Genomic DNA, 60,948 nt, shown 5'->3' on the forward strand with positions numbered 1-60,948 from the left:
AAACTAATGTAATTTTCTATTTTTATCTTGCTATCTAAAGGTTTGTTGACGAATTAAGAAGGAAGTGAAGTAAACTTGTCAGATAAATGGCCCAGTTGTTGGTTGCCTTTATCTACTCTTGTAATTTACAACAAAGGACTTAAACCACTGCATCTCTTCCTCTAAAGAAGTGTTGGATCTTCACTGCCAGAATTATCACTGCAGATAACTTCAAATCACTCATTAAGAAGTTACTCACTCCACCAATATCACATTTAGAAAGGTATTTTACTCATAATCTCTCCCTAAAAGGAACACATGTTCTGTAAAATACAAGTGCTGAGTGGAGTGGGGTGGGGAGCTGAGAGAGAGGAATGGGGCTGAAGACATGGCTCAGAGGTTAAGAGCACGGGATGCTCTTCCAGAGGATCTGGGTTCTATTTCTAGTACCCAAGTGATGGCTCTTCTGGCCTCCACAAGCACACAAATGGTATATAGACACACATGCAGGCAAATACCCATGAGTATAAAAATAAACACACTTAAATAAATAAAAAAATCTCAAGTGCTGAGCATGGTGGTGGACACTTGGGAGTCAACAGCAAGAGAACTGACTAGCCTGGGCCCACACCCTGCATTAAAAAAAAAAAAAGTAATGAAAGAGATACCATGATGAAGGGAGATTATCATGGGGATAGAGAGAAACCCAGTGCTAGGGAACTTGTCAGGAATCCCCAAGGATAACCCCAGCTTAGATTACTCCTGAACTGAACTGGCTTGCCCCAGCAAGCAGATTGGTGAATACCCTGTCATCACAGAGCTTTTCTCCAATGACTGACGGAGGCAGATGCAGAGATCCACAGCCAAACACCAGGCAGAGCTCCAGGAGTCCAGTTGGAGAGAGAAGAGGGATTCTATGAGCAAGTGCTTCGGGATCATGATGGGGAAGCCTATAGAGACGACCACACCAAACTGGTGGGAACTCAAGAAAGTTGGATCAATGGTTGTGGAGCATGCTTGGGACTGGACTAGGCCCTTTGCATGGTGAGACAATTGTGTAGCTTGATCTGCTTGGGGGGCTCCTGGCAGTAGAATCAGAATCCATCCCTGGTACATGAGGGGGTTTTTGGAGCCCACTACCTATGATGGGACACCTCGTGCAGCCTTGAGGCAGGTGGAAGGGCTTGGGCTTGCCTCTACTGGATGTGCCTCCCCCTAGGAGGCCTTGCCTTCTAGTGGGGGAGAATGGGAGGTTGGTTGCGGGGGGAAGGCTGGGGGGTGGGAGGAAAGAAGAGGGGGATCTCTGATTGATGTGTAAAATGAAAAAAAGATTTATAAACTGTAATATACAATATACATTTGAACATGTATAATGGCAGTACAAGTCATTTCACAAAACAAAGAAGACGGACAGCCAGAGTATGATGGTGAAGGCTTATAAACTCAGTCAGTACTCAGTAAGCCCAATGCCAGCTGGGATACATGAGACCCTATTTCTAAACAAAAAAAGAAGAATGGACTATGCCTTGGATTTGCAAATAATATCCTTTATTTAAATAGCCCTGTTTTCTCTGTCCGTGGATGACAAGAACATCATTTTACTGATGGAAGGCTTCTAATCTTATTCGTGCTGGATCTTCTGGATGTCTCAAAGCAATTCCATAACGCAGAATCAGCTCAATATATGGTGGCCAAAAGGAATCAGTAATTTTAACATATGGATCATGTGGAACATCAAACATTCTATTTATAAGCATCTAAGGAAAAAATTATTACAAATGAGCTTTTTGTGGGAAGTCTACATACTTTCATAAAACAATAAGGTTACCCTCCAAAGAACACTGACTATCTTTTCTCCTTGAACTGCTATTCATAAACATTACTTTTATGTACTTAAACAATATCCAGTTTTAAAGACTACATTATTAGATTGAATATGTATTAAAATGAGAACATTTCCTAAAACCCACCTAAAAATATTTACAACTTTCCTACTGCTCTTAGTAGAATTCCATTAGGATAAGGGCAAGAATATTAAAAATTGAATTTTATATAGATGAAGTATAGAAAACTTAGCTAGCTACGTAAGGGCCCTGGGCTTTATCCCTGTTACCGAAGGGGGGGAGAAATTAAAACTTGAAAACAGCACACAAATTTCAAAAGAAAGCTAGTAAGAGTCTCTGAATATTTGGAAGGGAAAAGAAATCACCATTTCTTTATTCATCTATAGTAAATGAAATGGTGTCATTTTCAGGAAAATGGAACTAAGAATATCATGTTAAGTGAAATAAGCCCACCTTAGACAAAAATCCTGTTTCCCTTATATGGAATCTAGTTTTAAATAGGAGTATATGTATGTATATGTGTGTAAATATGAGTGGAGTGAAAGTAGAGCAAGAAGAACTATATGGTGTGGTGATATTTTAATTGTGCTGAAATGTGTTTTTATTTGTATGTTAATAAATAAAGTTCGCCTGGAGATCAGAGGTCACATAGTGAGGTCACATAGAGAGCCATAAACAGGAGTCAGGTGGTGGTAGCACACGCCCTTAATCTGATCACATGGCAGGCAGAGTCTTTGTGTGGTCAAGGACACAGCCAAGTGTGGTGACACGAGCCTTTAATCCCAGTACCAACCATAGAGACCTAGAGGTCAGTATAGACAGGTAGTGACGAGGAAGTTACATGGCTGGGCTTAGAGCCAATGAGAAGGCAGAACAGAAAGGCAATAAAAGCACAGGTCAGGCAGGAAGAAGCTCTCTCTGGGGAAGCGATGGTGGGGAGGTGGTAAAATAAGGTAGTAGTGGCTCTTTGCTAGTTCTCTGATCTCTTTGGCTACTACCTCTGTATTTGGCTTTGTGTTTCTTATTTAATAAGACTGTTTAGAAAGTTGTTTACAATATGGGAGAGAAAGAAGCATGGAGAAGAGGAGAAAACAAAAGAATTAAGGAGGGGAAGAAGGGCAAAATAAGGGAGACTATCTGGTGGAAAGGTACAGCAAAAGGAAGGAATAAGGAAGAAAGATGGTAGTAATTGGGACAAAAATAAGCAAGGCACAATGATACATGTGAAAATACCACAATCAAACTTATTATTTATGTTATATCAAAATCTTATTTAAAAAATAAGAGAAAAGAAAACCAAGGTTCTGTCATTACCAGAAAGTTTAGAGAATCTAGCTAATGAGATCTAAGAATCAATGGTGTTCTACAAATCTACTGGCAATGGCAGAGATTTTTCATGAAGCAATAATATTTAATTATTTGAAAACTAATGTCTCACAAAATATGGTAAAAATACTGAATGTCTTTTATTATTTTGTCTCTTCATCTACCTTCCAGTGATTTAACAATTTATGAAACTAGAACTTAGAACTCAGAGGGATTAGGGATTGCTTAGGTACACATAATTCATGACAAATGATTAATTGCCAGGTCAATTTTAATTAAAGATATTATTATTTTAAGAATCATGAAAAGGCAAAATTACACAAATATAAAGTTTTGTAAAAGTGACTAAAATTAACCTTTCAAGCTCTAATCTCAATCATACTCATAATTCAATATTTAAATTCATGAAATAAAAATGTTGACTACCACTAGTTTTCCCATTTCAAGCCCTTCATCCTGGGGAATGAAAAGCTCAGAATTCTCTTTCTTTTAAGTATCATAATACAGAAATTTTCATATTTTAGAGTAGCTGTTTATCTTAATACAATTTAAAAGCCTTATGAGCTGGATATATAACTCAGTGGTATAACACTTGTCTATGGTAAGAAGTTGCATTCCATCCCAATACCACAGAAACCAAACAAAGTGATCTTATTTTACATTTCTAGTTTTTATGAAATTACAGTAATTAAAATTCTAATAAAAAGGACAGTAGAAATATGTTGAAAATTCACATTTAAAATGAGTATGTTAATTTTTTCACTAAATTGTAGCTTATGTATTATTTATTTTTGTCACTAATAATATGAACTGCAGAGAGATATTTGGTTTTCTAAGTTTTATATTGTATACCATGGAAACCATTAAAATTTATAACCATGTGTTTCAGATGATATTTTCTATTACATATAATTTAAAATTTTTTATTACATTTGTTTCTCTGTGTGCACATGCATATCTGTGTGCGTGCCCATGCACGCATGTGTGGACATGCACATGCTTCATAGTATTGGAGGGCAACTTGCATGAGTTGTCCTCTCTCCACACACCACATGGGCCCCAGGGATTGAACTCACCCCGCTGAGCTTTGCAGCAAGCACATTTAACCACTAAATGATCTCACTGGCCTAACATGACATCTTTTTACTTTAAAAAAGAGAATACATCCAAGAAAAGTTACGGTTTCAGCTTAAACTAGTAAAATCAGGAATTACTAAACAAATTCTGATTACAAATCAGACAAACATTTCTATCTTGCTTTTCATACCAAAAAATATTCACTAGGAAAGATTCTTAGGCAGTAAACCTGAGATTTTGTACCCAACACATTAAGAATGAAACATATTTTCTGAAAACACTCTTCTCAATTTACTAGTCCTAGAGCTGAGAAGAGAAGGGAACATCCGCACCCACCCCTAGTCCAGAATCTATCTCCAACTGAGAGCCACTTGCCAATGAAAACTTAGTTTTCCCCAAGAGTCACACTGGAGAAACAAACCACTTTTAAGGGTTGTCCTCATGCCCAGAAGCAGATGGCCAAGAAAAACGAACTCAGTGGCATCTTTGGAGGCTCTTTGTCTCATAATGTTGCGGGAGGGCTTTTTAAAAGCCTTATAGCTCTTTTGCATATATAGAATGGCTTCTGGGTTTTTAATGGGATTCCTTAGGATGTGAAGGTGTGTGTCTCTCATCTGTGTGTTTCCTGTGCTTTTCCCTTGGCCCTTTTTCTTCTGGTTATTTTGTCCTATTCCAGTTGGTTTGTTTTCGTTTTATCTTACTGTATTTTATTATTATCCCTAGATGCCTGTTTATTTTCTAACTAGAGACAGAAAGGGTGTGGATCCAGATGGGAGGTGAGGTGGGGAGGAACTGGGAGGAGTTGTGGGAAAGGAAATCATAATCAGAATATATTGTATAAAAAAAAGTTTTCAACAAAAGAAAAAAAATTTTAAAAATACAAAGCACACCACTTCTTGCTTTTCACAGACTTCTCTGTCAAAGGTTTTCTTTTTTTTTTTTTTTTTTTTTTTTTTTTTTTTTTTTTTTGGTTTTTCGAGACAGGGTTTCTCTGTGTAGCTTTGCGCCTTTCCTGGAACTCGCTTTGGAGACCAGGCTGGCCTCGAACTCACAGAGATCCGCCTGGCTCTGCCTCCCGAGTGCTGGGATTAAAGGCGTGCGCCACCACCGCCCGGCTCTGTCAAAGGTTTTCTAAAGTAATTCATATATTTAATAACCTGGCCAAAGTTCAAATACATTTTGACAATGCCAAAGATATCTATTTATAAAACAAAATAAATACCAAAATAAAAAGTGAGAATTAGTCTTTCTGCTGTAATTAAAGAAGCGCTTTATATGAGGAAAAATGTTATATTCATTTATATGTTTTAGCTACATTAGCCACAGGACTGAGTTGTAAACTGAAATTCTATCAGCACAACAGCACAAGATGTTAGGGTGCAAACAGTAAATGACCAAATAAGAAACTCTATTAAAGAATCAAATATTCTTTTTTTTTTAAAGAATCAAATATTCTTTTTTTTTTTTTTTTTTTGGTTTTTCGAGACAAGGTTTCTCTGTGTAGCTTTGCGCCTTTCCTGAACTCACTTGGTAGCCCAGGCTGGCCTCGAACTCACAGAGATCCGCCTGGCTCTGCCTCCCGAGTGCTGGGATTAAAGGCGTGCGCCACCACCGCCCGGCAAGAATCAAATATTCTTAATAGAAAATCAAAGTAGCATTTTTTGTCTTAAGTCTAATTGTTCACCAAAGAGACAGCTCAAATTAAAAATTACACTTACCTCTATCATTTCATTTAGTGTTATCAGTTGTGCTTTTGATTCTTGAGTGGTTGTCTTTGAGAAATGTAAATAATAATTAACATTGGCAGAAATCAAACTATATATTACAAGACTTAAAACCATTTCTTAGTTATAATTGTAGTAGGTAACTAAAGTCAAATTCTGAAAGTCAACAACTTTATGGTACAAGTTAGATTTTTTTTTTTTAAGATTTATTTATTTATTATGTATACAGCATGTTTGACTGCAGGCCAGAAGAAGGCACCAAATCTCATTTACAGATGGTTGTGAGCCACCACGTGGTTGCTGGGAATTGAACTCAGGACCTCTGGAAGAACAGTCAGTGCTCTTAACCTCTGAGCCATCTCTCCAGCCCCACAAGTTAGATTCTTAAAAATGCAACGGAAAAAGGTTCTAAGACAGTGAAAACCTTTATAATTATTGTTAGATACAATTCTAGCTATCCATAACATACAAGAAATTATATTATACAAATTGTATTTAAGACTGTAAAGTAAAGTAGCATGCTTGAACCAGACAAAAACCCTCCAAGCAGATGGTATCCCATTACATTTCAGGTAGGCTTCTAAGGGAGCCTTCCTTGTAAAGTCCTCATAGTTCATCAGTTCCTAATGTTTACTCAGTTCACCAAATTTTCCCCTTTGAATAACATGGAATATCTCATTAATAAATTGGAAGACAGCCACTATAATACTCAGGTGTTTTTCATATTAATCCTCCTTAGTTCCATCAATTCTTTTTCTCATAACATAGATTTGAGATCCCTCATAACTGTAATCAAAGTTAAAAATTCCAGTCTCCCAAGTGATCTAGGTATGATTCAACCATCAAGAATAAAAAGAATATTTGCTTTGATAAATGCAGATGCTAGAATGCTATTCATTAAATTTCTGGACATCTATTTAATCCTGCTAACTTGTGAGCATTATATCACCTAAAATGCCAAAGTACTGGGCCAGGCATGGTGGTGACATATGCCTTTAATCTCAATACTCAGGAGGAAGAGGCAGTCAGAACTTTATGAGTTTGAGGCCAGCATGATCTATATTGTGAGTTTCAGTTTCAGGCTAACTAGGAAGGCTACACAGTAAAATACTGGTGAAGGGGGTGGGGTGAGGGAGGAGGGAGGGGAGAACAGAGAAAACAAAATTATTCTTGAAATAAAGATAACTGAGTAAAGCTGGATCTCAAAATCTAATACCATGCTAAGTAAAAAAGAATAAAGTACCATTAATAGTGGAGAAAGCATAGTTACAGAACTGACTAGCAAATAGCAAGACACAGATTAAATTTAAATAGATATGCTGAAGTCTCAGAAACTCTTCTTAAACAAATCATTTGGTTAAAAATTATTGGTTTAAGGAGCTGGAGATATGGGTTGGTGGTTAAGAGCGCTGACTGTTCTTCCAGAGATCATGAGTTCAATTCCTAGCACTCACATGGTAGCTCACAATCTTCTGTAACTCACACATGTGCAATACAGGTACATACAAAGACAAAACACCAAAATGCATAAAAAAAGAAAAAAGAAAAAGATTTTACAAATATTGACTGAAATTTAAGAACTGATAAAAGTAAGTAACAGATCCAGTATAAAATAGAATAAAAGCTAAACACACATACTAATCGTAGTTTTTTAATCAATATAAATACTGAAAGTAAAAACACACACACACAAAATTGAAATAGGGGTATACATGTGTGTTTTCTGTAACAGGAAGGTAGTAAGAAAACTTAAAAAATTCTTTTTCTCCCTGCATGCAGAGCAGAAAGCAATGTGAAGAGAATGAAAAGGTGGCAACTCCCAGCCAGGAATAGACCTCATCAGGAAATAACTCTGACAGTACTTTGATCTTGGATTTTAGAATGAAAAAGAAACTCCATTTTTATGCCAGGGTCTCTGGTCTTTAGTTACAGCAGCCTACTAACACAGTATCAATGCTGGCCACATGAGGAGAGGCAGAAAGGACAGCAGTCCACAGATGCAGAGGAAGGAGGAAGAGGCTCCTATTAAGTTGTCTGACCTCCACAAACAAGCTGTGCAAAGAAAGCATGTGCACATGCCATATGCATAAAATCTGTAAAAATGTCTTTAACCAACTCTATTTTATTAAACGATAAAGTAGCTCTAATTTTTCAGTAACTATGATAGGATGAAGGCATATATGTGCATGTCTTATTATGCCTTCATTCCTTTGCTTTTGTTTACACACACACCACACACACACACACACACACACACATAACAGTTACAATGATAACAATCTAAAAGAATATCTTCTCTGAAACTTACCTTTTTCTTTTTAATATTTCCATCAGGCAGAGGAAAATGATCTTCTAAAAACTCACCCAAGGTAAACAGAAGCTTCTCCTTAAATTCTTTTATACTAAGCATCTTAGCTTTCAGTTCATTAAAGATTCTAACAATAAAAATAACAAGACAAATATTTAACTAATAAAATATATTTGTGCATGCTTCTGGTTATACATAAAGCTGATCAAAGCTGTCGAAACTTCATTTGATCCGCATAACTAGAGAACATTCTTTTTTTTGTTTGTTTTTTGTTTTTTGTTTTTTTGAGACAGGGTTTCTCTGTATAGTTTTGAAGCCTGTCCTGGATCTCACTCTGTAGACCAGGCTGGCTTCAAACTCACAGAGATCCACCTGGCTCTGCCTCCCAAGTGCTGGGATTAAAGGCGTGCGCAACCACCACCCGGCTGAGAATATTCTTTATAACATGTCATGAAACTAGTAAGTTAAGTCATTCAAAAAAGAAGAAACAACTAATAATTGGCAAAAATTAAGAGCAAGTGTTATGATTCCCAATAAACTGGGCCACCTTTATTTTTTCAAATTTAACTTTTTATTGATTCTTTGTGGATTTCACATCATGCATCTCAATCCAAACCATCTCCCCATCCCTTCCCATCTGCTCTCTACCCTTCTAACACCCTGCCCCTAGAATAAAACAAGAAAAAAATTAAAAGAAAAGAGAAACAAAGAAAAGAAAAGTCTCATTGTGGAAGCTGTAGTGTGACACAGTGAGCTACACAGTCCTTTAGTCCATATAGTGTCACTTGCAAGTGTTCATTACATTGAGTGTTGTTTGTCTGGTGTGAGGACTCTGTTTTTGTTACATCATCAATACAGGTCCTTCACTGGGGCTTCTCCCAGATATCCTGTTGTTGTCCTGTGTCATGGAGATCCTATCACTTTGGGTCTGCAGGACCAACCCCTTCATGTGCTCCAGCTGATCATAGATAAGGTGGATGCTGGGATGGGCCAACTCACAGCTCTAGTTCTGGGTCTGGGTGGTTGCTGGGTTGGTCAGCCTGCCAGCTCTCCTTCATCCTCAACATCAGGGTGAGCTCTCTAGTACTACCCCTGCTAGTTCACCCTATGAAGTAAGCAGCAAGGGGCAGGGCTGATTCTCCTGCTCTCCTAACCTCTGGGTTGGCTCGCCCACACCTACACCACTGGGCCAGCTCAACTGTGTTGCCAAGTCAAGGTGTAGGGGCCAATCTGCCTAGTGCTGTAGCTGGTGAGAGGCAGGGCCAGCTCTCTCGATCTAGTAACCTAGGGACTGCTCTCCCACCTATCACAGGCCTCAACAGGCATGAAAGGGGGTTCTCTCTCTTGCCCACATCACCATATGGTAGATGAGGGGTGGGGCTCACACTGACATTCTTGGGACCAGCTCTACTGTGCTGCCCAGGCAAGGTGCAGGGCTCATTCTCCCTAGTTCTGTGTATGGTGGGGGCCAGGGTCAGCTCTCTGCTTCACCACAGGTGGCAAGGGGGAAGAGGAGAGGGCATCTTTCCTTCTCCCTCAACACCACATGGCAGACAAGGGGTCCAGGGCCAACTCTCCCACTCTCACGATCTCAGGACAGACTCGAATGTGCCCCCACCAGCAGGATCGGCACTACTATGGTGCCCCAATGAGGTGCAAAGCTCGCTCTTCTGAGTGCTGTAGGCAGCGAGGGGTGAAGGTTAAGGGGGGGTATCTCTCCCCCACCCATACTACATGACAGATGAGAAGTGGGGCTAGCTCTCCCACACTTACGCCCTCCGGGGCAGCTCACCTGTACCATCACCAGTAGGGTCAGCTCTACTGGGCTGCCCAGGAGAGGTACAGGGCCTGCTTTCCCAAGTGCTACAGCCAATGAGATGCTGGGCCAGCTCACCAGTTCTCCTGACCTCAGGGCCAGCTCCACCACCTGCCACAATGGTGAGGCGTATAGGAGGGGAAGACATCTCCACTTTGTCCACACCACCACATGGCAGATGAGGGGCAGGGACAGATCTTACACACTTAAACTGGGCCACTTTTAATCTACTTTAATATAAAAAATACTTTCTCAAAAAAAATCTATTTGAAAAAATCTAGAACACAGTACTAAGTACCTTGATTCAGAAAATGTCACAACCTGGTTTTTCAAATCGCTGTGTAATACATTAAGAGATTCCAGAATTTGTTGCTGTTCATCCAACCACCGCTGCTCCCTTTAAAAATGGAAAACAATAGGGTCAATAAAAATTTAAGTGCGAACTCAGTATGTATCAATGATTAATAGGAATTACAAGTTTACCTTTCTAAGTCTTCTTTTAACTTTTCATTCTTCGATTGAATAGTAGATACTACCATTTCAAGATTATGTCTTAAATTTTGAAACTAAAATAAAAGAATGTAAGTTAATGCTTAGCCTTTTGGCTTATACATAGTTTAGATTCTGAATGACAGTGAAATTGATCTATGGCTCAATGTAGAAGCCAATAGTAAAAATAGCTACCAGAAAGAATTTGAAATGGAAAATATATAGCACCCAGATGATAAGTTTTTGGTGACACACCAATAATAAATATAAAATAGAAGGAGTTTCAAGCTACAAATTTTAATTTCAAACTGAAATTAAATTAGTGAACTGTTTTTAGTAGATTAGGTCTCTTTTATAATGAGGTTATTTTATTTTTTCTTTTGTTCTTTATGTGTGTGGGTGCCATATATATACATATATATATATTTATGTATATATATGTATACACACACACACACATATGTGTATATAATATATTTTATTTTTACGCTCATTGGTGTTGTGATGGCATCCATGTCTGTGTGAGGATGTCAGAAGTTCTGGAACTGGAGTTATAGACAGTTGTGAACTGTCATGGGGTGTGGGGCATTTACCCAACCACCCCCACAGTTCCCCAGAGTTTTCTTGAGTGTGAGCAGCAGGAAATATTAGATAGAAGGATTTATTGCGGAGAATATCGCGGAGATAAACAGATAGAAAATAAAGGATAGCCTCGAGAGGGCCTGGAACCTATTCCAACGGGCCCCGACTGCCTCTGCCCCAGGGTTTTTATAGAGACGCCAAGGGGTGGAGCAAAAGACCTCCTCCCCCAGCACAGCCAAGTGCAGACCATCTCAGACACCTGCACTCAGGCCCGTGGTCTAATCATCCTCTATGAGGACCTGCTGGGTAAAGCCACGAGGAACCCGAGAACGGGCTCCCACAGGTCCCCCTTTCTTAATATATAAAAAAATAACTATTAATGGCTTACAGCAATCTCCATAGCTGTTACACCTCCCAGTATGGGAGTAGAGGATGATATAGATGGCATTTCTCTTTTGAATTAGGTCCAAGGTGACTACAGCAGTCTTAGCTGCCTCAAGCCCTTTCTAAGCCAAAAACTCTTAAGGCAACTACAAACTTAAAGAATCCCTTAGCTTCATCATTACCATTAACAGGTTAACATAAATATTGCTATACATAGTCACAATTCTCTCAATCTTATAACACAAAGCAAACTCTTAACAGAACCATTTGAATTAGCATATATGGTGCTAAATATAGTTAACAATTTTCTCCGCCTTACAACTTTAACTCAACCATTTGAATTTTCTTGCTAACAGAACATAGGAAAAACTTCGATGTATTCACATCAAACTTAAATATTTCCTTAACTCCACAAAACCAGGGTGCATTAATATCAATAGGGTTCTGCAAACATAATTCAACCTCATAACTCCTCCTTTTCTTTATAATTTTTTAAAGAAAACCTCAAACCTAGTTAGAAGAAACTCATACAATTCCTACAAACCCATATTGAAAAGCAGTCTTCTCAATCTAACCATTAACACTTTGAAAACTTAGCAAAACATCCAAAAGCAGTTTCTTAATAAAACTCTTTATACTTTAAAAGTAGTCTTTTAGTATACCCTATTTGCATTTCTTACTAACAAAAACATGACATTAATCCACTCAAACAACTTTTGAAATTAGACTAAGGAATATTAACTCTCCACCTTTTCTTTATAATTTAAGCAAAATCTCAAGCCTGGTTAGAAAACCCAAACTTTTCCATTTAAACAGTTCTATTTGTAACACAAAACCAGTTCTGTAAGTAATTTCATTTTTACATAAACAGTTCCACAAAACAATTCATGAATCACCAATTAATAAAGCATATATGCATACACAAAACTGCATCTTGATTCTAGGTAGAAATAATAAATTTCTTCATTTAAACAGTTCCATTTTTAACCCAATTCCAGAAAACAGTTCTAGGTCATTACTATAAGTAAACTCAAAATTGTTCCATTGTAATGAAATCTCTACTATTCATTTCATTTCTTAAGTCCCAAAATTCAAATGATAAATTCTGGTACGAGCCTTCCAAATATGAAGAAATCCATAACCAAAATCTTTTTGTAGTTTTATCTCATTTTAAGTTCAAAAAGTTCAAACAAATAAATTCTAGTATCAGGCTTTCACTTCCAAATATGAAGAGATGGTTTTCAACCAAAACTTTTTGTCGTTAACAATTTTATTTCAAACAAGCGTCTCTGCAACCCTTGTTCTCACAGACAGAGACCTTTTTTAGGTACAGTAGTATTCTAAACCGCACCGTTTTTGATGTTAGCTCAGGTTTTTCTGTGTTGCGTTGATTTTCCATGAATCTCAGCTGCGGATGCCTTGTGCTAGTTCTGGCGTCCGCCGTTCTTAGCTTCTTAGTGGCTTCTGGAGCTTTTGAAAAACCACTCAGACTGCCTGCTTTGCAGTCTCCTAGGACACTAACTCTGTATCTCAGGTTTTTTCATCATATACATTAAGCATAGACTCACTTAGCATTTACACTTTTTCACAAACTCACATATAACCTTTTGCCTTGCAAAGCATTTAGACTCACATTCAACATCTACATTTTACAAACTCACATAACGTATTAACATCTACTTATTTATACTCCTTAAGGAAACTATAGAACTACTTTAGCAAATATATTTCTTATTACTTATATATTTCTTATATTCATTCCATCTTATTCTTATTTAAACTTACATTTACAGCTAACATCTTTTCTTACAAGCTTATCACTACATGTCTTAAGACTACCTTAGATACTTCTTGCAAGCTTATATTCTTAAAGGATCTATAGATCTATTTTACAAACTTATATAGGGCTACCATTAGCATATATTTAACTTAGCAAACACCTAAAGATTTTTTAACACAGATCTAACAAGAGAATTTTTATAAACTTACATATCTTATTTTCCTTTTTCTATTTTTTACTCTTAATTATTATCACTATCTCTATTAGAAAGATTCTTAACTAGACAGGAAGTACGTACATCATTGCTAACGTTTAGAGTTTATAGTCAGCTTTGTTATAAAACACTGGGATTTATTGAGTGTTGTTATAGAATTGTGATAGTTGTTGCTAGGGGACTATAACCTTCCCAGGATGACGCCACACTCCAAAGTTGCCAGTTCTCTCAGCCGTTCCGGACCGGCAGAGATGCACTGTCAGCGGTAAACAGTTTTTAACTAGAGGCTGTCCCTTCACCCAAATTCATAATAGTTCCCCTAAGTGCTTCAATTCTAAGACAACGTTCAGTGTATAAACTGCTTTCCCTTGTTTTAAGGATTTTAAAGTGGCTTGTTTGCTCTTATAGGTAGCTTTCTGTCATCCAGCTACCGTAAAAACTTTGCACAGCTATTAGGGTAAATAAGGCATTTTACCAACGGAGCCCCAAACCGCGAAGCACCTAGTTCCATATCCTTTCAATTTTTCATTGGAACTGACACTTAAACTCTTAGACGACTTTCCTCCTTATTCTTTTAAAAGCTGTATTTTCAGTTTACCATGAACGTATTTTTGAGCTGACAAACGTGTTTCAGGGCAATGTCGCCATCTTTAGTGGAAAAACTACCTTTCCCAGAATGCATTTCCCTTATATCAGTCCATAATAATATCAGTCCCTTATATCATTTCCCTTATATCAGTCATTTCCCATATTTCTTTTTGGGTCTGAGATTCAACTGGTTCTTTTACCAGACTTGCTTACAAATTCTTGCCCGGGAGGTTTGAACAAAGTTTTTTGCTTTTGCAATGGGAGATTTGAACAGGCATTTTACATTTTCAATTATGGGACATTGGGAGGGTTCTGGTCTCTCAGCTGGCTTTAACAGGTGTCTCTCCTTTAATTGACACTGGCCTCCAAATCAGAACTGCACCTGCCTCATTAGCATTGAGGCTGGCATTTCTGATAGCAACTTTCCTCGGGGCTTGTGTTTGTTTTAGCCAGTCAGTGAAAAACAAGATCATGCACTACAGCTTTTCCATAGCTCTTTCGGAGAGATTTTCTCCCACTGATTTATCTCATTTTGCTTGTTCCTTCCCCCCCCCGCCCCCCCAAGATGCAGAGCTTCAGGTATCTGTCTGCGGCTCTGTACCTCTGCTAGCTGCCTTTGGAAGTAGGGGCTTTTCCCCCCCCAAAATCTGCCTCAAATTCTAGCAGCTTTTCATAGGTCATGCATTTTCTGGGGAGGATTCTGTCCCTTCTGTTTCTTCAGAGTCTTTCTCCCAGACAGTTCCCAGTTTGGTCTCAAGTTTATCCCCTCTACCCCAGGAACAGTTTCCAATACTACAATGGCGGCTTTCCCTGCTACTGAAGGTAGGGAGGGGCTTTTTGTCCGTTTCTGTTTTCAGGGTCTGTGTGGTTTGCGTACAGACTGAAAATCTAACAAGGGAGGTTTTTGCCATTTCTAAACTCCCATTAGGACAGGTGTTTTGCCTTATCAGACCTTCACCTGGCCCAGTCCCCCAGTGGGTTGCGTTTGCTTGTCTGGGTGCTCAAGGACAGAGCTTATTCCAGAGGCAATCACCCCTTAGGGCTACACTCCCTCATCTCATGGGAGTCAGTTGAAACAAAGCTTTTCTCTAAGAGGTGCTTTCTCTGACAGAAAAGAAAGCTTTACTCCTGGATAGTTCTGTTCTGCCCTAGCTGGGCTCTCCCCAGACAGCGTTCTGACTCAGCAGCACAACTGCTTCAGACACAGTTCAACTTTACTGTTTTCCCAGAAAGGTCCTTACTGATAGGAAAGCTTTTTCTCAGATTTTTTGCAGCTGTGGACCTATCAACCCGGGACTTGTAGGAAAGTGGACAACTGTGCTGTTCCCACTGGCTTTAGTTTTGTTTGTTCATTAGCAATCTTCCCCTGGGTCCTGCACCTTCCTGCCTCAGCTCTGTGCTCCAGGAAGTTTGCAACTGCAGGAACCCTAGTATCCCCGAAATGCACTCCGACTCAGAGACGCTGGCCAGTCGCCTCTGGGTTTTTGGTCAGAAGTGAGGATACAATGCTAACATTTTGCACTGCTTCAGGGGATCTTTGCATTAGGACGATTAGGAGCACCTTTTCATTCTGAAACGCTCAACTCAGAAACAAAACCCTTGATGCCTCAGCTCGGTTGAACTGAAAAGCTTGGCTTTTTTGCTTTTCTCAGGTAAAGTTTCTGGCCCTTTTGGGCTCTCTGTAGCTCTTTACCCACACTCTCCCAGCGTTTCCCTCAGGGTACTCTGACCCACTGTCTTTTACTAGCTTGAAGAGACAGAGCTTAGAGGTTTTTTAGAAACTTGTCCCTGCCTCCTGCATTGCAGGGAGGATTTTTAAAGCTTGAAAGAGAACTTAGGTTTTGCTGTCTTAAGAGGTTTGTTGTTTTCCCTTAGAGCTAATCACAGGTGGTCCCCATACTAATATCTTCAGGTGATTCTAATTTTTCCTTCTGAGAGTTTTTAAGTTTTTAAGTTTAAGAGCTTTTGAGAAAGATGGAGGTTTTTAGATTTTCCCAAGTTTTCCAAGAAAAGCTTTTAGTTTAAGAGAAAGATTTTTTTCCGAGAGAAAGACCAACTTTTCCCAAAACTTCCCAACTTTAAACTTTTTGGCTTTTTACACCCCCATTTTTTGCCTCAGGGAGAAATCACTTTCTCCTGCCGCTCAGACTTAGCATTTCAGTTGTCCCCAGGACAAAAGCTTCCATAGGAAAACTTTTTCTTCCCCATAAGCTCAAAGAAGAGCTTTTTTACTACCCAAAAAGCCCAAAGAAAGATTTTTTTTCCCAGTTTGCGTTCATAGCCCCCAAAGTTAGAAAATTGAAGAGTTTTTCTGTCTAGTTGCCTATTTTTTTCTACACAATCTTACACTTCTAAGTTTTTCCTAAACTATATTACTACCCTATGCCTTATACTTATTTTTCACAGATAGAAATTGAGAAAGGGATAGAAGATAGAAAATTTTGACAGAAGAGAATTTCGCTGCAGCATCGGACATCCTTCCAGTCCGCTTTTTTTCTCTCGAGGATAAAACCCCTGCCTCTCAAAAATATATATAAAAAATATATATTTTCCATAACACTGGCATGCCTCATCCACTGGCAGGGCTGAACTCAGCACTTTCGCCAAAAACTCTGTAATAAAACTATTATTTTCCTTTATCTTTAGTCCCTATTACTTTGTCTTTAGTCCCTGTTCATTTGTCTTTTAGTCCCCCCTTCTTTTTTAGTCCCCCCTTTTTTTCTTTAGTCCCTTTTTTCTTTTTTCTTTAGTCCCTGTTCTTGGCGCCATTCTGTGGGGCGTTTACCCAACCACCCCCACAGTTCCCCAGAGTTTTCTTGAGTGTGAGCAGCAGGAAATATTAGATAGAAGGATTTATTGCGGAGAATATCGCGGAGATAAACAGATAGAAAATAAAGGATAGCCTCGAGAGGGCCTGGAACCTATTCCAACGGGCCCCGACTGCCTCTGCCCCAGGGTTTTTATAGAGACGCCAAGGGGTGGAGCAAAAGACCTCCTCCCCCAGCACAGCCAAGTGCAGACCATCTCAGACACCTGCACTCAGGCCCGTGGTCTAATCATCCTCTATGAGGACCTGCTGGGTAAAGCCACGAGGAACCCGAGAACGGGCTCCCACAATGGGGGTGCTGAGAATTGAACCCGGTTCCTCTGGAAGAACAGCCAGTGTTCTTAACTGCTGAGCCATCTCTCTAGTCCCTCTTTTCTAATGAGAACATACAAAACTAAAGGCAAAAAAATTAAAATGATTCTGTCAGCATTGGTTCAATCTGCTACTCAACACTCACTGTTGAAGGAGGCCAGAATGCAAGAGTGAAGAAAACAAAGTGAAATCCAGAAAATTAAACAATAAATAACTACAACATTGTATATACCAGGGAGATTTAAAGAAAGAAAAAGAAGAAAAAAAAAGAATAGAATTGTGAGGTGCAGAGCTGTTTTAAGGCATTAAAATGTGGAAAGCTCTCTGACCAGATAACATTAAGTAGCAGAAAAAAGGGAGAAAAAACAACGAAAGTTACTATCTAGCAAAAGAAAATTCCAGAGGGAGTAAAAAATAAATCCAAAGGTCCTGAGACATGGATATAATTGCGATACCTGACCAGCACAAAAGGGCATGTGAACCTGAGTTACAATAAACTCTGACCTCTTAGCTAACATTCTTTCCTTGGAAGAATATATTAACTAGTATTCTATTTTCAGGATTGCAAGGGATTCCACTAACTTTTTAAAAAAGTCATATCAGTTATAAGTTACAGATGTGTATTGTAAACTCTAAAGTAACTGAAACAATTAAGGAAAGGAATAGAAATAACCAGTAATCCAATATTGCAATGAAATGGCTTTTTAAAAAAAATGCAGGAGGCTGGAGAGATGATTCAGAGGTTAAGAGCACTGACTGCTCTTCCAGAGGTCCTGAGTTCAACTCCCAGCAACCACATGATGGTTCACAACCATCTATGATGAGATCTGGTGCCCTCTTCTGGCATTCAGGCATACATGCAGGCAGAATACTATATACATAATAAATCTTTTTTAAAAAGCCGAACTAAATCAAGAAAGGAGGAAAATAAGACTACAGAGAATAATGTGGTGATATTTGTAAACTTAAGAAATAAAGCTTGCCTGGAGATCAGAGGAGAGAGCCAGCTACAGAGTTAAACATAGAAGTCAGGCAGTGGTGGGACACATCTTTAATCCTAGGAGGCAGAGATCTGTCTGGATCTCTGAGTTCAAGGCCACCCTAGACTATAGGAGATTAATCCATTCTAAAAGAAACAGGGCCAGGAAGTAATGTTACACACCTTTAATCCCATCACTTGAGAGCTCTGCTTTTGCTACCAGTATTTAGGAAGCACACATGCCTTTAATCCTAGCACTAGGAAGTTTGAGATAGGAAGTAAAATGGCTGAGTGGAGAAAGGCATATAAGATGTGAGGAGACAGGAACTCAAGCCCTTTCAGCTGAGGACTCAGAGGCATTCAGTTTGAGGATTCACGGAGACAGGATCTTGCCTCCCTTTAGGCCTGATGATTCGGTAGTGTTGAGAAGTTTCTCTAGTGGCTTGCTCCCTTGTCTCTCTGATCTTTCAGCATCTACCCCAATATCTGATTCCGGGTTTTTATTATAAGACCATTTAGAGCCGGGCGGTGGTGGCGCACGCCTTTAATCCCAGCACTCGGGAGGCAGAGCCAGGCGGATCTCTGTGAGTTCAAGGCCAGCTTGGGCTACCAAGTGAGTCCCAGGAAAGGCGCAAAGCTACACAGAGAAACCCTGTCTCGAAAAACCAAAAAAAAAAAAAAAAAAGACCATTTAGGATTCGTGCAATAAAGTAGGATTAAAAAAAAGAAAAATAAGAGTAGACATTGTATCACTGTATCAATGAGATCAATCAATATCACAATACTATATTAAGTACAATCTAACAATAGAATTAAACTAGAAATTAACACAGAGAAATAGGAAACTACAAATATAGAGACACTAAAAAAAAATCTCTAAATAATCTATGAGACAAGCAATAAATGGGAAATTGAGAAATTATAACTTCAATCATAAGTTACTATGGCTTAAAAACAAAAATACAACATTAAAATTTCTAGGAGCAGGAAAGATGGCACAGTGGTTAAGAGTACTGACTGTTCCATTCTTCTAGAAGTCCTGGGCTCTATTCAGTCCTGGGCTCAACTATGGTGGCTTATAGCCTCTATAATGGGATCTGACGCCTTCTTTCCGTGTGCAGGTATACCTGCAGACAACAAACTCATACATAAAATACATAAACAAACCCTTAAAAAAACTTGTTTTTTTGGAACATTCAGATAATAACATAGCTCTAAAACCTTGTTAGAAATAAAGGAACACTCTCAAATTACTGGTCTAGTTTTCTATCATAAATTTAAAAAAATAAATAAATAAACCTCATAATAAGCTAAAGGGATAATGATAAGGAACAAAAATTAATGCAATGTGAGGAGGGAGAAAGGACCAGAGATGAGGAGGTAAGGAGGATCAAGGGAACTCAATAAAGCCCAAAGCTAGCTCTTTGAGAAACACTAAGTCACTGTTTCAATAGACTAAAAGAAAAAGAAATCCACTGCAATGAATTCAGAAGGCATGACAGAAGTCACTATTAATCTCTCTCTTTAAAATAAAAGACTAAGGCTAAGATGGAGCTCACTGGTAGAGCTCCTGTCTAACATGAACAGAGCCCTCCCTAGGTTTGCTCTCTAGCATCACAAAAAAAAACTCTTCAGAAACTGCTATGGAAGGAATTTTCCTCTTTCTAGTTTAACACATCTATGATAAACTACTATACACATCATTTTGTTTTTATTTTGCTCGTTCTTGCCCACTACATTTCAGTTATCCAGTGGTGGTCTGGAATACATCCCTTTGTGGATATGCAGAGAATCACTACTCTTCTGAGACTCTGGGAATGAGAAGAGGCGAGATATTTAAAACATAGTCTAAAGAACAGAAGAACAACAGCTATCACAAAAGAGATGATAGAAGAGTTGAGAAGCATGTAGAAGCAAAAAGGCTATGCAGAGAACAGTAAGACAGGCCTCTCCAGCTCTAACTCTGCTAAGGGCTCAAGGTGCACACTGACTGAAAGGAAGGGAAATCTAAGCCCAAACCACAAGCCACACAGCTCTGGTGACAGCAGACTGGCAATCGTAGTCAAAGAATAAGCCCGGTTCTCACAAACTTTAAGTTCAGCTGACGGGAGCAGGAGAGCAAGGTGGAAGTGGTATGACAGTGACTCCTAAGTCACAGGCCACACCTAGAGAGAATATCCATTTTGTCTTTCCCCATACTGCTACAACTAGGCACTCACGGAAACAACAAATACCCTGTTGGAGTGTCTGTCTAGGAAATGAAATGGCCATAAAAGCATCTGTAGAAAAGGAGATCAGAGTGGACATATTGAAAAGTTTAGGCAGCAGGGGCTCAAGCATGGAAAGCGGCAGTAAGCCCCAGCACTTAAGCTTTATTGTGAAACTTAAGAGCTTGGTGCCAATAGACAGCAACTGTTTGGCCTCAGGAGCTGCCTCCATCTCACATATGCTGTGTTGCTCTGAGGCAAAGACTGAGAGCCCTGAGTCCAAGTCCAGTGGCTCACTCAACTTCTGCCTCTAGCAGAGAGGTTCATTGCCAGGCAGTCTGGAAGCACTGAGACTGGCAGGCAAAGTCCTGGGTTCCCTTAGTTCTCCCCAGCCATGGCAGATCTCATGGCTCTGTCTGTTCCCCCAGCTAACCAAACATCCAAAGCTTTGGACCTTTGCCACCCCATTATGTCATACCTGTGTGAACACACTCTCTCAATCTTGATAATACAGATAGGCTGAGTTTTTCAAACCTCTAAATTTGTTTCCTATTTGATTAGTAATTCTATCTTTAAGTCATTTCTCTAGTCTTCCATTTTACAAAGAACAGCCGAAGAATGCTAAGACACACCTATACTTTGTTTAGAAATGTACTTCATTGCTTCACAGCTTCATTGCTCACACGTTCTATTTTCTAACAAAACACTAGGACCCTGAACACTGTCCTTGTTTCTTGTTAATAAGACAACCTTTTCTTTACTATGTAACACTACGCTATAAAATATATATTTTAGTCTTTCCCCCCTCCATATTTTGATACAGGTAACCCAGACTGGCCCAAAACTAACTATGAACCCTGGGCAATTCTCCTGCCTCAATTTCCCAACAACAAGTTGCTGTGGGATGGTCTGTATGTCAAGTGTGTTGCTGATTGGTCAATAAATAAATCACTGATTGGCCAGTGGCCAGGCAGGAAGTATAGGCGGGATAAGGAGGAGAATAAAGCTGGGAAGTGGAAGGCTGAGGCAGAGAGACACTGCCAGCCGCCACGATGACAAATAGCATGTGAAGATGCCAGTAAGCCACGAGCCACGTGGCAAGGTATAGATTTATAGAAATGGATTAATTTAAGCTGTAAGAACAGTTAGTAAGAAGCCTGCCACGGCCATACAGTTTGTAACCAATATAAGTCTCTGTGTTTACTTGGTCGGGTCTGAGCGGCTGTGGGACTGGCAGGTGAGAGAGATTTGTCCTGACTGTGGGCCAGACAGGAAAACTCTAGCTACAACAAGTATAAGCCACCATGCCAAATTATATATTGGTCTTAACCCTTCTTTCCTGGCATACCATTCCTAACACACTAGGAATGTCCAATACACTAAGTACCTTTTTTATACTACTGGATGACAAGTAGAACCTAGACAGCTTTAGGATAAGGGCTAGACACTAGAAAAGACCAAGGCATGATCAAGTGATTGGGACTTTAGGCTCTAGCCTCACATTTTTGGAAAGGGAAGAAGAGCTGAAAGTTAAGTTAATCAATGACCAATTATTTGGTCAATTATGCCTACATAAAAAAGTTTCTGTATAAAACCAAAAGGATTGGGTACAAGGAGCTTCTAAACAGCTAAATGCATGAGGGGCGGGGGCTTGGGGAGCACACTCAGAACACAGAAGTTCCATATCCTTTCCTATACACCTTAATCTATACATCTCTTTCATTTGGCTATTCATCTGTATTTTTTGTGTGATGCCTTTTATGACAAGTAAGCATGTTTCTCTGAAAATTTTCTAGTCTCTCTAGACAGTTACTTACACCTGAAGAGGGAGACAAGCAAACTGATTCACAGTCAACTGGTCAGACATACAATAGAAAACTTACTTCTGGGACCGTCATCTTTGTGAGACACAGTTCCACGAAACTGAATTTTGAACTGAATTAGAGGACATCAAGCTGACACCTGCTATAGAATCATCTGCTGCAGAATCTGCCAAAGAACTGATTTCTGGTGGGGAGAAAGCTCCAAAGCGTAGTCTATAATCCCAGCATGCCTATGGTAAAATGGCAGGTGGAGACAGGAGTCCTCAGAAGCTACTGAGCTAGCAAAACTGGCACATCCAGTGGCAAAAAGGAAATCCTGTCTCAAACAAGGTCAAAGTTGAGGACAACAACCAAGGTTGACCTCTGACCTCCACATGCACATACTCTCACACTCACACCAGAACTACATATGCAAACAGTAAAAATAAAGGAAATTCAAATCTTTAAAATATTAAGTTCAATAAAACATGTAAATTTTAATGTGTTTTTGGGGTGGGTCAGCCTAATTCTTATGTCATAAACTGAACTGATACAGTTCTAATTATAAATTATTTAGTAATACTACAATCATAAATGACTCACCTCTTCTTTTCCTAATGTTACCAAAACATCTTCAGTCAGGGGAGTTACTACAAAAATAAAACAAATCATGAACTTAGTTAATTCTTAAGAATTTGAATTTTTGGCTTTCCTGAGATAATTCTTTTCCATTCCACTTACATATTACCAAATTTTTGCAAAATTTATTAATTTTTGTGACTTCTAGGTTAACATCTTTGCATGTATAACCCCAAGCATATAACACTGGATGAATTTGATATCTATGAATTTTGCTTTTACTTCTTTTCCTTCCTGAGGCCTTAAAAGCATGCTTAATGATGCTTAATAATGGACTTCTAAGGTATTTTTCTCTGTATCTATATGTATATGTACATATATATAGACACAAACACAAAAGGTTTATTGTCATTGTTGGTATTATAATAGCATATATTCATATTCAGATATATTAGCATTGTTTTCACTCAGCAGAACTCCCATGGTATAGAAATAATTCATCATTTAATAACTGCATATTTATTATATATGTATGTGTATCATAATGTAGTGGTAATTTCCAAAACTGAGTACTAATATTGTACTAGACATCTTTTTATGTCTTTATGTAATAGTGCTTTTAATTTCAAGGAGCATATTCCCAGAAATGGAATTATACAGAATGAAGTGTAGTTAAAACTTTTTAGACCATATCAGACTTCTTTCTAAAAATGCATGTATAATCAATGAATTATATACAGCAAATTATATACTTAGAATTTTTGCCAAACAGGAGAAACAAACATTTAATTTCCCATAGAGAAATTAATAAACTATTCAATACTTATCCAAAATTTTTGCTTTTTTAATCAAGTACTATTTGAAATTATCCAATGATATATTACTAAAACTTGTCTACTATTTTTGAAAGCCTTCTTAAAAAAAGCCGTCCTATATGTACTTTAAAAGCCAATTTTAGAATTGGTTACAGGTAATTCTAGAGTGACACTTGTATGGTTTGGATAGGTGTATATAATAAAGATCCATGCACTGAATGCTTGGGTGCCAAACGTTGACACTGACTAGAGCTAAGAGGAACTTTCTGAGGTAGAACACAGTAGAAAGGAGCTATTAGGTCACTAGAGAGGTGCCCCTGAGGCACTGGAACCTGGCACCTTTTTTCTAAAGCCTGGCTACCATGAGTTAAGCAATTTTGTGGTTGATATATTGTGCACCCCAAGAAACTTATCTGGGGGTCATAGAACAGAACAGCCACTATATTAAACATAGAGGTTAGGCAGTGGTAGCACATGCCTTTAATCCTAACATTCTGGAGGCAGACATCTATCCAGATCTCTGTGAGTTCAAAGCTATACTGGAGAACAGAGCCAGGCATAGTGGCACACACACCTTTAATCCCAGCACTTGAGACCTGATGTCTTGCTTGGGAAAGACAAACGCCTTTAATTCCAGGAAGTGATAGTAGAAAGCAGAAAGGTGCCGGGGGGGGGGGGGGGGGGGGGGGTGGCGCACGCCTTTAATCCCAGCATTTGGGAGGCAGAGGCAGGCAGATCTCTGTGAGTTCGAGGCCAGCCTGGGCTACCAAGTGAGTTCCAGGAAAGGAGCAAAGCTACACAGAGAAACCCTGTCTCGAAAAACCAGAAAAAAAAAAAAAAAGAAAGAAAGCAGAAAGGTATATAAGGCATGAGGACCAGGAACTAGAAGCTTTTAAGCTTTGAGGCTTTTAGCAGCAGTTCAGCTGAGATCCATCTGGGTGAGGACTAAGAAGCTTTCCGTCTGAAGATTTGAGGAAACAGGATCCGATGAGGAGTTGTCGAGGTGAGGTTAGCTGTGGCTTGTTCTGTCTCTCTGATCTTTCAGAATTTACCCCAATAGCTTGCACTGAGTTTTTTTTTTTTTAATTAATAAGACCATTTAAAATTCATGTCACACAATTCCCTTCAACTTGTGCAGTCACCAAGTTCTCCCTCGCCACAGGTGCAAAAGCAATAGAGTCAACCAACCATGGACTGAAACTTCTGAAATCACAAGCCAAATAAACTTCGGCTATTTAAAATTGTTTATTCCAGACATTTTTTTTTTTCCAGTAACAGCTGGCTAACACAAGTACTAACCTATTTCAACAAATGCAACACAAAGAGTTTTGGAGACTGTTTACAATGTGAATATATACTTATTACTATACTTATGTGACAGAATAAATTTTATGTGTATTTTGCCATAATTAAACATTTAGAAAACAGAACTTTAGGGAGATCTATAGGACTGTAACTGTAAGATACAACATCATGTTGCTGGAACTTCAGTAAAGGAGAAAATGGTTAAAAAGATGGATGAATGGATCACTCTGGGAAGGGGAAATGGATGAGATCTCCATGAGTAAACTGGGGATGTGGGGTGGGCAATGAAGGGTAGGGCATGGGGGATGAGAACATAAGGGAATGTGATGGTCGAGTGGCAACAGAGATGGAGTAGGAGAGCAATGAAAGAGATACCATGATAGAGGGAGACATCATGGGGATAGGGAGAAACCGGATGCTAGGGGAAGTTCCCAGGAATCCCCAAGGATGACTCCAGCTTAGACTACTAGCAATAGTGGAGAGGGTGCCTGAACTGGCTTATCCCAGTGATTAGACTGGTGAATATACTAACTGTCATCATAGAGCCTTTCTCCAGTAACTGATGGAAGCAGATGCAGAGATCCACAGCCAAACATCAGGATGAGCTCCAGGAGTCCAGTCGAAGAGAGAGAAGAGGGAATCTATGAGCAAGGGGCATCAAGATCATGATGGGAAAAACTACAGAGACAACCAAACCAAACTAGTGAGAACTCATGAACTTTAGATCAACAGCTATGAAGCATCCACAGGACTGGACTAGGCCCTCTGCATAGTGAGACAGTTGTGTAGCATGAACTGCTTAAGGGGCCCCCCGGCAGTAGGATCAGAATCCAACCCTGGTGCATGAGCAGGCCTTTTGGAGCCCACTTCTATGATGGGACACCTCACACAGCCTTGAGGCAGCGAGAGGGGCTTGGACCTACCTGCCTCTACTAAATGTACCTCCCCATGACAGGCCTTACCTTTTTGTAGGAGGGAATAGGGGGTGGGTTGGGAATGGGGAGGCTGGAGGAGCAGGAGGAGGGAAGAGGGGGATCTTTGATATATAAAAATGAATAAAAAAATTTTTCTTAATTAAAAAAAGAAATAAAAGTACAACTTATGACTTCAAAAGAAAGATAGAAAGAAAGAAAGAAAGAAAGAAAGAAAGAAAGAAAGAAAGAAAGAAAGAAAGAAAGAAGGATCCTCGCAGACAAGAACAAATTTACAAAATTTGTTACTATCAACCATAAAAAGAATTATTGAAGTACTTGAAACAAAAACAGTAAGCTCATATACCTAATTGTTTTTTTTTCCCATGTCTTCTCATAAGACTTACAGAATCAAGTGATTCTTGGTCAAGAAACAAAAGCAAAATTATCCCATTCTCCAGTGGATTCAGATGAAAATTTGTAACAAAATCAGGTACAACTCCAAGAAAAGACACCAGAGAACCAAGCTGAATCTGTAAGAATTCACACACACCATGGTATGACTGTTTATACTAAATCAGTCTTCCATCAAGCCTACCATCAAGAAGGAGTTCAAAAGCACGGAATAAGGGTTGGAAAGATAGCCCAGCTGGTGAAGTAATTGCCTGGCAAGCATTAGGACATGAGTTTGATCCCCAGAACCCATGAAAAAATCTGAGCATGGTGGTATGGGATTGTATCCCAGTGCCAGGGAGACTGGAATAAATCCCTAGGGCCCACTAGTCAGCCAGCCTAGTCTACTTGGTGAGTTCTAAGCCAGTGAGAAACTTTGCCTCAAAAAAAGAAAAGTGGACAATATCCAAGGAACAACATCCAAGGTTGTCCAGTGACCTCTACATTCATTTGCACACAAATGTACCCAACCACACATGTGTATGCTCCCCCAACACACACACACAACACACATTGAAGTGAAGCTACCATGATTTTTTACAAGTACAAGAAAATACATCATCCTCACAACTTGAGAAAAGCTTTGAAGTAGATTTAAGCTTCTTAGTCTTCAGTCAGAATCTATTAATTTAACCTTGAGACCATTAAACAGAGGACAGAGCTAAGCTGTGTTGATTCATGACCTATAGGAATTTTAAGATTATAAATATGCTCAGACTCTTGACCTACAAAAATTGAAATAAGTAAATTATGTTCTTTTATACAACTGAAAAAAAATCCAAAACTTTAAAAAAAATTTAATAACAGTTTGAAGCTGGCCTTTAAGTCTACTAAGGTTTATTCAACTAGTGGTCTCTTAATTTGTAAGTTTAAAAGTTTCAATGATGAAAAAAATCATTGTTAAGAGACTAACAAAAAGTTCATCAGTCATATTGACCTAATGGACTAATGATTGAAGTGACAGCTGTAGCTGAAAGTTTTCCTGTGTCCTGCTGGTCCACAGCTGCTCAAACCAAACACACAGAGGCTTATATTAATTAAAACTACTCGGCCATTAGCTTAGGCTAACTACTGACTAGCTCTTACACTTAAACTCAGCCCATTTCTGTTAACCTATATGTTGCACGTTTTCCATGGTGGCTTTACCTGTGTGCCATTACATGCTGTTCCCTGGACAGTGGGCTGGCGTCTCCTCACTCAGCCTTCCTCTTTCCAGAATTCTCCCTGTCTGCTTATCTTGCCTATACTTCCTGCCTGGCTACTGGCCAATCAGCGTTTTATTTATCAACCAATAAGGCAACACATTCACAGCATACAGAGCACCATCACCCATTAGACAGCTGAGCTCAGTATTTAGTAACTGGCTATGTTTGAAACATGAAGAAGAATCTAGGCAAAATCTAAAATGTATATACAACTCATCAAATATGAACTGGAGATACCATGAATCGAATATTTTGTTTTGTCTTGTTTTGTTTTATTTGAGACAGGGTTTCTCTATGTAGTTTTGGTGCCTGTACTAGATCTCTGCTCTGTAGACCAGGCTGGCCTCGAACTCACAGAGATCCATCTGGTTCTGCCTCCTGAGTGCTAGGATTAAAGGCATGCACCACCACTGCCCAGCCATGAATTGGATATTTTAGATAAGATCTAAGAGGTATAAGGATATTTAAATCCAATGTTGCAGAGTCTAGTTTGAAGCTATTATGGACTAGAATATGTTCCTAACCCCAAATTCATGTTTAAAGTCTAATACCTAAAACCTCAAAATGTGACTTTACTAGTACCTAATTAACATGCTATCATAGAGTGAGCCTTAATCCAATGAGATTAAGACAGAAAGAGGCACAGGGAAGCTCATATGAAGACAACAGAAGATGACTGCTATAGTTAAAATAAATGTTTCCCAAAGGTCTATATGTTAAAGGCTTGGTCCCCAGGACGATCTAATTGAGAGGTACTATGATCCTTGAGCAGATGGGACCTTGCGGACAATCTTTAGATCATTAGTAGCATGACTTCGAAGGAGACTGTGGCACCCTGGTCTCTTTTTCTCTGCACCAAGGCTCATGATTTGAGCATTGATCTGTTGCATGTACCTCAGCATTGCCATCAGGCAATAGGTATGTCTAATTTTAGATCAGAACTTCAAGGGCATTTTCTAGGTTACTTTATTGCCAACTTTATAGGATTTAGAATCTCATGGAAATAAACCTCTGGGCACAATTATGACATATTTTTCTATATTAGGTTAATGGAAACGGGAAGACCCACTCTAAATGTGTTCATTACTATTCCATGGACTAGGGTCCCAGATGAATTAAAACAGAAAGCAAGCTGAACATAAGCATACATCTCTCTCTGCTTTATAACTGTACAAAAAGTGACCAGCCAATCCTTGTTCCTATCTCCTTACCTTCCCTGCCATGATTTTCTACATCCCCAGAACTTTAAGGCAAAATGAAGCCTTCCTTTCTCAAGCAGCTTTTGTCAGGTATATTATAACAACAATAAAATAATTAATATAGACTACTAGAATCCAGAATTATGACAAAATAAATTTCCAATGTTTAAGCTACATATCTCAATATACTCTGTAAGATCCTTTGTCACAGCCTTAGTAAACTAATTAAGCAGTCATTAATATAACACACAGAAGCTTACAATATAATGCTGGTATAGCATGTAGGATAATAATTGAATAAAGTATGATAGTGTACATACCAGCAATCCTAGTACATGGGAGGCTGAGGCACAAGCACCTTAAGTGCTAGGCTAGCTTTAGGCTATGTTTACACAGCCAAAAACCAACAAAAGAACAACTGAGTACATTTCTTTAAAGAATACCTTCATTTTTAATAGCTGCCTAAGAGATGCTCAAGAAGGAAATACTGCTAAGAAGGAAAAATGTATACACTTTAAAACAAATTTTAAAATTACAACTGTACACTCTTTATTCCTACCTGAAGTGCTAAAAGTAGAGGCTAACAAGCAGTAATGAGAATGTAGAACAATTACAGAATTGGCATGACTAAAGTAATAAAACCAAGGATACAGATGATACTAGAAAAGAAGGCAGCCTAGCACTACTACCTGGAAAATCCCCAAAACTGACACAAAGAATAAAATAGACAAGGGAGGCTAAAACTGAAAGTGGTTGTGGTAGGGGGAGTCAAAGGAAGAGTAATGAAGGAAGAAGAAAAAGAAGATAGATGTGGGAAAAAAACAGATCTCTCTCTCTCTCTCTAGAGAGATATATATATATATCTCTCTAGAGAGAGAGAGATAACCAGATACAAAAATACACAGCACAGGAAGCTTAGACTTTTATAGTAATAATACAAACAAACAACAACAACAAAAATAAAATCTACTAGTTGAGTATTACAACTATAACATTTAAGCCACCTTCTAGTCTTTAAAAATAGGGAAAAATATATTTGGCTCCCATTGGACAAGTCAAGAAATAGCATAAAAACTACATGTTCCCTATTCTAAAAAGCATAGAAAGGAATTTTTCCACTGTGCAAGTCTTATTCATTAACAGTTCACGATTTCTACTCAGTTCAAGGCAATGTTTTTTACTAAAATAATAACTACAATAAGGTCTTCATAGTCCATGTAGAAAGGAAAGAAAAATGTGTGATACCTAGTATCAATGACTGTGGGCAATTTCAAGGACAAATGGATCTTGTCATTCTTGAGGTCTTTAAAAATTTTTTTTTAATTTTTTTTATTTTTTTGGTTTTCTGAGACAAGGTTTCTCTATATAACAGTCTTGGCTGTCCAGGAACACGCTCTGTAGACCAGCTTGGCCTCAGACTCACAGAGATCCGCCTGCCTCTGCAGGGATTAAAGGCATGTACTACTACCACCCGGCGACGTCATTAATTTAATATGCCATTAATTTGTCTACAACAATATGAACCTAAAAATAAGAATCTTACTTTCAGGTGTTCTTTTGTTCCAATGACCAAGTTCAGCAGTCAAACATTTCACTTGCATAATAAGTAATGAGAGCTATAAGAGGAAAAAAAAAAAGAGATTTCAAGGTATTTCCTGTAGAATATTGATGAAAATAAAATCAACACTGTAATACTAGTTCTAAAATAAGTGGTTATCAAAATAGCATCACCAAAAAGATTCTACTACCATACTAACTATAGCTCCTAAATGGCTTTCACAGCAATGATACAGTATGCTATTGAAAATAAAGAATTCTGCTTTACAACTAAAACTAAAAGTACCTAAACACATTACATTTACTTCCTAAATATATCTTAAAAAAACACAAAAAGATGATAACATAGCAAGACATCCTCCCCCACAAAAGAAATGAAAACAGGATGTTATGTCTTGCCAGAATTTTCAGTCCAGTTTTCCTTAAATATGTTCATTTCCTCTTTGTGATCTTTCAAAATATTGTAACTGCTTTTAATTGTACTGTAAAAAGAAATGAGCCACATGTAAAAAACATTTTTTAAAATATATCAGTAGTTTGCAAAATATATATACCTTATCCTGAAACAAATTATGATTAAGTGTGTTTTTGGTGTGATAATGACAAATTTGATCCTGCTATAAAATTAAACAACACTTTCTAATAATAAAACAACAGTAATACTGTGAAAGTAATAAAATATAAAACTTTTCTCCATAAAATTATCTAACTTTTTGCTTCAGAAAGGGGATTAAGCCAGGTAGTGACATAAGCTTGCATATAAGCACTCAGAGATTCAGTTCAAGACCAGCCTTAGCAACATAGCAATTTCAAGCCAGAGCAGGCTGCATGAGACCCTCTCTGCCTTTAAAAACCAACAAAACACAGAAAACTGAGCTTGAGTGCTAACAGTATGAAGGAACTATACATGCAGAAATGAGGTATCAAAGCAAATTAGGAACTGCTACTTCTTAAAAGGCCTGCTCATAGCATCAGCCCTTGACTTGGATTTGTGATCTTGGAATGATTTCAAGATGGTTTCCAAATGCCTAACTCTTTAAGAGTGGCTTTCAGTGCCAAAACGATTCAAGCAGGGTACGGTTTATGTTGAACACCTGCTTTATCTTCTGGCATTTTGACATCTTCCAGGTAAACAATGACTACATCACCAGTTTGCACTAAAAATTTTGGACACCAGGTTTCTCCAATGTTAATCAATGCTTTACATCACAAGTTGATAGTCTAATTTAAGAAAGTGTTAAGTGAATCTATTGTGAGACAACTCCTGAAAAAGTTCATAATCTCATTCCCTCTCAACTTTACCCACACCTTTTCCCTTTGCTGATCTGACTCTGCATCCTTTCACCATAACAAATCTTAGCCACAGTAGACTATAGACTAAGTCCTATGAGTCCTCTTGGAGAATCATAAAACTTACAAATGATCTTGAGGACCAGTTGCACAACAGGAAACCACAAACTATATTCTTCGGCTATTTGTAACTTAGGATAGTACTTGTTACAGGTATACAAACACTCCTAACAAAGTCAGTGCTTGGTGTACTAGGAGAAAACCACTCCATTCCTTTGTAGGTCTAGTGTCCAGTGATTCATATTTAGTAAGGTTTCAATTTCTACAATAAAGGAACCATATTTTCCCAAGAAAAAAAGACAGGTTAGTTAACACATAATGAATTTTAAAAATGGTATATTGTTAAAACTTTTACAGTACACTGTACACTGTATATGTACAGACTCTAAAACATTTTTATGGACACAAAAATGACACCGGGAGTTCCAAACTTTGGTGCATCAAAGTTTATAATTGTATTTTCCTGAGGAATTGCTCCTTTTATTAACATGTTGTGTCCCTTTTTAAAAATCTCTTCTAATTACTTCTGGTTTGAAAGGTTTTTTGCCAGATATAAAGATAGCTAGGCCTGTTTGTTTACATTTTCTGTTTCCTGGTGTTTTTTCCATCCTTTGATACTAAGTTTTGGGGAATCTTTGCTGGATAAGTGTGTTTCTTGGAGACAATATATAGGTAGTTCTTGGCTTTGGTTTTTATTTTAAATAGAAGAGTTCTCCAACTGTTTCAGGATACATGTATTAGAGTCAGTGAGATGGCTCAGCAGCTAAAAGGGCTTGTTGCACAAACCTGGCAACTTCAATTCAATCCCTGAAACCTAGTAAAGGTGGAAGAAGAGAACTGACTGGACAAAGTTGTTCTCTGACTCCCTCCGCCACACACACACACACACACACACACACACACACACACGCTGTGGCACACATGGCCCCCCACCCCCATCATATGCATGTATACACACATACACACACAAAATAATTTTTAGTTAAAAAAGAATATAGGTATTAACAAAGTTGTTTATTGGAATAAATATAAAAATGAACTTTTTTTTCAAAAATAACAAATTTTGCTTACCTATTTTCTAGAACAGAATATAAGTCCATACCTGAGCATTTGATTTAGTGAGTGTCTCAGTTCCAGTGAGTAATAATTTATTCTGACACTTGATTTAAAAAAGTAAAAAAAGAAAAAAATGACATAATTATAATCCATAGACAATTCCCTTCTCCTCCCTTTTTATACTAACCCCATAAAACACTCTTCTAAAAAAAACTTATAAATATGTGATACAAAATCTATTTAAATTTCCACCTAAGAAAATGAGGAAGGCAGTCAAATTAGTTGCAAAGTGAATATATAAGAAGGAAAAAGGAAGAGTCATACGTGTAGCGCAGTGGTAGAGCATCTACACAGAGCCTTTGGTTCCATCCCCCTCACCCTCCACAGGACAGTGACTACTAGAATAAAGAAATAAAACATCCAGTAGCTAGCATGAATTGTAAGTTACAAAAAAATGTAAGGAGAAAAAAAATGGGAGGTAAGAGAACAAGAGAGAAAGTACTATAGAATAATAACAAAATAAGTAATTAAGAACATAAGAAAAGCCAGGCAGTAGTGGCGCACGCCTTTATCCCAGCACTCGGGAGGCAGAGGCAGGTGGATCTCTGTGAGTTGGAGGCCAGCCTAGGCTACAGAGCGAGATTCAGGAAAGGCACCAAAGCTACACAGAGAAACCCTGTCTCAAAAAAAAAAAAAAAAAGATGAACATAAGAAAATAAGCCTCCAAGAGACATTGTATGCCAGACTTTAAAAACATCCAATAATGTTAATAACTGTATTTGATAGGTAAAAATATGAGTAACTCAAGTCTTATTTGTCCGCATTTCTGGTTGCAGTAATATAATTAAACCCAAGTTTCTAGAGAAAAATAACAAAAAATAATTATAAAAATATCTAGTAAGTACATTAATGATATACAGTACCAAAGATTTTGCCAAATGATTTTTTTAAATACTCCATTCGTCTTTCTTGCTGACAGTTTACTGAAAGAACAGGATGCTATAAACATAAAAAATTCATTCATCACTCCTGCTCTGACACTTTACTTAAGTACTACATGTATCTGATTTAAATCATTACTGTGGTATGCTAAAGAGAAATTTTACCAAAATAACATAGCATATCAAGTGTCTCTAGTTCATTAAAACAAAAATAAATATACATAATTTCAAGCTCAACATTTGTATTCATGTTTCACTCATAATCCTTAATTATATATTATTTCTATATTCTACTGGCCCAAAACAGGTATTAAAATAATTTATGATTCCCTCTAATCTTACATTCATTAACTTCTGTGTCCTTTTGTTTCTAACCTCCTTAAAACCTTTTGAATTCATTCCTTTTTTTTTTTTTTTTATGGTTTTCAAGACAGGGTTTTTCTGTGTGACAATCCTGGCTGCTTTGTAGACCAGGCTGGCCTCTGCCTCTCAAATGCAGGATTAAAGGCGTGCGTCACCACCACAATACTGTTAATGGTACATTATATACAATATTATAAATGACTATTGTGTCTATAAGAAAAAAAAATCTCCTTGAGAGGCAGAACTACCATCACTTTTTTCCTGTCTAATATAAAGTTTCTTAAGAGAATGCTTTTAGTTTTTACACATTTTATATATATATATATGTGTGTGTGTGTGTGTGTGTATATATATATATATAATTTATAAAATAATATGGGAAACTGTTAGTTTCCTAAGTTTATTATGTAAATCTTTTTTTTTTTTTTTTTTTTTTAAAGATTTATTTATTTATTATGTATACAGTGTTCTGATGCACATATCCCTGCAGGCCAGAAGAGGGCGCCAGATCTCATTACAGATGGTTGTGAGCCACCATGTGGTTGCTGGGAATTGAACTCAGGACCTTTGGAAGAGCAAGCAGCGCTCTTAACCTCTGAGCCATCTCTCCAGCCCTTATTATGTAAATCTTATATTCACTCACATATCACTTTTATTTGTTGATACTTACTTCTTCCATGTCTTTCCACATTTCTTCACATTGCTTAATAAGTTCTTCCTCGGGATCTATACCAACTTGCATGTCTGTAGTAATATCTGGATCTAGTTCTAGTTGATTCTCTGACATATCCTTTATAGTTTTCTTCACCTTAGTGGAAAAACTAAAGTAAAAAGGATACATGCATTTAGCAACCATTTGCCGAATGTAGCAGTGACTAACAGACAAAAATCCTTTGAGAAACATGAGCACACTAATGTTGGAGGGAATATTTTAGTATAGCCATTATAGAAAAGAATATGATATGGCTGTAACAGCAAAAACTAGAAACAGAACTACCACAGGATCCAGAAATTCCACTACTAAACATATATCCAAACAAATAAAGCCATTATGGAAAAGATATCTATCTACAGTCTCTTGTTTCCTACAGCACTATTCACAATAGCCCAGACATGGAGTCAACTAGGTGTCCACCAACTGAAGGACTGATAAATAAGATAAGGTTCTTCCACTGGAATAGGATGGTCAGTAGAATAGTAAGAGTGCAAGAAACAGGTAGGTGAGTAGATGTTTTGGCAAGAGCTGGTGGAAGTCCTGTTTGGATTACTTCTACCTACTAAGTGAAATGGTAACTGTAGTAATCAGTTGTGAGTAAGGATAGAGAGAAGGAATTTGAAATTTAAGAGCAGATACAGCCCATGCCATTAATCCCAGCACTTGGGAGGCAGAGGCAGACAGATCTCTGTGAGTTCAAGGACAGCCTGGTATAATAAGGAATTCCAGGACAGCCAGAGGTACATAAAAGAAAAACCCTGTCTCAAGGGGGAGTGGGGCTGGAGAGATAGAATATTCCTTAAAGTTTTTACAATCAAAAATTTAAGAGTAGAGGGGGGAAGGTATATAAAACAGTTATATAAAAGAACTCAAAGAATATAAAGCAGTTTTGGATGATGGCCCAATTAAAACAATGAGCTGGGCGTGGTGGCGCATCCCAATACTCTGGAGATAGAGGCAGGTGGATCTCTGTGAGTTGGTCTACAAAAGCAAATTCCAGGATAGTCAGAGTTGTTATAGAGAGAAACTCTGTCTCCAGAAACCAAAATGATGATGATGATGATAGCATATTAAAAAGAATGATAGTCATCCAGGAGCTAAAATTATGCAAGTAAAGAAAAGTAACACAAGGTTACTAGATGGCTGCTGCAAAGAATAGGAGATGATATCAAGAGATTTAAAGTTAAGTAAATTTATAGATGTAAATGGAGAAATAACAAAAAAGAGGGCTTCCAGGTTACAATGTCAAATGCAAATCAGAATAAACACCATCCCAAAGTTTTTATTCCTATGGAATTAAGTTTTTACTCCTATGGAATCAAGTTTTATATTGCTTAACCAATAAGTTACCAACAGAATTGTAAAATAGATCTAAATAGATGCAACACTATACCGTTCCTACGTCATTTAAGTCAATAATGTAAAGATGTCAATTCTCCCCAAATTGAACTAATTTATCTTAATTAAAGTCTAAAAAGCGACAAAAAGTCGCACTTGATGAGTAAATTCTAAAACCTATACAGAAACATAGAGATTCCAAAATAGCAAAGACCCATTGTACATAACTATTAAATGGAGAATTGGCTCGTGAACGGGCAAATTGAAACACGGAACACAACTGCTTCACATACACACGCTAGTTAAAAAGAATATTCTAATAATGGGAGCCCATCTTATAAATTATAGTAAATTCAATATACATTCTAGCTGATAGAGATCTACTTCATTCTTTTTAACAAAAAGTGCCTTCCACCCTCTCCCGCCCCTCCGTCTTTTTCTAGGATAACCAGCTAGGTTCTGGAATGCCATTGGCCAGAGAGGCAGAGAAGAGCGGGGCATCCAGTTCCCAGGCTGTAAGCATCCGATTTTGGGGGGCTGGGTCTCCCAAACCCACCAGCTCCCATCCTGGACGGAAAACCAGGACGATTACCGCGCTCTCCCGCGCTTACCTGCCAGAGCCAGTTTTAACTCACGTCAGTCCCCTCCCAGGCCCTGTCAACACAGCCAGGCCGTGTCGTTTGCGCGCGCTGCTCGCTGATTGGATCAGCGCTGGCTCAGCCCACCAATCAGGAAGCGCCCTCGGCCGTGACGGAAAGGCTGCGCCGCCGCGGCTCCGGAAGTACGAGCTCACTCGGTTGTCGCGCCTCTTCTGACGCCTCCGGCACCATGGCGGCAGAGAGCGGTAGTGATTCTCAGCTGAGAAGAAGAAGGCGCCGGGACCCAGAGGAACGGGAGAAAACGGAACCCAGCCAGCGAGAACTGGCCATGGCGGTGGCGGGGAGCGAAGAAAACGAGGATGAGAACGAAGAACGCTGGGTTGGGCCGTTACCGGTGGAGGCGACACTGGCCAAGAAGAGGAAAGGTAGCTGCGGAGTGCCCGCCCGAGAGCAAGTGCAAGGCTACGTGATAGCGGCGTGCGAGGGTTGATTTCAAGCACGCACGCCAGCGGGAGTGAGAGTGTGGGTTTGTGCGCTTAGACGGACGGTCTTCATTTCTTCCACAGATCGTGAATTGGTCTTAGTGTAGGTTATTTTTCAAAATACGTAACACTGTTGATTCCCGTCTAGTTAGCATAGATGCTACAATAGTAGTTGTCTGTCTTTTTGTGGGGGGGTGCTTTTATTGACCTCATAGCTGTCATGTAAAGTTGGAATTCCTAATTTTGATTAACAGGTGTGGGAAGGAGTACGGGTTCTCAGAATCATAGACTTAAGTTCTCAACCCTGACTCGTCTACTAATGAATTTTCAAACCCAGGGGAAGTTGCTTAAGTTTCCTGGATTTGAAGCCATATTCGAGACAAAATAGTCCTAAATGTGTTCGTGTGTGTGTGTGTGTGTGTGTGTGTGTGTGTGTGTGTGTGAAAGAGAGAGCGCGCGCGCGCGAGAGCGCCTTCTAGGTTTTAGGTGTAGTTGTTGAATTTTATATAAGGACACCTTTTTAGTTCCTTATTTTTTCCTGTTGTTAAGTGTTCTCCACAGCAACCTTTGCCTTCACGGCAGTTAGAACATTTTGTGGTTGTATGTTTATTCATGTGACTTTCTGAACATTACTAGACTAAACATGTAAAGACATGTATCATGCACTTTTTGCTCCAACCCTTGGTACAGTGCTTTGCATAAAAATGTAATGAGTATTTTATTACATTTTTGCTGTTATTATTTCACATAAATATTGCTACATATACCACTTAAAGGGAAGAAATAGGGATAACTAGGCAGGGAAAAAAGGAAGAAAGGAAAAACCAAACGCTGAAATGCTGGCATAGGAAACAAGCATCCTATAAACAATACGGTTTCAACAGAAAAATTTTTACCCTTAGCCAAATGCTTCTTTTAAGCCAGCCAGTAGTGTATGAGTTTGAAAACAACAACAACACAACCTCTGAAACTACAAACAAAAGAATTGTTATAAAAACATATAAAACATTATCTAAAATGACAAGTGTTTAATAATTCTAAACTTGTAGAAATGGAGCTAAAATTGGACTTTTTCTGTATGCTTTCACAATGATATACAGTTATATGACACTACATTAAATAAAGCTATTTCTTTTTTTTTTTTTTTTTTTTTTTTTTTTTTTTGGTTTTTCGAGGCAGGGTTTCTCTGTGTAGCTTTGCGCCTTTCCTGGAACTCACTCTGTAGCCCAGGCTGACCTCGAACTCACGGAGATCCACCTGGCTCTGCCTCCCGAGTGCTGGGATTAAAGGCGTGCGCCACCACTGCCTGGCTAAATAAAGCTATTTCTTAAAAACATTCCTTTTTATTATTTTATATGTGTGAATGTTTTGCCTGCCTATATACCATGCAGGTGTCTGGTGTCCAAGGAGTCCAGAAGAGGGCATCAGATACCCTGGAACTGGAGTTACAGATGGAAGAGTAGTCAGAACTCTTAGCTGCTGAGCCTTCTATCTGGCCCCAAATTAAGGAATATTTAAATTTTTATTCATTATTATTGTGTGTGTTGGTGGCATCAGAGAGGTGGGAACACACATGCCATAGTGGAGGCCACAGGACAACTTTGTGGAGTTGGTTCTCTATGTCTACCTATGAACCTTTGTGTGGGTTCCAAGGATTGAACTCGGGTTACCAAACTTGGGCCAGCACCTTTACTCTGTGAGCCATCTCACCCATCTTAAGGTAAACGATTTCTTATGAAAAATAATTATTTCTTTCTCTTTTTTATGTCCAAGTTCCCTTGAACATATTCAGAGGAATTAACGAACAATAAAAGCTATGTAGAACAGATAAGATAAAATTTGTTACAGCAAACTCCAACAATGGTATTAAAAAGACAAATGGAATACTACTTTTATGTAAAGAAGTGCCAAAGTAAGCAACCCAGGATTGGTGTAGAAGCTCCAGAAGTTCCTAGGCACCTTTTGCCCCAGCATAACAAGTGTATGGTCCTTATTTTCATTGTCCTGAGTTCTTAGAATTACAGCATTAATAATCTAGCGCCAAGCTAGGGAAGAAAGGCAAGTTTTTCCAGATTATTTTCTTATTATCACAAAACATGTGCACCTTATCCCTTTATGTAGTGCATACAGTCACTACAGAGGAATGTGAGAAAGGCCATTTAACCAAATGTTAGTAGTCAGACATAAAAAATGGGGATTCTGTTACTCAAAAAGTTAATGGAAATAGTTTGCCAGACATAATTTTGAGTGTGCTATATAGCAGTACAAGAATCTAACAGTTTGTCATGTTCAATTTACCAACTTTATTTAGGCATTTTTGATTATCTTATTTGGAAACAATACTTTTTTTTTTTTTTTTTGGTTTTTTCGAGACAGGGTTTCTCTGTGTAGCTTTGTGCCTCGCTCTGTAGACCAGGCTGGCCTCGAACTCACAGAGATCCGCCTGCCTCTGCCTCCTGAGTGCTGGGATTAAAGGCGTGCACCACCACCGCCCGGCTTAAACAATACCTTTTTTAAAACTGATTTTACTAATAAAATTGGTCCTGGCTCATAATAAAATTAAGATTTTTTTTTTAACATTCCTCAATTTTCCATTTTTCCAGTTGTTGTATGCCTAGAAAAATACCTGAAATGCACTCAACTAGGATTTCCTGAGCTCTAAACATCCAAGCATTTCATTTTGTTATCATGTTTCAGTTCTTCTTCAATGACTTATTAGAGGATTGGTGGCCTTAAAAATAAACATACATCTTACAAATAGCTGTTAGCTTTTTAGTTAAATTAACCATAATAACTGGTATCTTTATGGTTATGGAGATTGTCATGGTTTCATAAAGCTTTAGGTCTCTTTGAACCTTCATATTAAGCCAGAACCAGTCACAATTTCAAACCCTTTGAAACAGAAGCTAGAGCTCAGTCATTAAAAGCACTTGGCTCCTCTTCCAGAAGACCTAAGTTTGAGTCCCAGCACCCACCTCAGACAACTCATAAACCACCTGTAATTCTAGTTCACATGGATCCAACACCCTCTTTTGGCCTAGTTGGACCTGTACACACAGGGCATACAATGGCATAGACACACAATCTTTGAAACAGTATCTATATAATCCCTGAGAACCTGTCATAGTAACTTCTGAAGTAATGTTATAATTGATATAACAAATACTGTATTTTTATCCCATTTATTAATTGAAAGAAAATTAAATTTAGAAGAGAATACAAAATTTAGAAAATTCTAAATAGTCATGTTAATTTCATTCGTTAAATATAATTTTTACCCTCTTCCCCAGTTCTAGAGTTTGAAAGAGTGTATCTTGATAATCTCCCCAGTGCATCCATGTATGAGCGCAGTTACATGCACAGAGATGTTATCACGCATGTGGTATGCACCAAGTAAGTGTATCCTCCTCTTTTTAATGTTTTAATTTTATTTTATGTGTGTGAGTGTTTTGCATATGTCTGCACCACTTGTGTGCCTATAGAAGCTAAAAGAGGGCATCAGATCTCTTGGGACTGGAGTTATAGACCTTTGTAAACCACAATATGGTTGCTGGGAATTAAACACAGGTCCTCTGAAACAGCAGCCAGTGCTCTTAACTACTGAGCTATCTTTCCAGTAGCTCATATTACATATTCTCAGAAAAAAAAAATCTAAATCCACTTAATTATGAGTGGATTTATGGGAGTAATTTGGGGATTTTATAGATTTAATTCTGCAAGTTCTAAGTAATTGAGCAAAGCCTTGCATGTTTTCTTATATAAAAGAAAACATCCTATCAGATAGACTATCCTAGTATATGTAACAGATTTGATCATAACAATCAATAATGGATCAACTAGTATTATCAGAGCTTTCCTAAAGAAGAAGATAGGAATAATGATAATTTGGCTTCTTTGGTGTTTATAAAGAAGAAGATGGTAACTCAAGCCTCCTGGAGTTATCAGTGGACCTTCAAAATGAATGACCAGGAAGACTCAAAGAGTAATAATGATAGGAATAATGTTCCTCTGGTTTTTAACTCATTCTATGTCTAGATAGTGTTGTTATGTATTTCATTAATTACCTGATTTATCTTAACACTTTTAAAAGTCAAAAGTTTCATGTTATAGGTGAAACAACTGTGAGTAAAAAGGTTAAGTGGCAGAGAAGCTAAAGAAAAAAAAAGATAAGCTAAATTCCATATTTCTATTCCTTATTTGGATTTTGAGCCTGTGAGCAAGAGTAATATCAAATTCATATTTTGTTTGTTTGTTTGTTTGTTTTTCGAGACAGGGTTTCTCTGTAGCTTTGCGCCTTAACTGGAACTCACTTGGTAATCCAGGCTGGCCTTGAACTCACAGAGATCCGCCTGGCTCTGCCTCCCGAGTGCTGGGATTAAAGGCGTGCGCCACCACCGCATATTTTTAAAAGGAGCATCTTGGCTATACTCGGATGAATGCTTTCAAATAGGACAAAAATAGATACAGGAAGAACAGAAGGCTTGTGTAGAAATTTGGATTAGCTGTGATCGGGCTTGGCTGATACTGTGGTCAAAACTGGATGAAATATTTAAGAACCGTCTACTATTGATTTTTTAAGACAATTGCAATTGCATTTCAGATGTCCATTTCTTCATATTTTAACAATAGGCTAACTGACCAAATACAGTTCAAACTTGTTAATGTATAAAGCAACTGATAGATACTGGCACTGCTTTTCTCCTAAATTGGATTTGTTTTTTAACCCAAAGCTGTAGAGTTTAACAAAAAGGTTTTTTGTTTTTTGTTTTTTTTTTGTTTGTGGGGGGGGGAGTGGGTTAAGTAAATCTTAAGCCATTAACCATGAATGTAGTGTAGTGTGAATAATTTAATTGTCAAAGTTAAGTAGCATGTGTAAAATACTTACTGTATATACACTGTGCTCAACAAATGGTTTCAGTTTTTATATATGTGTGGTAGGAAAAACATGTGTTCTGATCAGAATCTTTTTTAATATTAACAAAAATACCTTGAATAAGAAATGAAAAAAAATTGTTGGACTTTTCTATATGTGAAAGTAGTTTGAGTCTTTATAATCTTCTGAAAACTAGAAAATTTCCTCTTTAAAAGACTGCCTTTATGGGCTGGAGAGATGGCTCAGAGGTTAAGAGCACTGACTGCTCTTCCAGAGGTCCTGAGTTCAATTCCCAGCAACCACATGGTGGCTCACAACCATCTGTAATGAGATCTAGTGCCCTCTTCTGGCCTGCAGTCATACATGCTGTATACATAATAAATAAATAAATCTTTTAAAAAAAAAAAAAAAAGACTGCCTTTAGGGCAGTAAGAAAGTAAAGTCTACTGATTCCAGCAGAGATTTCTTTGTTTATATGTTTTTGTTTTAAGACAGAGTCTCCCTTGTTAAGATGTGTGAGCTTGCTTTGCCGCCGTGCCCCCTCCCCCCACGGCCTAAGCAGTCTTCCTGCCTCAGCCTTCTGAGTAGCTAGGGTTACAGGTGTACAACACCAGGCCAAACTGTTTATTTAATGTTAAATTCTCACTCAATTATGAACTCACCTCTTGAGATTAAATTAGTTGTTATTATTTCTACAATGACCTGTGCAAAGTCAAAACAACAAACCCTAAACTAGACATGATAGGATCCACCTGTAAACCCAGCACTAAGAAGAGGCAGGCAGAAGGAACACAAATTCAAGACTAGAATAAAGTCAGCTTGGACTGTGTAGTGAGAACTTGTCTTTTAAAAACCAAAACAAAAAAAGCCTATATTGAAGTAGTCAGTTACTGTCAGTGAATGTTTGCTTTGAAATTACTCAGAGATCTGTTTTGGCAATTAACTTTAAAATTTTTATATATACAGGACAGATTTTATTATTACTGCCAGTCATGATGGACATGTTAAGTTTTGGAAAAAAATAGAAGAAGGAATTGAGTTTGTTAAACATTTTCGTAGTCATCTTGGTAAGGGTTTCATATTTTTTTATAGCTCCTGTTTAAACTGTACTAATTAAAATTTCCTTTAAAATATTGTGATATTTTCCTTTGAGTCATGCACATTTATTTTGTTTGTATTTATTAGGATGTTTTAATTTTATTTTTTTTAAATAGGAATAATTGAGAGTATTGCAGTTAGCTCTGAGGGAGCATTGTTCTGTTCTGTGGGTGATGATAAAGCAATGAAGGTGTTTGATGTAGTGAACTTTGACATGATCAATATGCTGAAGCTTGGGTAAGTTTTCTATAAAGTATATATTTTATATATGTGTGTGTGTTTGTATGTACATTTAACTTCGTAAAATAATTGTAAACAAAACACCATATCATAAGTTACTTTTGAACAGAATATATTATCTCACTTGGGGTTTTACATGGGAAAGTTAGGGGGAAATCCTTGTATTGTTTGGAGGCTTCTACTCAGGTTTTTCTCATTAACACAAATTTTCAAACAGAATCACAAAGATTCACCATATCCAGTTAATACCACGTAATAAATTGATGAGGACTTATTATGTCTAACTACTGAAGGTTAGAATAGCTTCCTTGCTATAGTATACTTACTTTGAAGATACAAGCTTGTGTTTTTATATGGTTTATAGATGTTTAGAATTTGCTGGTGGTTCTAAACTAAAGAGTGTACTGATACTGATGTGCAAGTTATGTGGTTGGATAGCACAGTATTAAGACTGGTGCTTTGTTTTATGCATGACTTTTTAAAGAAACATGCTACAAACATACTTATCTAATAAATGTCAACTTAAAAGTCATACCATCATCAGAATGTTTGGGGACTTGCTTTGCTTGAGTGACCTTAAGTTAGGCACCTTTAAACAACAAGCTTTAACCCCCCACAGCTCAAGAGTCTTGGAAACCCAAGGTCCAGTGCCAGCAATTTCCTTTCTTACCAGGGCTCTCTTCCTGGCTTCTTACTGTTTTCTTTGGTTAAAGAAGCTAGGAGGTGGGGCAGGATATACCTCATTTTCTTCAGAGAAGGCCATGGGCCTATCAGATTAAGACCCCACCCTTATGAGCTCATTTAAACTTAACTGACTCCTGAAGACTATCCAAAAGGTCCTACTATGGATTGTATTATGTCTATAATTCAAATCTAAATTTGGAGTTTCTTTTGAAATCAGATTTTATGAGCCACAAAAGAAAGCAGTGTTATTTTATTTGGTTAGGTTTCTTTTCTCTCTCTCTCTCTCTCTCTCTCTCTCTCTCTCTCTCTCTCTCTCTCTCTCTGTCTCTCTCTCTCTCTCTGTCTCTTTCTCTGTCTCTCTCTCTCTCTCTCTCTCTCTCTCTCTCTCTCTCTCTCTCTCTCTCGGTTGCAAATGCCATTTCCTAATTTGATCTTCTCTTTTATTCCCCCGTTTGTTTCCCCAGACATTTGCTATTTTTAAAAATAACAAATATTTGAACAGTAGCTCTTTGAGAATACTCAAAAGAGTCTATTTCAGGCACTGATAGAAATTCTAAATGAAGAATTCAAAAAAGGTGTTGATCCTCAACACTATGGTGGTTGGTGTAACAGTTAACTTTCAGAGTGACTGCTTTGCAGGAGACAACACATATGTCAGTTTGGTGTGTAGATTAAATGCATCAGATTCTTTTGCACATTGTCCATCATATATCATGTCCAATGCTTACATACAATTTTAATATCAAGATAGGACAGTAGTTTCTTTTGAGCATAGTCAGAACCTAAATATTTTTATTATAAATATTTCAAGAATAGATTTAGCCAGTGGTGGTGTCACACACCTTTAATCCCAGCACCTGGAAGGCAGAGACAGGGGGATCTCAGTCAGTTCGAGGCCAGCCTGGTCTACAAATTGAGTTCCAGGACAGCCAGGACTCTTATACAGAGAAACCCTGTCTCAAAAAACCCCAAAAAAAAAAAAAAAAAAAAAAAAGAAAGAAAGAAAGAAAGAAAAAGAAAAGAATAGATGTAATGCAAGCCCATTGGAAAGTTATACATAAACTGTTTTACAGATACCCAATGCCCAAGAATACCTTAAGGATTAAGTTTCCCTATCTGCCCAACAGAAATAAGTATACAGTTCTCTTCTTCTGATTTGGTATCATCATACATTATTACCGTTACACTGATGACATTAAAGAGAAAATTAAGGACTGGGGTATAGTTAAAGGTAGACCACTTAATATGCAAAAGGCCCTGGGTTTAATTCCTAGCAGTATAAGAAAAAAAGAGTAAAAAGAAATTGAGTAGCTATTCTAAGTAGTTCCTCCTATCATCTACATTTAAGCAAAGAATCTCAGACTGCCTAAATGGTTGGCCAGGACAGTTTGATTTTAGTAATGGGCTAGAGAGAAGTGCTTGTTGTATTGACCTTTCTTTTTCTCCTCAATTTTTAACTGCTTTAGCTATTTTCCTGGACAATGTGAGTGGATATATTGCCCAGGAGATGCTATATCTTCAGTTGCTGCTTCTGAGAAGAGTACAGGAAAAATTTTCATTTATGATGGCCGGGGAGATAACCAGCCACTTCATATTTTTGACAAACTCCATGTATCACCTCTTACTCAAATAAGACTAAACCCAGTTTATAAAGCAGTAGTATCTTCAGACAAATCTGGAATGATCGAGTACTGGACTGGACCTCCTCATGAATACAAGTTCCCTAAAAATGTGAACTGGGAGTATAAAACTGACACAGATTTATATGAATTTGCCAAGTGTAAGGCTTATCCAACCAGCATATGCTTTTCACCTGATGGAAAGAAAATAGCAACCATTGGATCAGATAGAAAAGTTAGAATTTTCAGGTTTTTAACTGGAAAACTCATGAGAGTCTTTGATGAATCATTAAGTGTAAGTGCAATTAAATCAGATTTTACTTTTCTCATAGTTTTATGTGTTTGCTATTTCATAAAAGATGTTTTTCTATATAGACATGTGTGTTGATGGTTATTTTCTCTTAGCACATTAAAGATACTACTCAGTTGTTCTTAGTCTTGGATTGATGCTCTTCCCTACATTATGTGATAGTTCTTAATAATTCTCTTCAGCGTTTGTTGAGGTAATAAGACTGAAGTGACAAGAAGAGATGAGGAATAAAGCTATGACAAAAGAGTTTGTCACTGGAAAGACGAGTATCATTTAAACTAATTACTTGCAATACCCAACATGAGTATAAACGTGTGTATAGAAAGTAGTAATAGCACATTCCACTAGCACATTCCACAAGGGCGCTTTTTTTTGTAGTTGGGGAGATGGCTGCCTAGGGTGAGGGGAAAAACTTCAGTGACTTAAAATTATTCAACTAGTCCTAGTTTAACAGAAATTGAATGTGAAGTTTTATCTTTTAGTATTTATTAACTGAAATATGCAGGATCACTGCATGTGTCAATACATTTGTGTACCACAGCGGCCATACTTTGAATGCCAGAATATTATAAAAAAGATTGTGTAGAGGTGTTTACCAAATTGGATAAATATCTATGAAATGCATGTATATATGAATAGATGGCTAGCTGTAGAACTTATATCTTGAAAGCTGAGTCTTCAGCAAAAATAATCATGAACCTCTAAAAAGTACTCCAGCATTCTGGGCAATTTTGAGCACATAAATAAGTGGTAATCAGAAACAAAAAAGCTATTCTGGAAGACCATACGTTCATGCCTCAAACTCTAGCATACTTCTTGTTTTTGTAGTTTTTGTAGTTTTTTTCTTCCTTTGTCAAAAAAAAAATGAGAAGATTTTAGTTAATATAAACATGAAACAAATATATAAATAAATATGATATAAGTTTAGTTTATTATCATACACAATAAAAAGTTAGCTTTGGCCCGGTGGTGGTGGCATTTGCCTTTAATCCCTGTGCTCTGGAGGCAGAGGCAGGTGGATCTCTGAGTTCAAGGCCAGCCTGGTCTACAGAGTGAGTTCCAGGACAGCCAAACAAAAAAAAAAGGTTAGCTTTGAAATCTACTGTTTGAGATGCTGAATAACAATATCCTATTCTATAAGGCTCATGGACTACTAACACTAGGCATTCATGTTAGAACCTATATCTTGAAAATTATGGATTAAATATCAAAAGAAACCAAATTTCCAAACTATAAAGGGTACCTATAAAAACCATTTCTTCCTAAACACATTTATCTAATAATAATCTTAACTGCTCTTATCAAAATAACTTGAAACAGTTTCTGATGTCTTAATTTTGATATAGCAAGATAGTAAGAGTTACTCAACAGGGAACTGGAGAAATTGCTAAGTTTTCAGGAGGGCTTTACTGTTCTTGCTCAGGACCCAAATTCAGTTGCCAGTACCCATGTTAGACAGTTCACAATAACCTATAACTCCAGCTCCATATCTTACATTCTCTTCTGGCCACCGCAGGCACCCACATGCACATGTATATTCACATAGACACACACAAATAAAAAAAAAATTTTTAAAGTTATTCAACAAAATTTAGTATTTGCCATATGTTCTTTTCATGGTCCTTATACAGGACTTCACATGTTATGTGTAGCTGAGTTGCTTGACAAATAGCTACTATTCATGTGACTCACTTTTTTGTTTGTTTTGGGGGATTGAGCTTCACTTTGTCATCTGTGCTGGCCTAGAACTTCCTATGTAGCCCAGGCCATTCTCCTGCCTCATCTTCCCAAATGCTGGGACTACAGGTATAGACTAAGGTCCAGCTACCATGCGATTTGACACTTTAATGTATCTAGATCAGATGGAGACACACCAAAAGTATTGTACACATAAGATTCCAAAACAGTAATATAAAAAAGTTTTGTCTGTTTTATGAACTATTATAGAAATGGTAATATCTTGTGTATATTAGATTGAATAAAATAAATTCCACCTGCTTTTTACTTTGTGTAATGTACATCCAAAAATTTTAAAATATTTATGTGACTTGCATTATACTTCATTGAAAGTGCTACTCTGAGGCTTCTAAAGGGCAAGCTTATTTCTGTAAAGAAAGCATTAGTTATGTAAATCAACTGGTTTAGTGTGTGTGTTTCTTAAGTTAGAAAATCAATTACTATTATAGTATTTGCGATGGAGAGTGACAGGGATCAAATCCAGGACCTTAAGTACTTAATCTATAAGTAAGCTTCACACCCCTGAAATACAAATTTGTTATTGTTATGTTTGAGACTGGGTTTCATACTGTGGGCCAGGCTGTGCTGACACTCACTGTGTAGTCCAGGCTGGCCTAGAGCTCACAGTGCTCTTGCCTCAGCCTTCAGACTGCTGGAATTACAGCTGAGAACAACCATATTGGCCTTGAACTATTTGTGATTGAACTCACCATTGTCTTCTTTCATTTCCTGCTTATACAGTTTAGAATGCATCCTAAGTTGTACGAATATACAAAAATCTCGATTCTCAATGTGTTCTGTTTCTATTCAGTGTTCACTGTCTTAATTTATATATGTATGTATGAATCTATATGTATGTAGTTATTTTGTTAATGCATAGCTTATTTCCTAGATGTTTACTGAACTGCAGCAGATGAGGCAACAACTCCCAGACATGGAATTTGGCCGACGAATGGCTGTAGAACGTGAGCTGGAGAAGGTGGATGCTGTAAGATTAATTAATATCGTTTTTGATGAAACTGGACACTTCGTGCTATATGGAACAATGCTGGGCATTAAAGTTATAAATGTAGAAACAAATCGGTAAGCTTTAATATGATTTATATATATTTTAAGTGCAGTTATATAGGACCATTTCCTCCATCAGGCAAACAGTGAGAGTTTTGTTTGTTCCAGAGAAAGTGGAAAGGTCCCAAAAGCCTAAACTTAACCAATTGTTTTGACTGGATTTTCCTATGGTCTCTCAGTTGTTTATAATTTTATGTAAAAAGTTTCCATTCATATTTGTAAAAGAAATAGAAGATATGCATAGTGAAATGAATGATAAGCAGTGCTGGTTGCAGCACTGGTTACCACTCGGAATGGTCACGGTCACAACAGAACCCAGTATTAGTTTTAGAGCTTTATTGGGGAGAGGGAGACCAAGAGAACCAGGCCTGGGGAGGAAAGCATGTGCAGAGAGAGGGAAGACAGTGGGAGAGAGCAGAACAGAGAGAGAGAGGGTGGGGTCTGAGTCACGGCTCTTTAAGGCACAGATTGTGCAACCACACTGCACAAACGAGGTCACCAGTGCATACTGATGACATAAAATGCAAGACCCTTTGCTTAACTCCTGAACTGTGCATGTACGGTCACACAGCTGGAGTGAGGGCAGAATTCTAACACATAGTTTCAAGGATTTAGTTGTTTATTTTTTTTTTTCTTTTTAACAGGTTTCAGTCTGTGTTTTGCTTGTTGATTTAAATTAGCCAGGCTCGTGTTAAATGTTGCCAAATATTTTAACCACAGAATTCAACATCACATTGTGCTAGACATAAAGGCGAGCTAACATGCATAAAACCACAGTAACTCTTTTGTGCAAAAAGCCCATTTGGTGTTAGTACAGAATATCTACAATCAGATACTATGAACGTAAAGAAAAAACTTAGAGAATATTTTGAGAAAATTCTTGTGCTGTACATTCCTATATAATCAGATTTATCTTGTGGTTCTTGGTAATATAAAATAATTAAAAACTTGAATAATAGAAAAATGTTATAACTGTGCGCTCAACCTTTGGTATCCCTGTGGTTGTACCAGGATTCCTTGTGGATTCTAAACTCTTAAGTATACTCAATCACGTAGCCCCTCATATAACATGCATATGTTCTTATATTTTATTTATGTGTAGATTATTCATAATTCCTGGTATAAATGTTATATAAATACATATTGTACCATATTATTTATAGAATAATGACAAGGAAAAAACAGTATACATGCTCACTATAGACAATTTAAAACAAAATATTTTAGTTTGAAGTTTGGATCTAAGATACAGAACCTATGAGGACAGAGGGATGATTGTATTAATGAGTGATTTGGGTTTGCTTTATTTCTCTCTGTGTGTGTGTGTGTGTGTGTGTGTGTGTGTGTGCACCAGAGGTCAGTGTCAATTGTCTTTATTGCTTTCCACTTATTTTGAGACAGTGTCTCTTGCTGTACCTGATGTTCACCTATTTGGCTAGACTGGCTAGCCAGTGAGCTCCAAAGATCTTTCTGCTTCTGCCTCTGCCTCCTCCCTCCCGCACAGCAGGGTTACAGATTTTTGCTTCCATGGCTATGAGTACTAGGGATCTGAACTCAGGTCCTTGTACCCACTAATCCATTTTCCCAACCCTGAGGTCTGTTTTCTCTTTAATAGAATTTTCAAAACAGTTGTAGACTCACAACAAAATAGAGAAGGTATAGTTTTCTGGTATATTCTCTACCCCTCTTACATCTCCTGTCAAAGTAGTACATTGGTTACAGGTGATAAACATACATTGATACATATCACCTATTACCTACCCATCGTTTACATTAAGTTTCCCTGTTGGCATTGTACATTATGTTTGGACAAATGTCAAGGGCCAAGTGCCCATCATTATATTATCAGAATGTTTTCACTGCCTAAAATCCTCTGCTTCACCTATCTATTACTCCAACTTCTGGAATGACTACTAACTAATCCATTACTCTAACTAGTCTATTACTCTAACTTCTGAAATGACTACTAACTACTACAACTAATCCTTCTTTTTTCAAGACAGGGTCTTAAACTGTAGCTCTTTATGGGAACTGAGTAGCCAGAGTTGACCTTGAACTCAAGGCAACGCTTCTGCCTCAGCCTGAGTGCTAGGATTAATTACAAGCATGAGCCACCATGCCCAGCTTACAGTACCACTATTTTTCTTTTCTCCTGATTTTGCTGCTTTCAGATTATGTAATGCTAATCATTCAACATGTAGCCTTTTACTTTGGCTTCTTTCAGTTAATAATAAGTTGAAATTCTTTCACATCATTCAATAACATTATATCTCATTTTTTAGAACTAAATAATTTGTTTGTTCAGCAAGCTACTAAGGGACATCTTTGTTGCTTCCAAGTTGTGGTATTATAGTAAGTAATGTTGCTCTAAACTTCATTTACAGGTGTGTGTGTAAGTTTTCAACTCCTTTGGATAAATACCAAGGAGCTAAATTGCTGGATCATATTGTAACAGTATTTTTTTTCTTATAAGAAGCCATCAGTTTGTCTCCCAAAATGCTATCCTTTGCATTCACACCAACAATGAATGAGAATTCTTGTTGCTCCAAACATTTGGTATCCATCAGTGTTCTGGGTTTGGGCTGTTCTAATGTGCTGTAATACCTTGTTTGCATTTCCATGTGACGACTGATGTGGAACATCTTTCATATACTTACTTGCCATCTGTATGTCTTTGCTAATGTCTCCAAAGCAATTTTAACTTGGTTGGTTGCTGTTATTGTTGAATTTTAAGAATACTTTGTGATATATAACAGGTTTTAATCAGACATAGTTTTCGTAAATATTTTCTTCGAGTCTATTGCTTTTTGTTTTCTTGATGACTGGATTGTTTTGAACCTAATAATACATACCCATTTAAAATATTTTGGGGACAGGAAAGTAGAGAGATATTTAAGATACCTTTCATTAGTCGTTTGGATATAGAAAACAGATAGTTGATTTAAAATTTTTTTACATGTATTTATTTATCTTGGGGTGGGGGAGCACATACCACACTGTGCATGTGCGAAAGTCAAGGAGACAATGTACTGGACACAGTTCACTCATTCCACCATGTGGATCATGTTGTCAGACTTGACAGCAAGTGCTGTTAGACACTGAACCAAATCTCTGATCCAGGATAGTTGATTTTTTAATTTTCGTATGTCAAGCTCTCATATCAGAAATTCTTTCTGGGTTTTTTTCCTTGCATGTTTGCATACTATGTATTTGTACAGGTGTGTCTGTCTGTACTTGTATGCAGGTGGAAGTCAGAAGTTAATGTCAAGTGAATTGCTGAGGGAACCCAGAGCTTACCGATTTGCCTAGTCTAGCTAGCCAGTTTGTCCTGTGGATCCTGTCAAAAGCACTTCGACTATGGAAGGCCTGCCTGGATCCAAATTCCAATTCTCAGGCTTGGAAATCAATTTATCCACTGAGCTGTCTTCTCAGCCTAATTCTGACAATTTATTATATTAAATATTTTATTTTTCCAGGTGTGTGCGGATCTTAGGGAAGCAAGAAAATATTAGAGTGATGCAGCTGGCTTTGTTTCAGGGAATAGCCAAAAAGCATCGAGCTGCAACTACTATAGAGATGAAAGCTTCTGAAAACCCCGTTCTTCAGAATGTTCAAGCTGACCCGACAATAGTCTGTACGTCTTTCAAAAAGAACCGATTTTATATGGTATGTAATGTTCTACGAGATGGCAATTACATTAATTTTTTTCAGACTTGCTGGGAGTTTTCTTTTCTCGGAGCATGTTGGCAATGCTCGCAAACTTTGTGAACAACTGAAACACCAGCCTACAACAATATTGTAGAATTTTAAACTAGGAAGTGTTTTTAAAGTATCTCTGTATTCTTTCCCATTGTGTTTAAAACTTTTCCCATCTGGCTTCTATCACTGTGTGTGCTAAGACAATAGGAAACTAATAATTATGTTCATAATTGTGTTTACAACAGTTTTTACTGTATGTTTTTAAATATTGTTTTATTTTCAACTTTTTACTTGAACATAATATATTTCCCAGAACTTGCACAATTTCTTTCTCTATACATATTTCCTTGACTTTTTGTTCACAGTAACAGTGCTATATTGAAGTGATGACATATTCCTGAAGAATCTTCTCCTCCTCTAGAGAATGCCTCTTGTTGGGGTTGTTGCTAAGTGATCATTTACATGATTACACATAACACCCTGCAATCACTCCCTTGCACTGGGAGAAGAATATAAGAATGGGCTAAAATCAATCTTTGAAGCTACTTAAGAATAGTAATATCATCTAGGCAGACAGTGTAAAGTACAGAGACCACACATTGTATCCTTTACACTGCAAACAGCTTCCTAAGATCTAAGTATAACTCCTCTGTTGTCTATAACTGACTTTTATCACTTTTGTGGCTTTAGACTTTTTTTTTCCCAAGACAGGGTTTCTCTGTGTAGCTTTGCACCTTTCCTGGAACTCACTCTGCAGCCCAGGCTGGCCTCGAACTCACAGAGATCCACCTGGCTCTGCCTCATGAGTGTTAAAGGCGTGTGCTGCCACCACCACCACCACCACCACCACCCAGCTAGACTTCTTTTTTATTTATTATACTGCCCAGATCAAATTTATTCTAGTTGCATTAAATGAGTATTATTTTTAACTGTTTTTAGCCATTATTTCTTCCAATCACACATTTCAACTTCTACTTCAGGGGTCAGCTTGAAAATCTTGCCAGGTGGTGGTGGGGAATGCCTTTAATCCCAGCACTGGGGAGGCAGAGCCAGGTGGATCTCTGAGTTCAAGGCCAGCCTGGTACCAAGTGAGTTTCAGGAAAGGCTGCAAAGCTACACAGAGAAACCCTGTCCCGAAAAACTAAAAAAAAGAAAAAAAAAGAAAAGAAAATCTTCTTCCTATGCTTCCCTCATCATATGCAACATGCTTTGGAGTATAAATCAATAATCTGTAAATTGGGGGAAACAGGTATGTCTATGACACTGCTCTCTTCCTCCAGATGATTTAAAACCAATAAATATGGAGTACTGTGGCTTCACTGTTAAGTACACAAAATTTAATCAAATGGTGTACACATTCAGATCTCTATACAAATTGTAAGCATCTGTGATGGATTCAAGCTAATACAGTTGATAAATGCATGAAATAGTAGTTTCTCTACCCCAACCAAGCTTTTAACCTAACATAGATAAATTCTTTAACATGAAAATTTTTCTTACAACCTCCAACTCATAGCTAAAAACTCATTAATTTATGCTAAATGAAAATAGTTGATCTTCTTTTGATCTATAATTTAGCTACTAATAAAGTTAAAATTATCAAAGATAATTCTTGATATATACTAAAACTATAATCACTGGCAGTGGTGGTACACACCTTTAATCCCAGCACTCAGGAGGCAGAAGCAGGTTGATGTGTGTGTATGCATGTAAATACATAAATATATAAACACAATTTTGCTCTGTCATTTTAGTGTTACTTGCATATAAAATGAGCTAATTGGTATTAGATAAGCAATAAGAGGATTCATGCCTGGGGAAAACTATTTCTCCTGCTCTCAATATTTCTTAGTTGCCTGCAGTTCTTTAAGGTTGGGGACCTGAAAGACTTTACCATTCCATGTTAGCATGTCTATTGGTATTGTACTTATTCAGGTCTTGTTTAAGTAGCCATATTGTTAGGGGATCATGAGTGACAATTCTCTATCATTTCTGGGAAACACAATCTTACAGATTTCCTGGTCCTTTGGTTCTTAGAATCTTTCTACCCCCTCCTCGCTTTTCCATGATATTCCTGAGCCTTAGATACAGAAGTTGTGTTATAGATGTATCCATCAGAACTGGACACTACATGATCAGTTGCTCTCTGCATTTTGACTAGTTGTGGTTTTCTGTAATGGTTTCCTTCTGTTGCAAAGAGAAGTTTCTTTGATAATGAATGACACCTATACTTATCTGTGGATGCAAGAACAGGTATTTAGAATGCAGTTAGAAATTATGCTGATTTTAATGAAGTGATGGTATATGGTTCTTCTGTAAGATCCAGGACCTCCTACTCCAAGAAGTTGTGTTTCTAGTACCAGATATGATTTCCCTCATGTTGAGTAGGCCTTAAGTCTAATTAGACAGTGGTTGGTTACCTCTAAGATATGAGTGCCAATATTACACCCTTAGGGATATCTTACCATACTAACTATTGTTGTAGATCCTAAGTGACATGGCTGGGTAGGACTATTGGTTGCTTCCCTCTTTCCAATACTATGAGAGCTCAGTTAGGATGGAGGCTTTCAGGTCAGACCCAGCTCAGATCCTCACTTCTGTCCAAAGGACATGAAGCCTTCAGCAATAGGGACCTACCTTCAATCTCTGGGAGGAAGCCATCAGCAATGCCAGTAGCCTATGTTGTTCTGGTGGTTTCTTGGACTCCAATAACCAGAACTCAAAAGGGAGTTCTTCACATCTGGTACTGGGTTTTTTTTTTGTTAGTCTATGATTCTTGGGGATAGTAGCACTGTCAGCCCAAATGGCATAACTTCATTTAAATTAGCTATGTATATACATACACTTGTATGTATTATATGTAAATTTAGGTGAATAAAAAAATGGTTCCTTATGGCTTTTTCAGACATCCTTATTTTTATTTTCTGCCTCTCCTTTGGTATGGACCTTGCTCCCTTCCCCATTTTTCCCTTTCCTCCTTCATATCACCAGTATCCTACCATTCTCCTCTCTAGCCCATAGTTCCATTTTACTCTCCTGGTTTTGAGGCTAATCCGGGTCTGTTGTGAACTCTTACTTTCCTTTAAAAGTAAAAGTTTTTTTATAAATTTTTACCAGGTAAGTTTTTTAATTCAACCACTCACATTTTCTTTATTGAGTTTACCAAACGAGAACCAGAAGATACAAAAAGTGCAGATTCTGACCGAGATGTTTTTAATGAGAAGCCTTCTAAAGAAGAAGTCATGGCAGCTACTCAAGCTGAAGGACCAAAACGAGTTTCAGATAGTGCCATTGTCCATACAAGCATGGGAGACATTCACATCAAGCTTTTTCCTGTTGAGTATGTATGATTTTCATCTTATACGAATACCAATGTCAATGAGTGTATTTGGACTGTAGCTTAACCATTGTTATGTTAATGGATTTTGAGTAATTTGTTTGGATAAAACATCTGGCTGGGTGGTAGTGGTGCATGCCTTTAATCCCAGCACTTGGGAGGCAGAGCCAGGCGGATCTCTGTGCGTTCGAGGCCAGCCTGGGCTACCAAGTGAGTTCCAGGAAAGGCGCAAAGCTACACAGAGAAACCCTGTCTCGAAAAACCAAAAAAAAAAAATCCGATCCTTAACACTCTGATATGTAAGTTCTTCTAGAGAAAGAGATCGATTTTAATGCAGGCCTATTATGAGAACAAACTACACTGCTATGACAGTGTTGTCCGTGACAGGACAGTCCCTAACATACACAAGATCTTGTTCAGTCTCCAATGCCATACAAAAGGAGGGCGCTAGAGTAAACTTGAAAGATACATAAGTGTATACTACTGTTACCTGAAACTGCACAGCCAGTTAGGTCTGCGGGGCTTTTTTATAGACAACTCCCCTCCCAAAGCAAATCCTTTAGGTAAGGATAATAATTTTTCTTCTGGAATTTGTTAGTCACCTACTATAATTTTAAAAGTGAATTCTAATGAAAATCATAAGGACTTAAAATTCTTTTTACAGTTGAAAAGTAGAACAGTTAAAATATTTGTAAAGTTAATTATTAATACCAAATATAATGGGATTATTTATCTGGCTTTCCTTGATCTAAAAGAGATCATGGAACTATAACATTGTTTTTAAAAGAAAAATTACTTTTCCCAGAAATAATTATAACCATCTGCACATGCATGCATGCATGTATCTATCTAAAAGTGTTATCTTTGGGTTTTTAAACTGCTAAATGGCTTTGAAGTACCACTATCATCAAACTCAAATATAGATAAGCATGTAAAGATATAAGAACACTACTACTTACCTGCCTTTCTACTGTCATTTGTCAGGAGATCCAATTATGACAAAGACTATCCCTCTGTCATGTTTAGAAACCCTTGAGAACATTAGAAAATGGAAGTTCAAAACATTATCTTAAAATACTCTGAATAATTTCATATTTTTATAAAATAGGTGTCCCAAGACGGTGGAAAACTTCTGTGTTCACAGCAGAAATGGTTATTACAATGGGCATACATTTCACCGTATCATTAAGGTATGTTATACAAACTTTATGTGATTTAAAGAAAAGTATGCTTCTGTACAATAAGAGTTTAAGTTTCCCAAATCCTCTCAAACACATACACTTTACTACAAGGTAAGATAGCACTGGATGGTCATGAATATTTAGTCAAGGCCAGGAAAAGGCAGGACTATCTTTTTAGAAACAGTACTCTAGTACTTTGTCAGCAGCTAAAGAAAGGGTAAAAGAATGCATCAAGGGATATGTATTAATCTAGTAGCTAGATAAGGCAGAGGTCTGGAAAATGGAAAAGCTATAATGACATGCAACCTTTGAGAACCTGAGGGGGCTTGGTCCCAGAATTTTGTGCGGCATTCTAGGAAAGTCAGTGTATTTAAGGAAAGGAAAGGGAAGAAGATGAGGACTGTATAAGACACAGGACACTAAGTAAATCCTAAAACTTTCTGTGGGCTATCAGGAAAGATAATGCGTGATAAGACATTTGCATTTTTATTTCAATCATTGAATAAGTAGTGATTCAGCGATGTAAATCTAACATTCAAACTTACTATAGGGTTAATCTAATCATGATTTAATTTAAGGAAGTTGAAGATTTCACTGAATACAAAGCACTTTTGATAGATACAAACCTGTAGTCACACACACAGAGATTACATATAAAAAAGACAAGGTATTATATTTATACTTTCTGTTAACAGGGCTTCATGATTCAGACAGGAGATCCAACAGGTACTGGTATGGGAGGAGAAAGCATATGGGGAGGAGAGTTTGAAGATGAATTTCACTCAACATTACGACATGACAGACCGTACACACTCAGCATGGCCAATGCTGGATCAAATACTAATGGATCCCAGTTTTTCATAACGGTAGTACCAACGGTGAGTACGTTGTCTATAAATGATAGTTCATGGTTTATGAACTGAGAATATGAATTTAGTAGGGGATCTGCGTTGTTCTGTTCTCTGTACTATTAAATCTGTCCAGATAGAAAACAGAATTTAGAGATGAAAATTTCAACAGCAGAACAAATGAGTTTAGAAAACATTATTTCTGTCCAGTAGAAAATACAGTGTTCTAAGTTCAGGATACTTGAGTTTTAGGTCTCCACTCTGCCCCCACTACTTTTATGCAACCTAAAGCAAATTATTTCACCTCTCGGGCAATTTCCTCATCCTTTGAATTTTTATTGCTATTTATTCATTAATGTATTTATGGTTGTTCGAGACAGGGTTTCTTTGTGTAACCCTGGCTGTTTTAGAACTCACTCTATAGACCAGGCTGGCTTCGAACTCAGATATCCACCTGCCTCTGCCTCCTGTTTGCTAGGATTAAAGACATGTGCCAACACCGCTGGCTTATTTTTATTTCTTTAAAACAAGGTCTTCTATGTTAGCCCAAGCCTCAGTCTGTCAGGTGCTGGGTTTACAGGTGTGTGGTACCATGCTTAGTTTTATCTGTTAATTAGAGAAATTAAGAGTGTATGAATTCCCAATTTTAAAACAAATTCCTTATAATTTCTTGTCTCTGATAAAAGACTGTTAATCATAATAAATGGTATTCGAGGCAAGAATTCTCTGTTGCTGATCCATATTGTACCTTACCTAGCAGATGCAGTATAAATTTGATGAAACTCAGTATAAGGTTACCTAGCTTTCTTTATATACAGTTTTCCAAAAGCAGAAAAAGTACCCATTGTAAACAAAATTATATACCAAACAAGAAAGGAAAGGTATTTGTAAGTATCTGCAGGCTCATAGTCCATTGTAACATTCATGGTGCTTTCAGTGTTGGTATTCCCAGCTCTGAGTAATGAGAAGAAACATGGGGAGATTGTACTTAACTCTGTAAAGGTCAGCTGAAGTAGCAGAGCCACCATGTAACTTCCACATTGTGCCAAAATAGTCTTCTTAAACCATTCTGGATCATCTCACTTTAAGGAATCTCATATGGAGTCTTAATTTCAAATGATCCAAAGTAATTTATTGGCTTATTGTATCATTTCCTCATCTGCTGATTTGAGCAACTATAGACTGAAAAAAAGAAAAATTGCATGTATTTTCTTGTCAATAATTCCTAAACAATATATTTAACAATAGTATAACATTTATGCTCAATATTCTAAGCTCTGTGCCATTTTATAAAGAGACCTTAGCATCTGTCTATGTGGTGTAGTGGGCAGTCTAATCGCCCAGGAATACCAAGGAATAACTTAAGGCTTTTTATCATTTCCGTATAAAGTAGGGATAATTTTTAAAAGCTGAGTATCATTGTTAAGAAAGTATTACACTTCATTTTAAATATATAAAATTTAAATTTTGCCTAATTTTCATAAATTTAATAAATTTGTTAAATTTACCAAAGTTTTCCATTTGTTCTCCAATACAGCCCTGGCTTGATAATAAGCACACCGTGTTTGGACGAGTGACTAAAGGAATGGAGGTTGTGCAGAGGATTTCCAATGTTAAAGTCAATCCCAAAACAGATAAGCCTTACGAGGATGTCAGCATCATAAATATCACTGTCAAGTGAAACGGGTTCTGTTACATTCACAATAACACGAGACTGTTTCACATTGGGAAATTTAATATGCAAATCATGTTTTAAAAGATACAAAACTGTATTTTTGTGTTTTCAGTTAAAGGTCATTTTTAAAAACTGCCTTTGATTTTTCTTGGGCTATTTCTGATCCTAAGGGTTGACAAACTGAAATGCACTAAATTCAGGCAAATAACATTTCTTATAGTTAAATTCTCCTCTGACTGAAATTCAGTATTAAATAATGGGAATTTCTTCTGTTTCAAAAACATGCCCTTATAGGTTTAGTGATCCTTTAAAAAAAAACAAAAACAAAAGGCGTTATATTCCTCATTATAAAATATCCTTTAAATGACTACTTGAATTCTTATTTTTAAATGAAAGTTCACTATTTTCATTTGCTTTTTCTAATGCAGCTAAGTAATCTTTCTTCTAACAAGTTATATTTTAATTCAGTCACCATCAAGAATAAAAGTAAAGGCCGGGCGGTGGTGGCGCACGCCTTTAATCCCAGCACTCGGGAGGCAGAGCCAGGCGGATCTCTGTGAGTTTGAGGCCAGCCTGGGCTACCAAGTGAGTCCCAGGAAAGGCGCAAAGCTACACAGAGAAACCCTGTCTCGAAAAACAAAAACAAAACAAAACAAAAAAAAAGAATAAAAGTAAAAATCAGTATCCAACAGTAGAGATTATTAATAGAGAAGTGGAGCAGTAAACTGGGTGTGGTGGCTTGTACCTGTAATTCCAGCACGAGAGGTGGAGGCAGGATCTTAAGGGAAAGGCCAGCCGGGACTACATAATGCCTGAAAACAAATTCTTCACCTCCCTTTGCCATTACTGACTGCTAACAACAACCAATTCTGGCTTCCAGACAGCCTTCTCAGAAACTTAAGAGAGGGACATCTCAACAGAGCTGCTTCAGGAACCCTGTTCCTACCAGTGATCAGTAGCATCATTTCATTTTGTATGGAAATGAAACCTGCAAGATGGAAAAGTATGTCTAATTGTGCCTTACAAGTGAGATGTGAGGCCAGGTGGTGGTGGTGTACACCTTTAATCTCAGGACCTTGGAGGCAGAGACAGGCAGGTCTCTTTGAATTCCAGGCCAACCTGCTCTATGTTGCAAGTTCCAGGACAGCCAGGGCTACACAGAGAAACCCTGTCTCAACCACCTCCAACCCACCGCCACCCCCCTACCCCTGGCAAAAAAAAAAAAAGAGAGAGAGAAAAAGATAAATTCTCATTAGGCAGTGGTGGCATACACCTTTAATCCCAGTGCTCAGGAGACAGAGGCTGGCAGATCTCTGAGTTAAAAGCCAGCATGGTCTACAGAGTGAGTTCCATGACAGACCAGGATACACAGAAACCCTGTCTCTTAAAACCAAAAAGAAAGAAAGGAAGAAAGTTATGTGTGCTTTCCTTTTAAAAAGAATTTGAGCTTACTCCATTAAGGACTTTGTTACA

At 37.7% G+C, this 60,948-nt stretch overlaps 2 protein-coding genes and 1 pseudogene across 3 annotated transcripts; 2 read left to right on the top strand and 1 right to left on the bottom strand.

The window, feature by feature from the left end:
- Nucleotides 1-1,505: 1,505 nt before the first annotated feature.
- Cenpk (centromere protein K) lies at nucleotides 1,506-36,738 on the bottom strand. The gene is made up of 10 exons (XM_059276143.1): nucleotides 36,637-36,738; nucleotides 34,643-34,793; nucleotides 32,715-32,771; nucleotides 30,249-30,321; nucleotides 22,842-22,888; nucleotides 10,558-10,640; nucleotides 10,373-10,471; nucleotides 8,259-8,385; nucleotides 5,945-5,998; nucleotides 1,506-1,736 (listed from the first exon to the last, which is right to left on the bottom strand). Exons 2-10 carry the CDS (start codon nucleotides 34,757-34,759, stop codon nucleotides 1,578-1,580), a joined length of 816 nt encoding a protein of 271 aa, XP_059132126.1. The 5' UTR covers nucleotides 34,760-34,793; nucleotides 36,637-36,738; the 3' UTR covers nucleotides 1,506-1,577.
- LOC131921442 (large ribosomal subunit protein eL39-like) lies at nucleotides 26,235-26,387 on the top strand (annotated as a pseudogene).
- Nucleotides 36,739-36,797: 59 nt separating the features above from the next.
- Nucleotides 36,798-59,612, top strand: Ppwd1 (peptidylprolyl isomerase domain and WD repeat containing 1). Of its 2 annotated transcripts, XM_059276140.1 has the most exons (11): nucleotides 36,798-37,049; nucleotides 40,397-40,499; nucleotides 42,946-43,046; nucleotides 43,194-43,314; nucleotides 45,468-45,915; nucleotides 48,560-48,750; nucleotides 52,212-52,401; nucleotides 55,593-55,774; nucleotides 56,880-56,961; nucleotides 57,648-57,830; nucleotides 59,338-59,612. In XM_059276140.1, exons 1-11 carry the CDS (start codon nucleotides 36,854-36,856, stop codon nucleotides 59,479-59,481), a joined length of 1,941 nt encoding a protein of 646 aa, XP_059132123.1. In that variant the 5' UTR covers nucleotides 36,798-36,853; the 3' UTR covers nucleotides 59,482-59,612. The 2 variants fall into 2 exon arrangements, with proteins under 2 accessions (XP_059132123.1, XP_059132124.1); XM_059276141.1 differs by lacking the exon at nucleotides 36,798-37,049 and having other exon boundaries at nucleotides 40,448-40,499; nucleotides 42,946-42,971; nucleotides 43,292-43,314.
- Nucleotides 59,613-60,948: the final 1,336 nt, after the last annotated feature.

The sequence above is a fragment of the Peromyscus eremicus genome, chromosome 11, assembly GCF_949786415.1.
Source record: "Peromyscus eremicus chromosome 11, PerEre_H2_v1, whole genome shotgun sequence".
NCBI classification, from domain to species: Eukaryota; Metazoa; Chordata; class Mammalia; order Rodentia; family Cricetidae; genus Peromyscus; species Peromyscus eremicus.

Bases quoted from the DNA above. Each gene is read 5' to 3' on its own strand.
- Cenpk (XM_059276143.1), bottom strand. From the start codon at position 34,759: ATGTCAGAGAATCAACTAGAACTAGATCCAGATATTACTACAGACATG. The intron at 32,772-34,642 runs GTAAGTATCAAC...TTTTAAATCAAG, and splicing joins TGTGGAAAGACATGGAAGAA to TGTCAGAATAAATTATTACT. The intron at 8,386-10,372 runs GTACTTAGTACT...TTTTATTGTTAG, and splicing joins GTGACATTTTCTGAATCAAG to AATCTTTAATGAACTGAAAG.
- Ppwd1 (XM_059276140.1), top strand. From the start codon at position 36,854: ATGGCGGCAGAGAGCGGTAGTGATTCTCAGCTGAGAAGAAGAAGGCGC. The intron at 43,047-43,193 runs GTAAGGGTTTCA...TTTTTTAAATAG, and splicing joins ACATTTTCGTAGTCATCTTG to GAATAATTGAGAGTATTGCA. The intron at 57,831-59,337 runs GTGAGTACGTTG...TCTCCAATACAG, and splicing joins TCATAACGGTAGTACCAACG to CCCTGGCTTGATAATAAGCA.